The 72089-nt window shown below is 42.1% G+C and overlaps 1 protein-coding gene across 1 annotated transcript; it reads left to right on the top strand.

The window, feature by feature from the left end:
• The first annotated feature begins 27724 nt into the window (after positions 1-27724).
• On the top strand, positions 27725-64660 carry LOC115154981 (solute carrier family 13 member 2). The gene is made up of 12 exons (XM_029701736.1): positions 27725-28103; positions 46433-46561; positions 46717-46853; positions 48200-48453; positions 48784-48964; positions 50002-50124; positions 59777-59986; positions 60144-60262; positions 63407-63525; positions 63642-63803; positions 64003-64140; positions 64425-64660. Exons 1-12 carry the CDS (start codon positions 28005-28007, stop codon positions 64557-64559), a joined length of 1806 nt encoding a protein of 601 aa, XP_029557596.1. The 5' UTR covers positions 27725-28004; the 3' UTR covers positions 64560-64660.
• The last annotated feature ends 7429 nt before the right edge of the window (positions 64661-72089 follow it).

Genomic DNA, 72089 nt, shown 5'->3' with positions numbered 1-72089 from the left:
CCAAACCTTGACCCAGAAAATATAAAAAACTAAAATCGGCCTATATTGAATCTCCCATTCCTCTCAAAATGTTTTGAAACAGCTGTTGCGCAGCAACTCACTGCCTTCCTGAAGACAAACAATGCATACGAAACACTTCAGTCTGGTTTTAGACCCCATAATAGCACAGACTGCACTTGTGAAGGTGGTAAATGACCTTTTAATGGCGTCAGACCGAGGCTCTGCATCTGCCCTCGTGCTCCTAGATCTTAGTGCTGCTTTTGATACCATCAATCACCACATTCTTTTGGAGAGATTGAAAACCCAAATTGGTCTACATGGACAACTTCTGGCCTGGTTTAGATCTTATCTGTCGGAAAGATATCAGTTTGTCTCTGTGGATGGTTTGTCCTCTAACAAATCAACTGTAAATTTCAGTGTTCCTCAAGGTTCCGTTTTAGGACCAGTATTGTTTTCACTATATATTTTACCTTTCGGTGATGTCATTCGAAAACATAATGTTAACTTTCACTGCTATGCGGATGACACACAGCTGAACAATTCAATGAAACTTGGTGAAGCCTCAAAATTGCCCTCCCTGGAAGCCTGTGTTTCAGACATAAGGAAGTGGATGGCTGCAAATGTTCTACTTTTAACTTCTTGGTGACAGGAGGCAGTATTTGGAAATTCAGAAGAATAACGTGCCCAAATTAAACTGCCTTCTACTCGGGCCCAGAAGGTAGGATATGCATATTATTAGTATATTTGGATAGAAAACACTCTGAAGTTTCTAAAACTGTTTTAATGATGTCTGTGAGTATAATAGAACTCATTTGGCAGGCAAAAACCTGAGAAAAATCCAACCAGGAAGTGGTTTGTAGTTTTTTAACTGATTGCCTTTCCAAACTATAGTGTCTGTGTGGTCATTTTGCACTTCCTAAGGCTTCCACTAGATGTCAACAGTCTTTAGAACCTTGTTTCATGCTTCTATTGTTACTGGGAAGAGAATAAGAGCCGTCTCAAGCCTGAGACCAACACGTTGTTTACTGCGCTGGCAGGCAGGTGCGCCGTTCCTTCTTTTTCCTCAGTAATGAATACGCTATTGTCCGGTTGGAATATTATCGAAGATTTATGTTAAAAAGACCCTAAGAATTGATTGTAAACATCGTTTGACATGTTTCTACTAACGGTAATGGAACTATTTGACTTTTCGTTTCGGGTTTTGCGCTCACGCATTATGCCTTTGGATTAGTGATCTGAATGCGCAAACAAAACGGAGGTATTTGGACATAAATATGAAGTTTATCGAACAAAACGAACATTTCTTGTGGAAGAAGGAGTCCATTCAGACGAAGATCAGCAAAGGTAAGTGAAGATTTATAATACTATTTCTGAGTTTAGTTGACTCCAGAACTTGGCGGGTAACTGTATAGCTTGCTTTGATGGCTGAGCTCTGTACTCAGAATATTGAACAATGTGCTTTCGCCATGAAGCTATTTTGAAATCTGACACAGCGGTTGCATTAAGGAGAAGTGTATCTATAATTCTTTCAATAACTGTTGTAAATTTTATCAATGTTTATGATGAGTATTTTTGTAAATTGATGTGCTCATTCACCGGGTGTTTTGGAGGCAATACATTTTCTGAACATCACGCGCCAATGTAAAATGGGGTTTATGGATATAAATAATAACTTTATCGAACAAAACATACATGTATTGTGTAACATTGAGTCCTTGGAGTGTCATCTGATGAAGATCATCAAAGGTTAGTGATTCATTTTAGCTTTATTTCTGGTTTTTGTGACACCTCTCCTTGCTTCGAAAATGGCTGTGTGGTTTTTCTTGTTTAGGCGCTGTCCTAACATAATCTAATGTTATGCTTTCACCGTAAAGCCTTTTTGAAATCGGACACTGTGGTTGGATTAATGAGAAGTTTCTTTTAAATGGGATATAATAGTTGTATGTTTGAGAAATTTGAATTATGAGATTTCTGTTGTTTTGAATTTGCCGCCTTGCTATTTCACTGGCTGTTGAATAGTAAAGACTCTGGGCTAACGTCCCACATGTCCCAGAGAGGTTAAACCCACACAAAAACAGAGACGCTTGTTCTAGGTCCCAAGAAACAAAGAGATCTTCTGTTGAATCTGACAATTAATCTTGATGGTTGTACAGTCGTCTCAAATAAAACTGTGAAGGACCTCGGCGTTACTCTGGACCCTGATCTCTCTTTTGACGAACTTATCAAGACTGTTTCAAGGACAGCTTTTTTCCCCATCTATGTAACATTGCAAAAATCTGAAACTTTCTGTCCGAAAAGGATGCAGAAAAATGTATCCATGCTTTTGTCACTTCTAGATTAGACTACTGCAATGCTCTACTTTCCGGCTACCCGGATAAAGCACTAAATAAACCTCAGTTAGTGCTAAATACGGCTGCTAGAATCCTGACTAGAACCAAAACAAATGTGATCATATTACTCCAGTGCTAGCCTCTCTACACTGGCTTCCTGTTAAGGCAAGGGCTGATTTTGTCACGTCCTGACCATAGTAAGTGGTTATTTTCTATGGTAGAGTAGGTCAGGGCGTGACAGGGGATGTTTGTCTATGTTTTGTATTTCTATGTTCAGTTTCTAGTTTTGTATTTCTATGTTGGTTTTGTTTGGTATGATCTCCAATTAGAGGCAGCTGGTCGTCATTGTCTCTAATTGGAGGTCATATTTAAGCTGATGTTTGTCCCACCTGTTTTTGTGGGTGATTATTTGTGTGTAGTTTTTGTTTCTCCTCTGTGTCACGGTTTGTTATTTTGTAGATTTCAGTTAATTGATGTATTGCAAAGTTTTCACGTATTAAATAAATATGTGGAACGAAACACAGGCTGCACTTTGGACCGATCCTTTCGACAGCCGTGACAGATTAAGGTTTTACTGCTCAACTACAAAGGGTTACATGGGCTTGCTCCTACCTATCTTTCCCGATTTTGTCCTGCCGTACATACCTACACGTACGCTACGGTTTCAAAATGCAGTGGAAGCCATAGGAAGTGCAAAATGAACCCTAAGTCACTGTATAAGCAATAGGCAATCAATTGAAAAAACTACAACCCTCAGATTTCCCACTTCCTGGTTGGATTTTTCTCAGGTTTTTGCCTGCCATATGAGTTCTGTTATACTCACAGACATCATTCAAACAGTTTTAGAAACTTCAGAGTGTTTTCTATCCAAATATACTAATAATATGCATATCCTACCTTCTGAGCCTGAGTAGCAGGCAGTTTCATTTGGGCACGCCTTTCATCTGGATGTCAAAATACTGCCCCCCTACCCTAGAGAAGTTAACCAGTGACGCCACTCCTCAAGAGCCAGCTTAATGGCCAGGAGTTCCCGGTTACCTATACCTCAATTACTCTCTGCAGGTGAGAGCTTGTGGGACAAGAAGGCACAAGGATGGAGCTTTTGAGCCGAGGGAGATCGTTGAGACAGGACTGCACCTACCCTGGTGTGGGAAGCGTCCACGTCGAGGATGAACTGGAGTTCTGGGTCTGGCTGGGTAAGGATTGGAGCAGAAATGAAGCGGTGCATGAGTTCCCTGAACGCTGGCTCTGCCTCAGGGGAATTGAGTGGAGGTGAGAGGAGCTGCCAAACAACTGTAGTCACTGATGAAGCGTCTATAAAAATTGGCAAACCCCAGGAAAGGCTGTAACTGCTTCAGATTCGCGGGCACAGGCCACTCTGACTGCCCTAACCTTGGCAGGGTCCATTCGTAGCGATCCTTGAGCAATAATGTAACCCAAGAAGGACAGAGGAATCATGAAACTCACATTTCTCTGACTTAACAAATAGCTTATTATCCAACAGCCTTTGGAGAACGTGTTGCTTGTGAGCCTCAAGCTCCTTTGAAAAAATAAGGTCATCCACAGACAAAAACAAATAGCCCAATGACATCATTAACCAGGCTCTGAAAAACAGCAGGGGCATTAGTGAGACCAAAAGGCATGACCAAATACTCAAAATGTCCAAGTGGTGTGTTGAATGCCGTTTTCCACTCGTCCCCTTCTCTGATACAGACAAGGTGGTAGGCATTCTGATGGTCAAGTTTAGTAAACACTGTGGCACCATGGAGGGGGGCAAAAGCAGCTTGAGTGGCAAGGGATACTTGTTCCTGACAGTGATACTATTCAACAAACGGAAGTCTATGCATGTCCTCAGTGACCCATCCTTTTCTTGACAAAGAAAAAGCCAGCTCCCATCGGAGAGGAAGAAGGCCTGATATGTCCTGGATATATTCTTCCATGGCCTCTTGCTCGGGGCGAGAGAGGTTATGCAACCTGCTACTAGGGAGAGGAGCTCCAGGCTGAAGCTCCATAGTACAGTCGTACGGCCGATGAGGCGGCAGAGATGGGGTCTGGTGCTTACTGAATACAGGAGCTAGACCGTGATATTCTGGAGGAACAGAAGACAGGTCTGAGGGTTCTGGAATGGACTGGGGGGCAGACAAGGCAGGCGGAAGGGCAGCATGTAGACAATTGGAGTAACAAAATGTACTCCAAGGAGTTAACCTTCCATTGGACCAGTCAATCTGTAGATTGTGTAGCATTAACCATCGATGACCCAGAACCAGAGGTGAGTGAAAATAGTAGATTACGTGGAAACAGATCTTTCCCTGTTGATTTCCAGAGACGCAGGGTAACAGGAACAGTTCTATCCAAAACACGGAAGAGTAGCTTTCCATTGAGAGCGTTGGCATCCGTGTCTGTGGGGTGACATTGCACTTCCTAAGGCTTCCATTGGCTGTCAACAGCCTTCAGAAAGTGGTTTGAGCATTCTCTTGTCACTGGGCCGATAATAGGAGCTCAGTTTCTGAGTGGACTGCCTGGCAACAAAGGGATTGGATATGCGCGGTCACGCGAGCACACCGTTCCTTCTTTTTCTTCTTGAATGAATATGCTATTGTCCAGTTGGAATATTATCGCAATTTTACGTTAAAAATACCATAAAGATTGATTTTAAACAGCGTTTAACATGCTTCTAAGTACAGTAATGGAACATTTTGACTTTTTGTCTCTGGTTCCGCGCTCGCGCGTTATGCCTTTGGATATGTGATCTGTACGCACGAACAAATCTACTAATAATATGCATATCCTAGCTCCTGTCCCTGAGTAGCAGGCAGTTTACTCTGGGCACGCTTTTCATCCGAACGTGAAAATACTGCACCCTATCACAAAGAAGTTAACATCCCCTCGGTCCAGAAAGCTCTCGTCGGCACCTGAATCAATGAGATCAGGCAGAGGAAAAGCCTGGCCCTGCCACACAAGGTTTGCCTCAAGGGGTCTGGGAGATGATGGGCAGGTGATTTGGCTCAACAGTATATCCCCCACTACTGCTGAGCCCCTTCTTTTTCTGGACACAGGGAACTAGTGGAGACCAGGTGACCAACCTGGCCACAATATAGACAGCTCCTAGTACTGATACACCGCTGCCTCTCCTCTGGAGATAGACGGGTCCGGCCGAGCTGCATGGGTTCAGGATTAGAACATGCCTGGAGATGTGATGCAGTCGGAGAAGGAGAGCAAGGCACTGAAGCAGATGTTATGGGACATGCAACCCTACCTCCCCTCTCCCTCCAATGCTCACAAAGATGGTTGTCAATGCAGATAGTGAGAGAAATGAGTTCGTCAAGTCCATTAGGCTCCTCTCTGGACAACAACTCGTCTTTGAGGGTCTCAGTGAGTGCGTTCCGTAATGCTCCCTGAAGGGCCTTTTCATTCCAGCCGCTCTCTGCGGTGAGAATGCGGAACTCGCAATGCATTTCAGCCACACTCGGAGCCTTGACGACGGGACAGAAGTCGTATAGCGGCATCCTTTCCAAAAACCGGGTGGTCGAAGACCTTCCTCATCTCATCTGTGAATCTACCGTAGGAGAAGCAGATAGGTGACTGTCTCTCCCACACCACAGTGGCCCAGGAAGCGCTGCTCCACAAAGGCAGCCAATCAAAAAATAAATCTTGGCTTGTTCACTGACAAATACTAGTGAACATTGCACAAGAAAGGCTCTGCAAGCGCCAAGATTACCATCACAGCGCTCAGGAGTTGGAACAAAAGGCTCTCGGGGCAGAGAAGAGAGACTTGAGACTGGTTGTGAACTCCGGGCGGAGGTTCGGACCTGTAGGTCAGACAAGCTCCTTGAAAACTCCTTGATGTTCTCCAGCACGGCTTTCAGGGCTTGGTCATGTTGCTCAAGAAGGGTGCCTTGACCAATAAGAGTTTGAAGAGTAGTGGAGTTTGCTGGGTTCATCTCTTGGCCAGATCCTACTGTTAACTTCTTATGGGCAGGTAGCGTCCCACCTGGCCAACATCCGGTAAAATTGCAGAGCATGAAATTCAAACCACAGTATTGTAAATATTTAACTTTCATAAAATCACAAGTGTAATACATCACAATTAAGATTAACTTCTTGTTAATCCAGCCGCGGTGTCAGATTTCAAAAAGGCTTTACGGCGAAAGCAAACCATGCGATTATCGGAGGACAGCACCCCTCATACAAACACATGAAAAACATTTCAACCAGGCAGGTGCGACACGAAAGTCAGAAATAGCGATATAAATAATGCCTTACCTTTGATGATCGTCTTCTGTTGGCACTCCAAAAGGTCTCAGATACATCACAAAAGGTCCTTTTGTTCGATAATGTCCTTTATATCAATAAAAACTCAGTTTAGCTGGCGCGCTTCTTTCAATAATCCACCCAGTTTCCCTCCATCAAAATGCATACAAAATGAATCCCAAACGTTACTAATAAACTTTTCCAAACAAGTCAAACAACGTTTATAATCAAGCCTTAGGTACCCTAATACGTAAATAAATGCTAAAATTTAAGACGGAGAATCGTTATTGTCTTTACCGGAGAAAAATACCCGACAAACGCGCTCGGAAACACTACAGCCAAAAAAACAGCCTGAAACTCTTACTAAAGACTGTCGACATCTAGTGGTAGCCCTAGGAACTTAAATCTGGGAGGACTTGGCCTTATAATTTAAAGTGATAACCATTGAAAATAGAGGTAGGCTGAATTATTTTTTTTTGAGTGGTTTGTCCTCGGGGTTTTGCAGTTCTGTTATACTCACAGACATAACAGTTTTAGAAACTTTAGAGTATTTTCTATCCGAATCTACCAATTATATGCATATCCTAGCTTCCTGAGTAACAGGCAGTTTACTTTGGGCACGCTTTTCATCCGGACGTCAAAATACTGCCCCCTACCCAAGAGAGGTTAAGTGGAGCGACACAGGGGAACCCAAGAGCAGACTCAGATGAGGAAACGGGGATGAATGAATCAAAATATGTATTGTTAAAACAGGGAGATATGGAGTGCAGATCCGGTAAAGCTCAGATGAGTTGCAGAAAAAACAGATGTGGAGACTGAGATTGGAGTTAGCAGAGTAGAACAGGGTAAACAGGAACTGAGGGGAATCCAAGGTAGTGGTGGTGAGTAAAATCCAGAGCAAGGTAGTTGGGTGGTGAGATGTGGAATGGGAGACAGGAGCCAGAGACAGAGTAAACTGCAATGAGAGGATAAACATTGTGAAGAAGGGACACAGGCACAGCAGAGTAACAGGATCTTGCATAATCATAAATGGCCAGAATCATGAACTGATTGAGCAGAGATTACGATCTGGCAGAGTGGAAGTGGCAGGACTGAGTATTTGTAGAGGTCTTGATATGGAACGAGTTGCAGCTAGTAGGGATCTGCTCTGACTCCAGCACACCTGTCTCCAACCACACAATCACACAGAGAGGGAGAGGGAGAGGGAGAGGGAGAGGGAGAGGGAGAGGGAGAGGGAGAGAGAGAGGGAGATAGAGAGAGAGAGAGCGTACAGGGGGAGTAATTGCAGGGCAAGAAGACACTGGATGAACACCAGAGGGCGTAGCAGGAGCAGATGTGACACGTACTTACATTGGTAGCCTACACACTTCATTGTAAAGATCAACTCTCTGTTCACCTGTTAATGGAAACTACAGTACACCTACTTTCAGTGGTAGCTTACACACTTCAATGTAATGATCAACTGTTTGTTCACCTTTCAATGGAAAGTATAGTAAGCCTACTTACAGTGTTAGCCTGCACACTTCAATGTAAAGCTCACCTGTCTGTTCACCTTCAATGGAAAGTACAGTAGGCCTACTTACAGTGTTAGCCTGCACACTTCATTGTAAAGATCAACTCTGTTCACCTGGTAATGGAAACTACAGTACACCTACTTTCAGTGGTAGCTTACACACTTCAATGTAAAGATCAACTGTTTGTTCACCTTTCAATGGAAAGTACAGTAAGCCTACTTACAGTGTTAGCCTGCACACTTCAATGTAAAGGATCAACTGTCTGTTCACCTGATACATTTCTGCTATATGTCATAAACCATGCTCCCTGTCAGATGCATAGAGCTAAAACTTGAAATGATATCTAACAGGCCCACTTAAATGAGAGATGCACATGGTATTTTATTTTGTATTTCTACTTCAAGAGTATGGACTTAACTGTCTCAACATGGCCAGAACATTTGAGGAATATATTCTGCAGTGGTTATGATGTACAGTAGGTATTATGAATATAAATTAAATATTGTCTACATGAGAAATTTGACAATGCAGTATTCAGACGTAGCCTACAAACTTCAATGGAGAAGGTGAAATGTCTGTCTACTGTTAAACAGCGCTTCAGATTGGTTCTCATATAACAAACTACCTTATCTGTTTATGTGTGAGTCCAATTAAATGAGAGATGGGAGGAATGGTAGCCTATACCATCTTGTTGTAGGCCTATAGGCAGTGGTCTAAACTATTTAAGTAAAAATACTTTAAAGTACTACTTCAGTAGTTTTTTGGGGTATCTGTACTTTACTATTTATATTTTTGACAACTTTTACTTTTACTTCACTACATTCCTTAAGAAAATAATGTACTTTTTACATTTTCCTAGATAACCAAAAGCACTCGTTATATTCTGAATGCTTTGCAGGACAGGAAAAGTCCAATTCACGTACTTATCAACCGAACATCCCTACTGCCTCTGATCTGGCGGACTCACTAAACACACCTGCTTTGTTTGTAAATGATGTCTGAATGTTGGAGTGGGCCACTGGCTTCCGTAAATAAAAAATAAATAAAATGGTGCCATCTGGTTTGCTTAATTTAATATAAAAGGAATTTTGATTTATACTTTTACTACTTATACCTCTTACGGATATCCTACCACTGGGGGCGCCACAGCGCATTTTGGAAAAAATTCGTTCCCATTTTCAACGGCCTACTAATCAAACTCAGAAGCTAGGACATGCATATACTTATTTTATATGGATAGAAAACACCCTAAAGTTCCTAAACTGTTTGAATGGTGTCTGTGAGTATAACAGAACTCGTATGGCAGTCAAAACCCCGAGACCGATTGAAACAGGAAGTGGGATTCTGAATTGTGGACTCGACTTCACAGCCTTCCCTGTAATTCACAACGTGAAAAATCGATAATTGAGCACTTTCTAGTGCTTCCACTAGATGTCCCCAGTCTTTACAAAGTGTTTTGAGGCTTCTACTGTCGAAACTCAGTGTAGGAGACGATGTGGCAATTGGTCACAGTAGGAGGGCCATCAGCATTGTGACGTCGCGGCCGTGTCTACCCCCACCTTTGGAAATGTTTTGAAACACAATGAAATCGTCCCACTCGAATCTTATTGGCTCTCTTGTTGAAACAGGCCCTGAAGATTAATGTTATACAACGTTTGACATGTTTGAACGAACCTAAAGGAGGGAAAAAAGTCATTTTTCGTTAGCCAAGTCCCGCGCCTGACGGAGCATTTGGTTACAGCCTTCGGACGCGCTAACAACAGCAAGCTAATGGAACATAAAGGATGGACTTTTTCGACCGAAAATACATTTATCGTGGACCTGGGATTCCTGGAAGTGCTTTCTGATGAAGACAACTAAAGGTGAGGGATTATTGACAATATTATACGAGATCAGATGTGATTTGCGATTGATCCAAGATGGCGCCGAGCTAGGTTTTCTAGCTCATTTTCTGAGTATTGCATCCCCTTTTTCTCAAAGTGTGATTACCCTGTAAAGTTAATTTAAAATCTGTTATGACGGTTGTTTTCAAGAGATATTCATCTATAAATCTTAGATTGACAATATAAAATAAAAAAATCGTTTTCGAATAGTAATTTATGAAATTGTAGCACTGTTTCCCGGGACGCATTTTATGGGAAAAATAGTTAGTCAACGTCAGACGCCGATGTAAAATGCTGTTTTTATATAGAAATATGACCTTTATTGAACAAAAGAATGCATGCTGTGTGTAACATGATGTCCTAGGTGTGTCATCTGATGAAGTTTGTAAAAGGTTAGTGCTGCATTTAGCTGTTTTTTGGTTATATGTGATGCATGTGCTTGGTCGGAAAATTCAAATGATGCTACTTTTACCATGTACTCCTCTAACATAATCTAATGTTGTGCTTTTCCTGTAAAACCTTTTTGAAATCGGACGACGAGGGTCGATTCAAGAGAGGTGTATCTATAAAACGATATGAGACAGTCCTATATTTGAAAAAAAATAAATTTTGAATTTCGTTATGCTAATGTCGCTAGGAGTTTTTCGCTGGAAAATGATCCCGCTGACGGGATGAGACGCTCAAGAGGTTTTAAGTATCTAAAGTAAATGTAATTGCTAAAATATACTTAAGTATATTTTAAACCAAATACTTTTAGACTTTTACTTAAGTAGAATTTTAGTGGGTGACTTTTACTTTCATCATTTTCTATTAAAGGTGTCATTACTTTTACTCAATTATGACAGTTGGGTACTTTATCCACCACTGCTATAGGCTATTTCATGACATGAGTAGCCTATGAAACCATCAAAGTCAGAAAAGGTGAAAAATGTATTCTGCAATGATCATGGAAATTAAATAGGAAGTATATGCCTATTTCAAATTGTTTTTGAATGCGAAAATATTTGCATCTTGTTATATTATATTTAGCTAGACTACTTGTTTTTTGTTATAAGATTGTCATATATTCCAATTGCACAAGGCTGCTTCTTTTGCCTTCTTGCAATGCTTCAACAAACTAGAAACTGTGCGTATATGGTCTACTGTTTGCGGTAGGATAAGCACAACTCATGTCCAGTTTTTATAAATGCCAATTTTTTTTGTGAAAAGTGGCTCACGCATGTTTTGGGGCAACACACGTTTATAAGTGAGGGACCAGGAGATCAATGATGAATGATGGATTTGCGTGTTGTCACATACAAATGTGACATTCTTAGAGACAGTGTAAAATGTTCAATGTAATGCATCTCAGTAGAAAACAGTGCTTTTCACACAATGTAGAAACCTAACATTCTTTGTAATTTCAATGACAGGTATTTGTTTCAACATTTTAACTTATAATGAACAAATGTCTTTACATGTTAGTTTCTAGAGCACAACATCTGCCTCAAAAGTAGCTAGAATTCATATAGGCCCAATAAAGGCTGCATCTCAATGTAATGATGGGGCAGTGAGTCGGAAGCAGGTGAAACATTTTAAGAAACAAAACCAGGAACACGACACTAACATAAGGCAGAACGCCGATACACAAGAACAATAGCAACTGGTGAGTGAACCTGGGAGAGTGACATATAAAGGCGAGGAAATGATAAAGGTAATGGAGTCCAGGTGTGAATCATAATGATTCACAGGTGCACATAATGATAAGTGCCAGGTGTGCGTAATGATGAATCCCAGGACCGGTGGTTAGTACTCTGGCAATGTTGACGCCGGAGGGGAGGAGCAGGAGCAGACGTGACACTCAATCAATAAAACATTTTAAGTGGTGCTCCTAAGATTTTAAGTTGGGAGTATCAGTGCTACCAATATTTTTTATTTTTTATTTAGAGCCCTTACATGTCTGTGTGTGTGTGTGTGTGTGTGTGTGTGTGTGTGTGTGTGTGTGTGTGTGTGTGTGTGTGTGTGTGTGTGTGTGTGTGTGTGTGTGTGTGTGTGTGTGTGTGTGTGTGTGTGTGTGTGTGTGTGTGCGTGCGTGTGTGTTTCACAAAGGACTTCCTGGTTAATGGCTCGGTCTCTGATCACATGGAGGGGTATTAATTATGCCGATTGTTGCAAAATGTTTCTTAACCTGAAGCAAACAGAACGAAGCGGGGAGGGACCTACCAGAGTTTGTCCAACAGAAACTCTAGATTTTAGTTGCAAAACGTCAGATCTCCTATTAGCTATAGATGAGTCCCTCTGAGCTAGAGAAACATTCCATTCAGACATTACAGAACATTGCAGTACCCAAGGCCTTCAGGACTACTGGGAAAAATGTATATTAGTCAATGTGGAAGTGACTTCAATCATTGTAAGGGCCTGAAGTTTTCCGTGAACACTTACCAGGAAAAACTTTAGGCAATTGTTACATGTTCAATGTGGGTGTACTTTGTCTCTCCGAGGGACGTTCCTGTGGGTTTATGATGTTATATGAGTTCTGGATGGCAACCACATATCTGTAGTAATGTTCTATTAATCATTTCAACATATTTTGTTAGGTGCGACGGCCTTGGGATGCAGAGTGATAAAATGGTAGTTCCGTCCCAAATGGCACGCTATTCCCTACATAGTGCACTACTTTTGACCTGGGCCCATTCCCACTGTGTAGGGAATAGGGTTCCATTTGGGACATTACCTATACGTTTGGTACAGTACAGTACACTCAGTGAAGGAGCAGGGATGTGCGCCTGTTATTACTCACACGTTACGCAATCTACACTGTCCCTGCCAGTTCATGCCGTCTCTGGCAACCATTGAGATATGCTAAGAACCTATACGCTAACCATGCCAGAGCTTAATATAGGTAGTGTGGTGCCTGGTAATAGGTTGTAGATGTTCTGTGCTCTGTGTGGGACAACTTGAACAGGTATATGACAAAGGGAAGAGCCTTGAGTATATGACAAAGGGAAGTGCCTTGAGTTGTCTGCTGGCTGGACTGAAGTTAGCACTCTATAATAATATAGCAGATAGAAATGAGTGCATAGAAGAAACGTGGAATAGAGTATATTCTTGTTACAATCAGATTTCTTTCAGTTTGACATCATGTTCTACCAATCAGGTCCATCCCACATTGTTCTATGATTGGCAGCTCACAGCCCAGGTAGGGTCATAGTCTTGTCAACTTATCTGAGCTGCTTGTAGAGGGAGAGGTGGGGATGCGGGCCAGCAGATACTCTGGTACTTGGTGACTGTCTGGGACATATCATGGTTATAGTTGTTTTCCAAAGGACAGGGACTTTTTCCTCAACCTAGTTAAAGGCTATAAGAGTTTTTCCTGGCCAGGTCGCATGCTTATCTATGGTATTGTTATGATATAAGGGAATGTTTAGTGTGAGGTCATACACATACTTTCCAGGATACACTTCCACACTCCATCCCCCATGTGGCAGCCACTGGGTCTAGGTGCTGAGCCAAGGCTTGAAAAGCACATCAGGTGCTACCAATTAAGGTGGTTGTCAGTCAGAGTGCCAGCTTGGAGAGTCGGGAGGTTGCTAGCTAGCTAGGACACAGTCACACAGTGTCTTTCGCCCCCCACCTGCCGAGCTCTGCTTTTCTGCAGTTATTTTAACGTTACGGTGAGGGTAATCACTTCCAAGCAAGAGTTGGGTTGACTTCACTAGCTAGCTACTTCCATCTCTGTAACATTAACAGAACTGAGGGGAAAGCAGAGCTCGGCAGGCTGGGGCGAAGAACAATGTATACCGGTGTCCCCTAGCTAGCTAGCAGCCTCCTTCTTCGGTGGGGCTTTTTGGTAGTGGACATCCAATGTTGGTGCATTACCTCCACCTTCTGTGCTGGAGTGTGGGCCAGAGACAGTGCTAGCAGCCTCAATGACAGTGGGCGCAGAATGTAGTAACAGCAGTCTACACATAGGGTTGGTTTGGTTGCAATGATGCCTTTTGGTTGTTTTTGAGTCTTTTATTTTGGGCATGCCTTTGATATTTTTCCTTTTTGTATATATTTTCATCACTATCTGAACAAATTATAATCTGTTTGGGCTGGACGACCAAGAGGTCAAGAGAGACAGAGCTGGCCCTGGACCAAGGTAAGGTTTCTTAGGATTCGTAGACAAGCAAGTGCAACAATATCCATAGGCTGGTTATTGGTTTCGTAACATTAGGATAAGCATACATTAATTGAGCATTCTAAATGGTACACACAATAAGCCAATCACTTGTCTGTTCTTCTAATTCTGATTCGATGAGTTGTACACTTTGGTTCTAAACTTTGCTTTGAATGGAAATGTCACTTAATTCTAATCTTATAATTCTATTTCTTGGTTCTGATGCAGGAGAAGGACCAAAGCCAAATCATATGTAACCAAAACAGATAAGTGAAATAAACACATTGCTTTGTTGTTTTCCATCTATTCTAGCTCCGACAGCTGGTTGTAATACTCCGCAAAGCAATGGTAGCCCATAAAATAAGTCCTAATCAGACATACTATAGACAAGCTTTGAGAGACACATACGTAACTCTAGTCTACTGAGTCATTCATTCAGCTTTCTTTGTGTACCCCTATCCACCTCTCACCTCCATCCGATATGGCCTCTCTGTCTCTCTCTCTCTCGCTCGCTCTCTCTTTCTAGTCTAGTCTAGTCTGGTGGATATTATAAATCTTTATAATCCCTCTCTCCCTGTCCCAGCCCTGTCCAGGGCTCCAAGCGCCACCCATGCTTGTTACATAACAGTCAGTGTCTCCATAGACGACAGTCACATGTCCTCTTTCCTTTTTTGTACTAAAGCCGTGTTTTAAAAAGAGGGCAGGACAAATCACATATAGAGTCATTGAAATGTGCTATATAAATCCCAGGTATTATTTATTATTATAATATTAAACTTAAATCACATATACAATATCTGGCAGGCACTAAAGTCCAGAGTTCATTTACATTCTACCAGACACTGGCCAGCTTATCCTATGATAACAAAACATAAAATTAACCAATGTCTAACGGACCTGGGTTCAAACACTATTTGAAATCATTTCAAATACTTAATCTGTGCTTGATTGAGTTTGGCAGGCGCAATGGAAAAAATAACATAGTCCCAAAACTGTAAACCCTGCCCATCGGCACTCTTAGATAAAAAGGTTGATTGGCTGTCCCCATAGGAGAACCCTTTGAAGAACCCTTTTGGTTCCAGGTAGTACCCTTCAAAGTTCCATTCATAACCCTGTCCACAGAGGGTTCTACATGAAACCCAAAAGAGTTCTACCTGAGATAGGCTGTACATTCTAGCTGCCTATTAAACCAGAGGTTGATCCCTATGAGGATATGGGTCACCATATAACAGCACTTAAACAGCATTTAATGCCCTAAATGACATTCCTGGGGCTAAGGCCATCTGATCCACCTCTACGCAGACGACACCATTCTGTATACTTCTGGCCCTTCTTTGGACACTGTGTTAAACAGCGTTTGACATGCTTCTAAGTACAGTAATGGAATATTTTGAATTTTTTTGTCACGAAATGTGCTCGCGCGTTACCCTTCGGATAGTGACCTGAACGTTCGAACAAAACGGAGCTATTTGAATATAACTATGGATTATTTGGAACCAAAACAACATTTGTTGTTGAAGTAGAAGTCCTGGGAGTGCATTCTGATGAAGAACAGCAAAGGTAATCCAATTTTTCTAATAGTAATTCTGAGTTTAGGTTGTCCCAAACTTGGTGGGTGTCAAATTAGCTAGCCCTGATTGCTGAGCTATGTACTCAGAATATTGCAAAATGTGCTTTCTCCGAAAAGTTATTTTAAAATCTGACTTAGCGATTGCATAAAGGAGTTCTGTATCTATAATTCTTAAAATAACTGTTCTGTATTTTGTCAACGTTTATCATGAGTAATTTAGTAAATTCACCGGAAGTTTTCGGTGGGAATACGATTTCTGAACATCACATGCTAATGTAAAAAGCTGTTTTTTGATACAAATATGAACTTGATTGAACAAAACATGCATGTATTGTATAACATAATGTCCTAGGCGTGTCATCTGATGAAGATCATCAAAGGTTAGTGCTGCATTTAGCTGTGTTTTGGGTTTTTGTGACATATATGCTTGCTTTGAAAATGGCTGTGTGATTATTTTTGGCTGGGTACTCTGCTGACATAATCTAATGTTTTGCTTTCGCTGTAAAGCCTTTTTGAAATCAGACAATGTGGTTGGATTAACGAGAGTCTTATCTTTCAAATGGTGTAAAATAGTCATATGTTTGAGAAATTGAAGTTATAGCATTTTTGAGTTTTTTTGTATTTCGCGCCACGCTCTACCATTGGATATTGGCGAGGCGTTCCGCTAGCGGAAGGTCTAGATGCAAGAGGTCTGTCCTCAACAGGTTTTAAGGAATAAGACTAAATCAAATCAAACCAAACTTTAAATGGACGTTAAATATCATTTTTGGTTGAGATGGAGACATGAATCCAACATATCAATTATTAATTTGTAGACAAACTGGAATTAAAGCTAGACAGGGGCACAGATGGAACTATCCAATCAGAAGATGCATTTCCTTCAAATGTTTATATTTGGTTGTAGTGACAACCAAACACAATTCAACATCACTAAATATCATTACATTTTAAATCAACCAGAGCTTGGGACCTGAGTCTTATTGTATTGTCTATTTTAATTTTAATTCTGGGTTGAATTGAAACAATAGCTGTTGATGACTGCAAATGCTATGTAGGCCTAAAAAGCATCATTGGATTTGAGTGGTAAAGTATGGTCACATTTCATTTGCTCTGTTAAAACATACATAGAAGACTCTTACCTCTCTCACTAGCTTTAAGCACCAGCTGTCAGAGCAGCTCACAGATCACTGCGCCTGTACATAGCTCATCTGTAAATAGCCAATCCAATCTTCCTCATCCCCATACTGTATTTATTTATTTATTTTGCTCCTTTGCACCCCAGTATCTCAACTTGCACATTCATCTTCTGCACATCCTACCATTCCAGTGTTTAATTGCTATATTGTAATTACTTTGCCACCATGGCCCATTTATTGCCTTACCTGTCTTATCATACCTCATTTGCACATGCTGTATATAGATTTTTCTACTGTATTATTGATTGTATGTGTAACTCTATGTTGTTGTATGTGTCGAACTGCTTTGCTTTATCTTGGCCAGGTTGCAGTTGCAAATGAGAACTTGTTCTCAACTAGCTTACCTGGTTAAATAAAGGTGAAATAAATCAAAAATTGATTCCCTGTTGCTATCGAAGTCATTCTAAAGGGTAGATTTAAGTGGGCTCTCAACAATCAAGTGGGCTCTCACAATGGCACATTGCTAACAGTCAGTGACAAATATCATAGTTAAGCAAGGCTTGGTTAAAACCCTGGTTGGAAGATCAAAGGATAGCTGTAGATAGATCAGTTCTCCAGTAGGAAGTGCTGCCCAGCCTGGATAGGAGACCAAAGGACAGCTGTAGATAGATCAGTTCTCCAGTTGGAAGTGGTTCCTAGCCTATTGTTTTTTTTCTGATAGTACACAGGACACTCAAGTCAATATTACATGAATCACTTATTGTCAGCAAGCTGGAGAGGTCACAGTCAAACTTAAATACATAAAGTATCGTCTGAAGTAAGCTCTAAAATGGCAGTCCCATTTGTTATCTTATATACTGCAGACAAGTCATATTTGCATGATTTAGCTTATTCATATTTAATACATCATTAAAGTTTGCATCATTCATGTGACGGACCAATACTGGGTCATGCATGTGACAAATCAATACCTCACTAGGCTTTTTCTCTCTAAGCTGAGACCTTGAAACTGAGATATCCCTTTCTCTAATCAAGGTTCTGGGCATACTGCCAAATTGCAGATACTGTAGTGATAGTGAGGATTGTTCAATAAGTCACTTACATGAACACAGAAAATTGGTTTATAGAAAAGCACAAACAGAGAACACAGAAATGTATAAATACAAAAGCACCAACATAAAATGTTCCATCACAGTATTTATAATGTTGAAAATCTGATGTTGTTTTAAACATACAAATTCAACATATTTTATATGAATCCTGTGCTTGAAATTTCACCCTCAAAACAACAGTTGACGGCTTTTTTCAAATCCAATGTATTTTCCAAGTCACAATACGTTGATAAATTACATTGAAACAATGTTGATTTAACCAGTTTGTGCCCAGTGGGTTGTCTGTAAGTTTATGTAACAAGAGAGCTCTTTTGGCACCTTTTTGGTGTATTGTAGAGGGCACGGCAATGCCTATTCCCCTTAAGGAGTGTAACGGTCTGGGCGTAGTGGGTGCGGAGTCAGGCACAGGAGACAGAACATACAGGTAGGCGCTTTATTACGCACAACGAACAAGCGTGCCGCGCTCAAAATACAATGCCCAAAACAACAGGAGAATCCCACACAGAAACACAATGGGAAAATAAGTTAAGCCCGCACAAAGAGCAGGCGGGCCTACCGGCTTAAATAGCCCAACTAACACACTAAACAAGAAACAGGTGATACTGATTAGACAAAACAAACAGAAAAGGAAAAAGGGATCGGTGGCAGCTAGTAGGCCGGTGACGACGACCACCGAGCGCCACCCGGACAGGGAGAGGAGCCACCTTCGGTAGGAGTTGTGACAAGGAGGCTGAAAAGATTTGGCATGGGACCAAGCTTCCTGCTATCCAGGACCTCTATACCAGGTGGTGTGGTGTCAGAGGAAGGCCCTAAAAATTTGCAAAGACTCCAGCCACCCAAGTCATAGACTGTTCGCTCTGCTACCGCATGGCAAGCGGTATTGGAGCCCCAATTCTGGGACCAAATGGCGTTAACAGCTTCTACCCCCAAGCCATAAGACTGCCAAACAGTTAATCAAATAGCTACCCAGACTATTTGCATTGACCCCCTTATTTTATTAGTATTTTTCTTTTTTATATTTTTTTTGCACTGACTTGTTGCACAGGCTCGATGTACACACACTCACACACACAAATAGACGCCACACACACACACACACACACACACACACACACACACACACATATTCAGATTCCTTCACACTCTTCACATATGCTGCTGCTACTCTCTGTTTATTGTCTATGCATAGTCACTTTACCCCTTTACCCCTATGTATAGAGCCAAAGAACTTGGGGTCCCCTCTCATAATATATTAACCCAACACTACCCTGAACCGAACCAGGGTGTAGCAAGCGTATTGAAAAGTTTGGAACAGAAAGGTGTATGGGTTGTCATCAGCTTATCTGCTTACTTGCCAAAGGAGTTTGTGGGAGGCGTAGTTAAAAAAAAAAGAAGAAAGTGGTTCCCTGGTGTTAGACCTTATACTTGTCTCCATTGGAAGGGCACTAATTGCTCTATACAAGCTTTTGATTACATTGATTTTGTCACGACTTCCGCCGAAGTCGGTTCCTCTCCTTGTTCGGGCGGCGTTCGGCGGTCGACGTTACCGGTCTTCTAGCCATCGCCGATCCACCTTTCATTTTCCAATTGTTTTGTCTTGTTTTCCTACACACCTGGTTTCAATTCCCTCATTATTTGACGTGTATATAACCCTCTGTTCCCCCCATGTCTGTGTGTGGAATTGTTTGATGTTTCGTGTATGTGCACGTCTGACTGGTTTGCGCCGGGGTATGTCTACCCTTAGTTGTTTAGTGTTCTTAGTGCCGTGTGTTTTGATCATCGAAATAAACTGCTCCATTTGCTACCCAATTCTGCTCTCCTGCACCTGACTTCCCTGCAGCCAGTTACGCACATGCTACAGAATTCCACACCCAAGTATGGAGTCAGCAGGAGCAGGTACCTCTGGTAGCGGAGTCGAGGAGCACGCCCTCAAAGGAGTGTGCCCTCAATGATGGTGTTGGAGTCGTGCCTGGCCATGCAGTCATGGGTGCAAATGGATCCTGAACTTCCTGACGGGCCACCCCCAGGTGGTGAGGGTAGGTAGCAACACATCTACCATGCTGATCCTCAACACTGGAGCCCCTCAGGGGTGTGTGCTAGGTCCCCTCCTGTACTCCCTGTTCACCCACGACTGCATGGCCAGGCACGACTACAACACCATCATTAAGTTTGCAGACGACACAACAGTGGTAGACCTGATCACCGACAACGACCAGACAGCCTATAAGGAGGAGGTCAGAGACCTGGCCATGTGGTGCCATGACAACAACCTATCCCTCAACGTAACCAAGACTAAGGAGATGATTGTGGACTACAGGAAAAAGAGGACCAAGCACACCCCATTCTCATTGCTTGGCTGTAGGGGAGCAGGTTGAGAGCATCAAGTTTCTTGGTGTCCACATCACCAACAAACTACAATGGTCCAAAACACACCAAGATAGTCATGAAGAGAGCACGACAAAGCCTATTCCCCCTCAGGAAACTAAAAAGATTTGTCATGGGTCCTCAGATCTTCAAAAGTTTCTACAGCTGCAACATCGAGAGCATCCTGACTGGTTGCATCACTGCCTGGTACAGCAATTGCTCGGCCTCCAACCGCAAGGCACTACAGAGGGTAGTGCGTACGGCCCAGTACATCACTGGGACTAAGGTGCCTGCCATCCAGGACCTCTACACCAGGCGGTGTCAGAGGAAGGCCCTAAAAATTGTCAAAGACCCCAGCGACCCCAGTCATAGACTGTTCTCTCTACTACCGCATGGCAAGCGGTACCGGAGTGCCAAGTCGAGGACAAAAAGGCTTCTCAGCAGTTTTTACCCCCAAGACATAAGACTCCTGAACAGGTAATCAAATTGCTACCCGGACTATTTGCATTGTGTGCCCCCCAACCCTTCTTTTACGCTGCTGATACTCTCTGTTCATCATATATGCATAGTCACTTTATCTATACATTCATGTACATACTACCTCAATTGGCCCAACCAACCAGTGCCCCCACACATTGGCTAACCGGTCTATCTGAATTGTGTCCCACCACCCGCCACCCACCACCCACCAAACCCTATTTTACCCTACTGCTACTCTTTGTTTATCATACACTGCTTAAAAAAATAAAGGGAACACTTAAACAACACAATGTAACTCCAAGTCAATCGCACTTCTGTGAAATCAAACTGTCCACTTAGGAAGCAACACTGATTGACAATAAATTTCACATGCTGTTGTGCAAATGGAATAGACAACAGGTGGAAATTATAGGCAATAAGCAAGACACCCCCAATAAAGGAGTGGTTCTGCAGGTGGAGACCACAGACCACTTCTCAGTTCCTATGCTTCCTGGCTGTTGTTTTGGTCACTTTTGAATGCTGGCGGTGCTTTCACTCTAGTGGTAGCATGAGACAGAGTCTACAACCCACACAAGTGGCTCAGGTAGTGCAACTCATCCAGGATGGCACATCAATGCGAGCTGTGGCAAGAAGATTTGCTGTGTCTGTCAGCGTAGTGTCCAGAGCATGGAGGCGCTACCAGGAGACGGGCCAGTACATCAGGAGACGTGGAGGAGGCCGTAGGAGGGCAACAACCCAGCAGCAGGTCCTAACCTCCGCCTTTGTGCAAGGAGGAGCAGGAGGAGCACTGCCAGAGCCCTGCAAAATGACCTCCAGCAGGCCACAAATGTGCATCTGTCTGCTCAAACGGTCAGAAACAGACTCCATGAGGGTGGTATGAGGGCCCGACATCCACAGGTGGGGGTTGTGCTTACAGCCCAACACCGTGCAGGACGTTTGGCATTTGCCAGAGAACACCAAGATTGGCAAATTCGCCACTGGCGCCCTGTGCTCTTCACAGATGAAGCAGGTTCACACTGAACACTTGACAGACGCGACAGAGTCTGGAGACGCCGTGGAGAACGTTCTGCTGCCTGCAACATCCTCCAGCATGACCGGTTTGGCGGTGGGTCAGTCATGGTGTGGGGTGGCATTTCTTTGGGGGCCACACAGCCCTCCATGTGCTCGCCAGAGGTAGCCTGACTGCCATTAGGTACCGAGATGAGATCCTTGTGAGACCATATGCTGGTGCGGTTGGCCCTGGGTTCCTCCTAATGCAAGACAATGCTAGACCTCATGTGGCTGGAGTGTGTCAGCAGTTCCTGCAAGAGGAAGGCATTGATGCTATGGACTGGCCCGCCCGTTCCCCAGACCTGAATCCAATTGAGCACATCTGGGACATCATTTCTCGCTCCATCCACCAACACCACGTTGCACCACAGACTGTCCAGGAGTTGGCGGATGCTTTAGTCCAGGTCTGGGAGGAGATCCCTCAGGAGACCATCCGCCACCTCATCAGGAGCATGCCCAGGCGTTGTAGGGAGGTCATACAGGTACGTGGAGGCCACACACACCACTGAGCCTCATTTTGACTTTTTTTAAGGACATTACATCAAAGTTGGATCAGCCTGTAGTGTGGTTTTCCACTTTAATTTTGAGTGTGACTCCAAATCCAGACCTCCATGGGTTGATAAATTGGATTTCCATTGATTATTTTTGTGTGATTTTGTTGTCAGCACATTCAACTATGTAAAGAAAAAAGTATTTAATAAGATTATTTCTTTCATTCAGATCTAGGATGTATTGTTTAAGTGTTCCCTTTATTTTTTTGAGCAGTGTATATGCATAGTCACTTTAACCATATCTACATGTACAGTAGGGCAAAAAAGTATTTAGTCAGCCACCAATTGTGCAAGTTCTCCCACTTAAAAAGATGAGAGAGGCCTGTAATTTTCATCATAGGTACACTTCAACTATGACAGACAAAATGAGAAAAAAAATCCAGAAAATCACATTGTAGGATTTTTTATGAATTTATTTGCAAATTATGGTGGAAAATAAGTATTTGGTCAATAACAAAAGTTTATCTCAATACTTTGTTAAATACCCTTTGTTGGCAATGACACAGGTCAAACGTTTTCTGTAAGTCTTCAAGGTTTTCACACACTGTTGCTGGTATTTTGGCCCATTCCTCCATGCAGATCTCCTCGAGAGCAGTGATGCTTTGGGGCTGTCGCTGGGCAACACGGACTTTCAACTCCCTCCAAAGATTTTCTATGGGGTTTCCCTCAGCCAGGCTGAGCTTCCTCAAGAAGAAGGCACAGCTTCGGTGGCGTACCCGAGCGCTGAGAGAGCACAGCTCCTATCCCAGCCTCGGACGCGTCCACCTCCACTATGAACGCCAAAGAGGGATTCGGATGGGCCAGCACGGAAGCCGAGGTAAACAGAGCCCTCAGATGACCATAAGCCCTTTCTGCCTCAGCCGACCACTGCAAACGTAACGGTTCCCCCTTCAGCAGTGAGGTAATGGGAGCCGCTACCTGCCCAAAACCCCGGATAAACCTCCGGTAGTAATTGGCAAACCCTAGAAACCGCTGTACCTCCTTTACCGTGGTGGGAGTCAGCCAATTACGCACGGCTGAAATGCGGTCACTCTCCATCTCCACCCCTGAGGTGGAAATGCGGTACCCTAGGAAGGAGACGTACAGGTCAGCCTTGACGTACAGGTCATGCTCCAACAGTCGACCAAGCACCCTGCGCACCAGGGACACATGCCCGGCGTGTGTAGCCTTCCCTGTAGCTCAGTTGGTAAGAGCATGGTGTTTGCAACGCCAGGGTTGTGGGTTCGATTCCCACGGGGGGCCAGCACAGGAAAAAAATGTATGAAATTGTATGAAATGTATGCATTCACTACTGTAAGTCGCTCTGGATAAGAGTGTCTGCTAAATGACTAAAATGTAAATGTAATGTAAATGTGGCGGACTATATCAGAATGGCATCAATATACACCACTACACCCTGCCTGTGCAGGTCCCTGAAAATCTCGTCTACAAAGGCTTGGAAGACTGATGGAGCATTCATCAACCCGTACGGCATGACGAGGTACTCATAATGCCCTGAGGTCGTAATGAACGCCGTCTTCCACTCGTCTCCCTCCCGGATACGCACCAGGTTGTAAGCGCTCCTGATATCTAGTTTGGTGAAGAAGCGCGCCCCGTGCATTGACTCAATCGCTGTGGCTATCAGAGGTAGTGGGTAAATGTACCTCATAGTGATCTGGTTTAGGCCTCGATAGTCAATACACAGGTGCAGACCTCCCTCCTTCTTCACAAAAAAGAAACTCGAGGAGGCGGGTGAAGTGGAGGACCGAATGTACCCCTGACGCAGGGATTCAGAGACATATGTTTCCATAGCCGCCGTCTCCGCCTGTGACAGGGGATACACGTGACTCCTGGGAAGTGCGGCGTCTACCAGGAAATGTATTGCACAATCCCCCCATCGATGGGGTGGTAATTGAGTCGCCTTCTTTATGGAGAAGGCAAGAACCAAATCGGCATGGAATGCACACGGTGGAGACCTGGTCTGGACTTTCCATTGTAGTAGCACCAACGGAAACCCCTAAACCTCCCTGAGCACTCTCGCGACCACCCCGTGAAAGCCCTCCATTGCCATGAAACAGTGGGGTCATGACAAGCTAATGAGCTTTGAGGGTACTATGGTGTTGAGCGCTGAGCTGTAGTCAATGAATAGCATTCTTACGTAGGTGTTCCTTTTGTCCAGGTGCGAAAGGGCAGTTTGGAGTGCAATAGAGATTGCATCATCTGTGGATCTGTTTGGGCGGTATTCAAATTGGAGTGGGTCTAGGGTTTCTGGGATAATGGTGTTGATGTGAGCCATTACCAGCCTTTCAAAGAACTTCATGGCCAAGGACGTGAGTGCTATGGGTCTGTAGTCATTTAGACAGATTGCCTTCATGTTATTGGGCAAAGAGACTATGGTGGTCTGCTTGAAACATGTTGGTATTACAGACTCAACTAGGGGCATGTTGAAAATGTCAGTGAAGACACCTGCCAGTTAATCAGCACATGCCCAGAGCACTCCGTAAATGTCCTGGTTTATCCGTCTGGCCCCGCAGCCTTGTGAATGTTGACCTGTTGAAAGGTCTTACTCACGTCGGCTACGGAGAGCGTGATCACACAGTCATCTGGAACAGCTGATGTTCTCATGCATGCCTCAGTGTTGCTTGCCTCGAAGCGAGCATAGAAGTGATTTAGCTCATCTGGTAGGCTTGTGTCACTGGGCAGCTCGCGGCTGTGCTTCCCTTTCTAGTCTGTAATAGTTTGCAAGCCCTGCCACATAAGATGAGCGTCGGAGCTGGTGTAGTACGATTCAATCTTAGCCCTGTTTGATGGTTCGTCGGAGGGCATAGCAGGATTTCTTGTAAGCTTCCGAGGTTAGAGTCCCGCAACTTGAAAGCAGCAGCTCTACCCTTTAGCTCAGTGCGAATGTTGCCTGAAATCCATGGCTTCTGGTTGGGGTATGTACGTACAGTCACTGTGGGGACGACGTCCTCGATGAACTTATTGATAAAGCCAGTGACTGATATGGTGTACTCCTCAATGCCATTGAAAGAATCCCGGAACATGTTCCAGTCTGTGATAGCAAAACAGTCCTGTAGTTTTGCATCTGCTTCACCTGACCACTTTTTTATAGACCGAGTCACTGGTGCTTCCAGCTTTAATTTTTGCTTGTAAGCAGGAAGATAGAATTTTGGTCGGATTTACCAGATGGAGGGCGAGGGAGAGCTTTTTACGCATGTCTGTGTGTGGAGTACAGGTGATCTAGATTTTTTTCCCCTCAGGTTGCACATTTAACATTGTTGATAGAAATTAGCTAGAACTGATTTAAGTTTCCCTGCATTAAAGTCTCCGGCCACTAGGAGCGCCACACCTGGGTGAGCGGTTTCTTGTTTGCTTATTTGCCTATACAGCTGACTGAGTGCGGTCTTAGTGCCAGCATCCGTCTGTGGTGGTAAATAAACAGCCATGAAAAGTATAGCTGAAAATTCTCTTGGCAAATAGTGTGGTCTGTATTTTATCACAAGATACTATAGACTTCCTTAGATTTCGTGCACCAGCTGTTGTTTACAAATATGCACAGACCGCTCCCCATCAAAGGGGCTAGAATTCTTCCTCATTATGTTTTCACCATTGGTCAAGCGTTCTGTAATTGTGGGAGTGTAAGCATTTATTTTATCTTTTTTACAGCTTTGGTGCTGTAGTTTACGACTTAATTGAAGTTGTTGAAAGAAGAAAGGGATGCAGTGTTCTTACAGTATGTAAGGATTTATGATATTAAAGCAGGAACATTTGTATTGGTTTCTTTATAAGTGGATTAGCACAAACTGTTCTTACAGTACATACAAATTCACAGTGTCTGTGTGCTCTCAGACAAATAGATTTACACTGTTTGCACTGCATAGTCCAAAGTCAAATCGTAAGGTTGTTTCTTTGGTCAAGTTGAAATGGTCACGTTTTAATTCTTTCCAAACCATAATTGTCAAATAAATGTCATAATATCTAATATGTCTGCCAATTTGTCTGCCTTTGTATTGATCAGGCCATTACAAAACAGTTATAACATATTAAAACAACTGATTATGTGAAAGCCACCAGTTTGGGGGACAGTCCACAGAATACTGATAAAATGGTTGGAATGCCACTTTGTTGACATCATTGGATCGTATTCACACATACTGTATCCTTTGTGTGTCAACAATACACTGATGCTGCTTTCCGACTGTAACATGGGTGTTACAATAGTGTGCTGTATATGTCAAAAGCAGAGTTCTAAGATCCCACAGAAAACACAACTACAGAGACAGGCAATGTATAATTGGATCCATGGTGTGTAATTGGATCATGACGGTAGGCCGTCATTGTAAATAATAATTTGACTTGCCTAATTAAATAAAGGTTAAATAATTATATATATTTTTAATTGTCAAAGGTTTTTCATTATAACTGTGACAATAGCTTAAAAATCATTAATTTGTTTGTTCTCTCTTTTTTTAAAGTACTATAGTCTAACACGCGTTCGAGTAGAATAGGGAAAAAGGTTTTCACCAAGGGCTTTAAATAAGGGTCAGCAATTGAGAGCTTGAGAGGATCTGCAGAGAAGATTGGGAGAAATGTAAAAACACTACAGTATTTAAGATAGAGTCATGTGCACATAAAAGCAAGAGAGTACGCTACAATTGTTTTAAAAGAATAGAGCTTGTAGCGTCACACCCAAGAAGACTCGAGGCTGTAATCGCTCCCAAAGGTGCTTCAACACAGTACTGAGTAAAAGGTCTGAATATTTCTGTAAATGTGATATTTCTTTTTTTACTTTTATAAATCAGCAAAAATGTCTAAAAACCTGTTTTTTGCTTTGACATTATGGGTTATTGTGTGTAGATTGATGAAGAAAAAAATTATTTAATCAATTTTAGAATAAGTCTGTATGTAACCTAACAAATTGTGAAAAAAGTCAAGGGGTCTGAATACTTTCCAAAGGCACTGTGTGTGTGTGTGTGTGTGTGTGTCACCTGTTCTGGGTTCACCAGCAGGGCACATGCCAGAGTAAACCCACTTGCTTATCACCACGGCAATAGATGAAAAGGGGTTTCAAGTAACTTCCAATAATAGTGTGTGGGATAAATCATTGGAATTGGAAATTTAGATAAAGTTGAAAGAACTTTATTGTCTGGTAAATCAATCCTCTATAGTTTGGTGATCACTCTCTCTTTCTCCCTCCCTCACTTCTCCTATCCTTTACCCTTCCCTCCCTCATTCTCATTTTCCTATATCTCTCTCTCTCACTTTCTATGATCACCCTCCCCTTGTGGTTGAGTTAATGTTTAATACTTTCTCTGTGATATAAACAGTAAATGACAGTCTTATTAGGCACATTTCCTGCTACGCTGTCAGCCTGGAGCACATCTTTCCCACTACCTTACCAGTAGCTAACCTGAGGCTTACCTGTATTTGACCTGTGGCTCAGCCAGGAGTGCAGATGTACCTTTCTGTTCACTGCTTTCTGGGTTACTTTTTGGTTCCCTGAAGGTTGAGCTATCTGGTGCCCAGGTGTATACCTGACCAAACTGTTTTTCGTGTTACCTGTGGGTTAGTAGTAAGTTAACGCTAGGTTACCTGTGGTCCAGGTTTGTTTCTGTCTCTGGGTTACCTGTCTGTTGGAGAGCCATGGTTGGGTGTAGCTGGCTGTGGAGCCATAGGAACTACCTCATTATCTTCCTCACCCCTCTTCTCCTCCTGCCTCTGCCTCTGCTCATCCCCACACCAGTAAGTGTGTGTGTGTGTGTGTGTGTGTGTGTGTGTGTGTGTGTGTGTGTGTGTGTGTGTGTGTGTGTGTGTGTGTGTGTGTTGGTAGCATGTACATCCTTATTGAATAGTATTTTCAAATCAAATGTTATTTGTCACATGCTTCGTAATCAACAGGTATGGACTAACAGTGAAATGCTTACTTCCCGACAATGCATATAAAAAAATAAAAAATAATAGAAAGTACACAATGAGTAATGATAATTTGGCTATATACACGGGCTACCACTACTGAGTTGATGTGCAGGGGTACGAGGTAATTGAGGTAGATATGTACATATAGGTAGGGGAAAAGTGACTAGGCAACAGGATCGACAATAAGCGGTAGCAGTAGGATATGTAATGAGTCAAAAGAGTGCAGAAGGGGGTCAATAAAGATAGTCCAGGAAGCTATTTGGTTAACTATTAATCTTATGGCTTGTGGGTAGAAGCTGTTCAGGGTCCTGTTGGTTCCAGACTTGGTGCATCGGTACCGCTTGCCATGGGGTAGCAGAGAGAGCAGTATGACTGGTGGCTCGAGTCTTTGACAATTTTTAGGCATTCCTCTGACACCGCCTGGTATAGAGTTCCTGGATGGCAGGGGCCCTACCCTCTAGCGGCTTGTGGTCAGAAGCCAAACAGTTGCTGTACCAAGCGGTGATGCAGCCAGTTAAGATGCTCTCAATGGTGCATTTGTGTGTGGACCATGTTAAATCCTTAGTGATGTGAACACAGAGGAGCTTGCCTGGTTAGAGGGATATTGATTGGTATCCATAATGATGAGGAAGAGGTTCTAAATCAGAATGAGCCAGCAGTTCTGAGGAGGGAACATGTTGATGTCATCAAAACACTGAGGAGCGATGCTCCAAGATACAAAGGTTCATTATTAGATAACAGCAGATACTAGTAGATATATATTAAATATAAAAATATATATCTAGGGTCTACCAAACATTCCTCACCCTGCTAGTTTGCCTGGAAGAGAATCAAACAAAAAATAATACTGTGATCGCAGGGTCATGCTCAGTATGCACAAGATTGAAAAACACGTTGAAAGATTTTGAAACAGAACAATTAAATCAAATTAGTGTTATTATTGGTCAGGTTCACAACGTTTAGTAACATATCTCATCTGTTTCAAACTGTTTTCTCTTACTTCATGCCTACTGAACACAAAGCATGTCCTATTGGGTTACATGTGGATAGATAGGGGGATAATAAGGCAATAGGATGCGATAAGCTTTATTGTTCATGGAAGTTGTCAGTACTGCTGTATAAAAAATTATAAACCGTGTTGTTTGGTCCTGGACGCTCATTGGCTGAAAGCCATAGTTATATCAGACAATATACCATGGGTGTGATGCAACATTACTTGTTTATTGTTCTAATTATTTTGGTAGCCAGTTTCTAATAACAGTAAGGCACCTCGGGGGGTTGTGGTATATGGTCAATATACAGCGGATAATCCATGCATAAAAACAGCCCTTAGCCACGGTATATTGCCATATACTACACCACCTCAGGCCTTATTGCTTAAATATACACCCTTCCTGTCATGCCCTGACCTTAGCGATCCCTTTTATTCTCTATTTGGTTAGGTCAGGGTGTGACTAGGGTGGGCAATCTATGTTTTCTATTTCTTTGTTGGCCGGGTATGGTTCCCAATCAGAGGCAGCTGTCTATCGTTGTCTTTGATTGGGGATCATACTTAGGCAGCCTTTTTCCCACCTTAGTTTGTGGAATCTTGTTTTTGGTACTGTGCTGTATGCCCTACTGAACGTTACGTTTTCGTTTGTATTTGTTTTGTTTCGGTGTTCATTTAATAAATTAAAATGTACGCCTACCACGCTGCACCTTGGTCCAATCTTTACGACGAGCGTAACAGAAGATCCCACCACAAATGGACCAAGCAGCGTGGCCAGGAGGAGCAGACGTCCTGGACATGGGAGGATATCTTGGACGGAAAGGGATCCTGGACGTGGGAGGAGATCCGGGCAGGAATGGATCGCCTTCCATGGGAGCAGACGGAGGCAGCGAAGGAGGATCAATGGCGACTCCAAAGTTCACGACCACGACAGAAGCCAAAGAGGCAGTGGTTGGCGGAGCCAGGTTTCAGACCAGAGCCAACTCCCCGCAATCGCTTTAAGGAGTGTGTGACCGTTCAGGCATCATGTTATGCGGTGATACACACTGTGTCTCCAGTGCGCATTCACAGCCCGGTGCACTCGGTGCCAGCTCCTCGCACTTGCCGTGCAAAAGTGAGCATCCAGCCAGGATGGGTTGTGCTGGCTCAGAGCTCCTGGTCTCCAGTGCGCCTCCTCGGTCCAGGATATCCTGCGCCGGCCCTATGCACTGTGTCGCCAGTGCGCCTTCACAGCCCAGTGCGTCCTGTGCCAGCGCCCCGCACTTGCCGGGCTAAAGTGAGCATCCAGCCAGGACGGGTTGTGCCAGCTCTACACTCCAGACCTCCAGTGCGCCTCCACGGCCCAGGATATCCTGCGCCGGCTCTACGCACTGTGTCGCCAGTGCGCCGTCATAGCCCAGTGCATCCTGTGCCAGCGCCCCGCACTTGCCGGGCTAAAGTGAGCATCCAGCCAGGACGGGTTGTGCCAGCTCTATGCTCCAGACCTCCAGTGCGCCTTCACGGCCTAGTATATCCTGTGCCGGCTCCACGCCCGAAGCCTCCAGTGATGATCCATGGCCTGAATCCTCCAGTGATGATCCATGGGCCGAATCCTCCAGGGACGATCCATGGCCGAAGCCTCCAGGGACGATCCATGGCCCGAAGCCTCCAGTGACGATCCATGGCCCGAAGCCTCCAGAGACGATCCATGGCCCGAAACCTCCAGCGACGGCCGGCGGTCCGGAGCCTCCAGCGACGGCCGGTGGTCCGGAGCCTCCAGCGACGGCCGGCGACCTACCGTCCGGAGCCCCCGGTGATGATCCCCGCACCAGAGTCGCCATCGAAGATGGCGGATCCGCGAGCAGAGCGGGGTCTACGTCCCGCACCGGAGCCGCCACCGAGGCTAGATGCCCACCCGGACCCTCCCCTATAGAGTCAGGTTTTGCGGCCAGAGTCCGCACCTTTGGGGGGGGTACTGTCAGACCCTGACCTTAGCGATCCCTTTTATTCTCTATTTGGTTAGGTCAGGGTGTGACTAGGGTGGGCAATCTATGTTTTCTATTTCTTTGTTTGCCGGGTATGGTTCCCAATCAGAGGCAGCTGTCTATCGTTGTCTCTGATTGGGGATCATACTTAGGCAGCCTTTTTCCCACCTTAGTTTGTGGGATCTTGTTTTTGGTACTGTGCTGTATGACCTACTGAACATTTCGTTTTCGTTTGTATTTGTTTTGTTTCGGTGTTCATTTAATAAATTAAAATGTACGCCTACCACGCTGCACCTTGGTCCGATCCTTCCATCAACGAACGTAACAATTCCAGACCTGGATTCAAATGCATGTGTATTTGATTATTTGTAGTTGAAATACGTATTTTGTCTGTGTTTGAGTATTTTCAAATAATGTGTCCAGAATCAACTCAGGGATTCTTTAATACAGAACAATCTCTACTTTTTTTCACAAATATATTTCTTAATATTAAAAACATTTCAAACATATTTTTTGGAAAGACCAAAGTATCAGCTATCACACCATGTAAAGGAACAACCTTCTATTTCAGATTTTTTTTCATGAAATGTAACTAACTGGATTTATGTCAAATCTGTACGATACCATAAAAGGCATTTCATTTTACATATATTGTTCAACAAGTGTTTGGTTGGTTGTTCTATTAGATAAACATTATATTACTCAAATATTTCATACAAATCTCCAAACTTATTTTGGTTTTGTTGTAGTGCTATATAAAGCTCCAGGGATTTTTTTCAGGATTCAGAAGAAAGAAAATATCATTTTATTAAACTGTTACCATTTACCTGCAACAAAGACAGCTCAGATGTGTGAGTGCCTTTTGAATTTTAAGATTCAGAACATAAAACAATATTTATAAAGCAAACATTATGCATTGGATCTAGCCAACACATTCCCCCCTTTTTTTGTTGTTGCCTAAAATGACATACCCAAATCTAACTGCCTGTTGCTCAGGACCTGAAGAAAGGATATGCATTTTCTTGAAACCATTTCAAAGGAAACACGAAGTTTGTGGAAATGTGAAATTAATGTTGGAGAATATAACACATTAGATATGGTACAAGATCATTTTGTCATACCATCATCTTTGAAATGCAAGAGAAAGGCCATAATGTATTATTCCAGCACAGGCACAATTTAGATTGTGACCACTAGATGGCAGCAGTGAATGTGCAACGTTTTAGACTGATCTAATGAACCATTGCATTTCTGTTCAAAATGTTGTATCAAGACTGCCCAAATGTGCCTAACTGGTTTATTAATGCATTTTCAATTCCATAACTGTGCACTCTCCTCAAACAATAGGATGGTATTCTTTCACTGTAGTAGCTACTCTAAATTAGATAGGGCAGATAGATTAACAAGAATTTAAGCTTTCTGCCAATATCAGATGTCTTTGTCCTGGGAAATGTTATTGTTACTTACCACCTCATGCTAATCACATTAGCCTACGTCAGCTCAACCGTCCCATGGGGGACCCACCAATCCTGTAGAGGTTGCATTTGTTGCAGAACAGTGATTAAAATATAATTTTCTGAATATTGATGCCCCCCAAAAAAAGATCTTAGAGAGGTTTGCCATCAGTGACGGAGTTGACAAAAAATACTCAAAACAGACATATTTTTGCCTCTAAAAATAAAAGTTCAATACAAACATTCGTAAAATACTTATATAAAATGTTAATTTGAAAATCCCCAATAAAAATATAACCATTACATTTTTCATCTTAATTCAAGTGGTACACAAAGTAGCAATTTTGTTTTTTATGTTTATTTAACTAGGCAAGTCAGTTAAAAACACATTTTTATTTACAATGACAGCCTACCGAAATGCAAAAGGCCTATTGGGATTAAAAAAAAATATATAGGACAAAACACATATCACAACAAGAGAGACAACACCACATAAAGAGAGGCCTAAGACAACAACATGGCATGGTAGGAACACAACATGGCAGCAGCACAACATGGTAGCTGCACAAAACATGATACAAACATTATTGGGCACAGACAACAGCACAAAATGCAATAAGGTATAGACAACAATACATCACGCAAAGCAGCCACAACTGTCACTAAGAGTGTCCATGATTGAGTCTCAATGAAAAGATTGATAAAAAACTTTCCAGCTTGAGGGTTGTTTGCAGCTCATTCCAGTCGCTAGCTGAAGCGAACTGAAAAGGGGAGCGGCCCAGGGATGTGTTTGCTTTGGGGACCTTTAACAGAATGTGACTGGCAGAACGGGTGTTGTATGTGGAGGATGAGGGCTGCAGTAGATATCTTAGATAGGGGGGAGTGAGGCCTTAGAGGGTTTTATAAATAAGCATCAACCAATGGGTCTTGCGACGGGTATAAATAGATAACTAGTTTATAGAGGAGTATAGAGTGCAGTGATGTGTCCTATAAGGAGCATTGGTGGCAAATCTGATGGCCGAATGGTAAAGAACATCTAGCCGCTCCAGAGCACCCTTACATGCCGATCTATAAATTACGTCTCCGTAATCTAACGGATGGTCATCTGAATCAGGGTTAGTTAGGCAGCTGGGGTGAAAGCGGAGTGATTACGATAGAGGAAACTAAGTATACATTTGTGTGCTGAGAGAAGGACAGTATACCGTCTAGCCATACTCCCAAGTATTTCTATGAGCTCTAAACCCTCAGAGGTAGTAATCACACTTGTGGGGAGAGGGTCATTCTTCTTACCAAACCACATTACCTTTGTTTTGGAAGTGTGCTGAACAAGGTCAATGGCAGAGAAAGCTGGTTGGACACTAAGAATACTTTGTTGTAGAGCATTTAACACAAAATCCGGGGAGGGGCCAGCTGAGTATAAGACTATCATCTGCATATAAATGGATGAGAGAGCTTTCTACTGCCTGAGCTATGTTGTTGATGTAAATTGAGAAGAGCGTGGGGCCTAGGATCAAGCCTTGGGGTACTCCCTTGGTGACAGGCAGTGGTTGAGACAGCAGATGTTCTGACTTTATACACTGCACTCTTTGAGAGAGGTACAGTGGTTCGTCCTTTAAAAGTTGCAGGGTACTGCGACAAAGCTTGCATGGTGCCGCAGAATTCTATGGCACGTTATTTAAGTGCCAACCACTGGTACCATTAATGGTAGTCAGTGCTAGTTTGACCACCAGAGGGCATCTTTGAGTAGCATTTGATAGCATTCATTAGTGGCTGTACTATAAAATTTAAAATCTTTTTTGTAAGAACATAGTATATGGGACTGATTTTTAAGAATTTTTGCTTAATTAATTTGCTTAATATTATGGTGTTTCTATTCCAAGAAAAATGAAAAACCCTCTGGGTTTCTGTTAGGAAGGAACAGAAAATGTGGCGCTGTACAACGTGATGGTCTGGAGTAGGCTACAGTACTGGGCTATTTAGCTAAAGAATCCCGTGTCATGCGGGCACACGGGAGACCGGGGTTCAATTCCCTGATGGGGAGGAAGGAGGTGGCTGTCCTTCTAAATAAGAGTTTGTTCTTAACTGACTTACCTAGTTAAATCAAGGTTACACTAAGAGCATAACACGTCTACACCCGAATTGTATAAATGTTTGTCTAACCAATATCCAAACGGAGAATCAGTGAAAATAAAAATGTCATTGATTTATCAAGACCAGTCCCCATGCTTGTCTCAGAGCAGCGCGAAATGGTGCTAAAATAGTTGTAGGCTATTCAAATCCTATTGCTTCTAACTTCATTATGCTCTTCAAATAAACAAGACCTACACCACTTTTAACAGCACATTACTCAACACTAGTGAGACTCATGTCGCCTATGGTAGGCCTACAGTATATAAAAAAATGACGTGACTCTCCACCAATAATTACATATAGAGGATTGGAGGATTCTAAATTAAAACCAAAAGCCGCCTCATGGGTCTCCCGGTGGCGGCCGGCACAGGTATCAAACCTACGTCTGTAGCAATGTTTTTTGCACTGTGGGAGCTCCCATCAACTCTGGAGTCCCATCCACAAAGTATCAAAATACAGAGAGGTGTTGGTAAAGGTATATTGTCATGCCCTAACTGGGCTATTATAATACTGTACATGGTGTCCAGGTCAGGATAACCAAAACATGTATTTATTAAAGACTATCAGAAAGAATGTTGGTACTTATTTATTTTGATCCAAAGCCATGAATGAGTGAGTGACTCAGCTTTATGTACATTAGGTGCCGGGCTTTATGACTGTGCCATCAACTTGATAATATATAGCGATATTTTGGAGGTTATTTTGTTTTCAAAAAAACAAAAGTGATCCATTGTAATCTGAATAAAGGCCAAAATATTTCTTTATTTTTTTAAGGGAGAGAAACACTGAGCCAATTGTGCGCCGCCCTATGGGACTCCCAATCATGGTCGGATGTGATACATAATACTTTTTGTTATATTATTTGTTTCGTCTTTTCTGGTGGATTAAACTGAAATTGCAACCAATCAAGGCCGGTTGTGATACAGCCAACCTAACATTTGACGATACATTTGATGATAGAATTCTCCCCCCACCCAACTTCTAGGCAAGTCTATTGTCCAGCTACCTGCTAATAGCCATAATGGCGCTGTACAACGTGACCATGTGTGTTTGAAAGAGTATTTTCCAGTAAGCAACAATTTGTTTACCTTCATTAGACAACTTTGATCCTATATTTCTGTAATTCAGTGATATTTATTCCCATAGTAATTTGTTATGGATCCTTAACTAAATAAACATCGGCATTTTGAAAGTATTTTTATCATTATTTTATTAACCAAAGCATAAAGATTGCATTATTAGCTACATTGTTTTTAGTATGAACGTTCAGACTGGCACTAAGAACAGAGGGAACGTTGCCCTAGTCAGCGCCATTATTAGTGCAATGCCCCTTAAAGTGTTGCTCTGTGCTATCCAGTGTGGAGGGGCCCCCTTTCCTCCTCCTCCCTTCCCCATGGGCTAGGTCAGTCTTCTGTGCGTGGCTCTGCGGCCCATCCCGTGCCCCTGCCCTTGTGCCTTGAACCTCACGCACTTTCAGTGGATACAGCTGGAGAACTGCAAGGTAATCCCATTGTGTGCCACTCGGGAGCCATGACCAATATGACCAATATCAAATCAAATCAAATTCATACACATGGTTAGCAGATGTTAACGCAAGTGTAGCGAAATGCTTGTGCTTCTAGTTCTGACCATGCAATAATATCTAACAAGTAATTTAACCATTTCTCAACAACTACCTTTTACACACAAGTGTAAAGGAATTAATAAGAATATGTACATATCAATATATGGATGAGCAATGGCCGAACGGCATAGGCAAAATGCAGTAGATGGTATAGAGTATTGTATATACATATGAGATGAGTAATGTAGGGTATGTAAACATTATATAAAGTGGCATTTTTAAGTGACTATTGATACATTTAATACATCCAATTTTTTATTATTAAAGTGGCTAGAGATTAGAGTTAGTATGTTGGCAACAGCCACTCAATGTTAGTGATGGCTGTTTAACCGTCTGATGGCCTTGAGATAGGAGCTGTTTTTCAGTCTCTCGGTCCCAGCTTTGATGCACCTGTACTGACCTCACCTTCTGGATGATAGCAGGGTGAACAGGCAGTGGCTCGGGTGGTTGTTGTCCTTGATGATCTTTTTGGCCTTCCTGTGACATTGGGTGGTGTAGGTGTCCTGGAGGGCAGGTAGTTTGCCCCCGGTGATGCATTGTGCAGACCTCACTACCCTCTGGAGAGCCTTACGGTTGTGGGTGGAGCAGTTGCCGTACCAGGTGGTGATACAGCCCGACAGGATGCTCTCGATTGTGCATCTGTAAAAGTTTGTGTGTTTTTGGTGACAAGACAAATTTCTTCAGCCTCCTGAGGTTGAAGAGGCGCTGTTGCGCCTTCTTCACCACACTGTCTGTGTGGGTGGACCATTTCAGTTTGTGTACACCGAGGAACTTAAAACTTTCCACCTTCTCCACTACTGTCCCGTCAATGTGGATATATATTGTCCTGCTAATAACAGGGTAAATAATATATCTGTGAGAATATCCAAGGGGCTTTTATATAATTCTAAATTAATAATAATAAAAAATAACAATATTTTGGAGATGATTTTGTTTTCAAATAAGGTAAATTGAGTGAGGAAAAAGGCCATTCTTGAATATGGGGTGAGACATTGTTACTAATTCGTAAATAAAGCCAGTTTGTTATTTAGAATTTATTATTTCTGTTTTTAGAGGGAGACAAACCAAAAACCTACAGTCATCCCATGGGTCTCCCAGTCGAGACCGGCATGAGTATGGAACCAGCATCTGTTGCAACACACATCTGTAGCGACACAGCTGTAGCAACACAGTCTCTTAGACCGTTGCGCCACTCAGGCGCTGTACAATGTGACTGGTTAAGAGTGGGCTACAGTACTACAGTAAAAGAAAAATCATCTTAACAAAATAAAATAATAAAAACCTTAGTGTAACAACAATTTTAGTAAGTAATACTGAAGTTGTGCACAATTATCAGTTTTTATTTAGGTTTATTTCACCTATTCATTGTCAGTTAGAGACACAGTAGGACCTGAAAGCATAATCAGTGCTCTAACTCCCCCTTGCGCTGGTCTGGAGCAATGAAGTGGTGACGCAGGGTAACGTACTAAACCACAAATTACCTCTAAGTCCCGCAGTATAATCGCAAATCGTTTAGTGGAGCAACCACTGTAGTTAGCAAACCAAGCTAAAAACCCATCAGAGACACCAATACTCCTTAGCCGGCCCACAAGAATGGAATGGTCTACCGTATCAAAAGCTTTGGCCAAGTCAATAAAAATAGCAGCACAACATTGCAGAGATTCAAGGGCAATGGTGACATCATTGAGGACCTTTAAGGTTGCAATGACACATCCATAACCTGAGCGGAAACCAGATTGCATACCAGAGAGAATACTATATACATCAAGAAAGCCAGTCAGTAAACAAGGCAAAATAGAAATAGGCCTATAACAGTTAGGATCAGCTTGATCTCGCCCTTTAAATAAAGGACGCACCGTGGCTGCCTTCCAAGCAATGGAGAGGAGAGTAAGGTTAAAAAGGTCAGAGATAGGCTTGGCAATGATAGCCGCAGAACCTTAAGGAATAAAAGGTCTAAACCATCTGACCCAGATGTTTTTTGGGGGTCAAGTTTAAGGAGCTCCTCTAGCACCTCATACTCAGTGACCGCCTGCAGGAAGAAACTTTGTAGTGGTGTAGGGGAAAAAGAGGGAGGAGCATCAGGGCTAGTCACATTAGAAGGGGTGGGAGATGAGGAAATGTTGGACGTGCAAGGAGCCATGGCTGAGTCAAATAGGAATCCTGGCTTAATGAAGTGGTGAATAAAGAGCTCAGCCATGTGCTTCTTGTCAATAACAACCACATCATCAACAGTAAGGGACATGGCAGCTGTGAGGAGGAGGGTTATTCTCCAGGTCTTTGACTGTTTTCCAGATCTTCTTGGGATAAGACCCACAGAGAGAGAATTGCTCCTTAAAGTAACTAACTTTGGCTTTCCGGATAGCCTGAGTGCAGTTATTTCTCATCAGCCGGAGTATGCATGTGCCGAGCCTTTCGCCAAATTAAATTATTAAGGTGGAGTAACTCTGCAAGATCACGGTCGAACCAGTGGCTGAACCTGTTTTTATTTCTCATTTTATTAATGGGGGTGTGTTTACATTTACATTTTTACATTTACGTCATTCAATGTGGGTAAAATTTGGCTGAGACATTGATCAATGAGATTTCAACCTTTATTCACCTACTCAAAAAGACAGCCAGAATTGTTGAATTCCCGATGTGTTATCACTATGCTTTCAACCATCTAAAACCACAAGCAAATTACAATGGAAAAACACTGTCTGATTTTTGGTTTAGTTGTCATCTAAATGTGTTATTACTGCACTTTCAACCATTTAAAAGCACAACAAAGTTCAAATGAGAATACAATGTCAGATGGTTTTTATTCGTACAAAAGCATGATGTTTTATCACCTTGATTCATCTAATAGCAAAACCAAATGAAATGGGATCCAGTTGAGAATACATTAAAAGTACATGGTGCAAGTGATCAATGCTGTTCGAGATCCAGCACAGATTATTACAGCAATTGTGAAGATCTCCACAGACCTGCGATCTTTGCATGTTATCTTGAACATGCACACGCTCGAATGTAATGATTACATAAGAAGATATTTATAGTTAATATAGGCTACGCTCAATGTGGCCATGGAAGTTACACATTGTACGTTTAAATAAATACTGTTATATTAGTTTGTAAGATTAACTTTTGGCTATTTACTGTATTACAAAAGTAATATATAAAAATGATGAATTGTGTTTGATTGTCAACTCAACCAAATATCAACATTTGAAGGAGATGTATATTTTGTACAGGTGACTTAGTATGGATTTCATTCCAGGTTGTCTACAAATTAACAATTGATATGTTGGATTTACGACTCCATCTCAACCGATAATAAAATCAAACTTTATGTAAAGTGCCTTTAAGGTTTGATTTGATTTCGTCCTATTTTTTTACTTCTTAAAACCTCTCTGAGACATCTGGGACGCTAGCGTCCCACCCGCGGTACACACCATCAACAGCCAGTGAAATAGCAGGGCTGCAAATTCAAACAACAAAAATCTCATAATTCAAATATCTCAAACATACAAGTATAATACAGCATTTTTAAGATAAGATTCCCCTTAATCCAACCACAGTGTCCGATTTCAAAAAGGCTTTACGGCGAAAGCATAAAATTAGATTATGTTAGGGTACGTTTTTTATCCGGCCGTGAAAATACTGCCCCCTATCCTAAACAGGTTAATGCAACCGCTGTGTCAGATTTTAAAATAGCGTTTTGGTGAAAGCACATTGTTCAATATTCTGAGTACAGAGCTCAGCCATCAAAGCAAGGTATACAGTTACCCACCAAGTTCTGGAATCAACTAAACTCAGAATTAGTATTATAAATCTTCCCTTACCTTTGCTGATCTTCGTCGGAATGCACTCCCAGGACTCCCACAAGAAATGTTCTTTTTGTTCGAAATACTCCATATTTATGTCCAAATACCTCTGTTTTGTTCACGCGTTCAGATCACTAATCCAAAGGCATAACGCGAGAGCGCAAAACCAGAGACGAAAAGTCAAATAGTTCCATTACCATTCATAGAAGCATGTCAAATGATGTTTACAATCAATCCTTAGGGTCTTTTTAACATAAAACTTTGATAATATTCCAACCGGACAATAGGGTATTCATTACAGAGGAAAAAGAAGGAGCGGCGCGCCAGTGTGCCCATGCAGTAAACAACTCTTTGGTCCCAGGCAGTCGACTGATTGACTGAGCTCCTATTCTCTGCCCAGTAACAGTAGACGCATGAAACAAGTTTCTAAAGGCTGTTGACATCTAGTGGAAGCCTTAGGAAGTGCAAAATGACCCCACAGACACTGTAGTTTCGATAGGGGTTAGATAGAAAAACTACAAGTCACTTCCTGGTTGGATTTTTTTCTCAGGTTTTTGCCTGCCATATGAGTTATTTTCTACTCACAGATATCAGTCAAACAGTTTTAGAAACTTCAGAGTGTTTTCTATCCAAATCTACTAATAATATGCATATCCTACCTTCTGGGCCTGAGAAGCAGGCGAGGAGCAGAGAAGAAGCAGGTAGTAATTTGGGCACGCCTTTCATCCGGACGTCAAAATACTGCCCCTCTCCTAGAGAAAAGTTAAGGGAAGGTAGGACGGTAGTGTCCCACCTGGACAATATCTGTTGAAATTGCATATCGCGAAATTCAAATTGCAGAAATATAAATATTTAACATTCATGAAAATACTAGTATTATAAATCAAAGAAAAGCGTAACTTCTTGTTAATCCAGCCGCTGTGTCAGATTTCAAAAAGGCTTTACGGTGAAAGCACACAATGCGATTATCTGAGGACAGAGCCCCGCATACAAAACCATGAAAAACATTTTAAAACCAGGCAGGTGTGACACGAAAGTCAGAAATAGCAATATAATAAATGCCTTACCTTTGAAGATCTTCTGTTGGCACTCCAAAAGGTCCCAGTTACATCACAAATGGTCCTTCTGTTCGATAAAGTCCTTCTTTATATCCATAAAAACTCAGTTTAGCTGGCGCGCTTCATTCATTCGGTTTCCCTCCTTCAAAATGTATACAAAGTGAATCCCAAACGTTACCAATAAACTTATCCAAACAAGTCAAACAACGTTTATAATCAAACCTCAGGTACCCTAATATGTAAAAAAGCGATAACATTTAAGACAGAGAATAGTATGTTCATAAATAAATAAATAACAAAGAACGCACTTTCATTCACGCACATGGAAACACTACAGCCAAAATGGGAGTCACTTAGAAAAACTACAACTTCTAGCTAATTTTTCCAAAAACCATCCTGAAACTCTTTCTAAAGACTGACATCTAGTGGAAGCCCTAGGAACTGCAATCTGGGAGGACTTCGCCTCATAATAAACATGAAAGTCATTGGAAACAGTGGTAGGCTGAATTTCTTTTGTTGTTGATGGTTTTGCCTTGGGGTTTTGCCTGCCATATCAGTTCTATTATACTCACAGACATTATTTTAACAGTTTTAGAAACTTTTAAGTGTTTTCTATCTATGCATATCCTAGCTTCTGGGCCTGAGTAACAGGCAGTTTACTTTGGGCACGCTTTCCATCCGGATGTGAAAATACTGCCCCCTACCCAAGAGAGGTTAACTTTGATTTTTGGTTGAGATGGAGACGTGAGTCCAACATATTAATTATGAACTTGAAGATTACATTTGAAATAAACCAAAGCTTGAAATCCTAGGCCTATATGTAAACTCAGCAAAAAAAAAGAAACGTCCTCTCACTGTCAACTGCGTTTATTTTCAGCAATCTTAACATGTGTAAATATTTGTATGAACATAATAAGATTCAACAACTGAGACAGACAAAATCTGAACAAGTTCCACAGATGTGTGACTAACAAAAGTAACAGTGTGGCCACCAGCTGCATTAAGAACTGCAGTGCATCTTCTCCTCATGGACTGCACCAGATTTTCCAGTTCTTGCTGTGAGATGTTACCCCTCTTCCACCAAGGCACTTGCACGTTCCCGGACATTTCTGGGGGGAATTGCACAAGCCTTCACGTTCCCATCTAACAGGTCCCAGATGTGCTCAATGGTATTGAGATCCGAGCTCTTCACTGGCCATGGCAGAACACTGACATTCCTGTCTTGCAGGAAATCACGCACAGAACGAGCAGTATGGCTGGTGGCATTGTCATGCTGCAGGGTCATGTCAGGATGAGCCTGCAGGAAGGGTACCACATGAGGGAGGAGGATGTCTTCCTGGTAACGCACAATGTTGAGATTGCCTGCAATGACAACAAGCTCAGTCCGATGATGCTGTGACACACCGCCCCAGACCATGACAGACCCTCCACCTCCAAATCGATCCCACTCCAGAGTACAGGCCTCGGTGTAACGCTCATTCCTTCAACGATAAACGCGAATCCAACCATCACCCCTGGTGAGACAAAACCGTGACTCGTCAGTGAAGAGCACATTTTGCCAGTCGTGTCTGGTCCAGCGACAGTGGGTTTGTGCTCATAGGCGATGTTGTTGCCGGTGATGTCTGGTGAGGACCTGCCTTACAACTGGCCTACAAGCCCTCAGTCCAGCCTTTCTCAGCCTATTGCGGACAGTCTGAGCACTGATGGAGGGATTGTGCGTTCCTGGTGTAACTCTGGCAGTTGTTGTTGCCATCCTGTGCCTGTCCTGCAGGTGTGATGTTCGGATGTACCGATCCTGTGCAGGTGTTGTTATACATGGTCTAACACTGCGAGGATGAACAGCTGTCTGTCCTGTCTCCATGCAGCGCTGTCTTATGTGTCTCACAGTACGGACATTGCAATTTATTGCCATGGCCACATCTGCAGTCGTCATGCCTCCTTGCAGCATGCCTAAGGCACGTTCAAGCAGATGAGCAAGGACCCTGGGCATCTTTCTTTTGGTGTTTTTCAGAGTCAGTAGAAAGGCCTCTTTAGTATCCTAAGTTTTCATAACTGTGACCTTAATTGCCTACCGTCTGTAAGCTGTTAGTGTATTAACGACCATTCCACAGGTGCATGTTCATTAATTGTTTATGGTTCATTGAACAAGCATGGGAAACAGTGCTTAAACCCTTTACAATGGTCTGTGACATTATTTGGATTTTTACGAATTATCTTTGCAAGACAGGGTCCTGAAAAGGTTTCTTTTTTTGCAGAGTTTTTTGTCAATTTCTTGTTAAAATCTGGGTTGAATTGAAGCAAAAGCTGTTGGTGACTTTTCAAAGGATATATAGGCTTAAATAGTATCATTGATGACATGCAGTGCCTTCAGAAAGTATTCAGACCCCTTGACTTTTCCCACATTTTGTTATGTTACAGCCTTATTCTATTCTAAAATTGATTAAATAGTTTTTAGAAATGTTTGCTAATTAATAAAAAAAAACGGAATTATTACATTTACATAAGTATTCAGACCCTTTACTCAGACCCTTTGGCAGTGATTAGAGCATCGAGTCTTCTTGGCTATGACGCTACAAGCTTGGCACACCTGTATTTGGGGAGTTTCTTACATTCCTCAGTGCAGATCCTCTCAAGCTCTGTCATGTTGGATGGGGAGCATTGCTGCACATCTATTTTCAGATATTTTCAGAGCTGTTCGATCAGATTCAAGTCCTGTTGGAAGGTGAACCTTCGCTCCAGTCTCGATCCTGACTAGACTCTCAGTCCCTGCCACTGAGAAACTTCCTCACAGCACGATGCTGCTGCCACCACCATGCTTCACCGTAGGGATGGTGCCAGGTTTCCTCCAGACGTGATGGTTGGCATTCAGGCTAAAGAGTTCAATCTTGGTTTCATCACACCGGAGAATCTTGTTTCTCATGGTCTGAGAGTCTTTAGGTGCCTTTTGGCAAACTCCAAGCGGGTTGTCATGTGCAGTTTTACTAAGGACTGGCTTCCGTCTGTCCACTACCATAAAGGCCTGATTGGTGGAGTGCTGCAGAGGTAGTTGTCCTTCTGGAAGGTTCATCTCCTCAGAGGAACGCTAGAGCTCTTTCAGAGTGACCATCGGGTTCCTGATCACCTGCCTGAGCAAGGCCCTTCTCCCCACAATTGCTCAGTTTGGCCAGGTGGCCAGCTCTAGAAAGAGTCTTGGTGGTTCCAAACTTTTTCCATTTAAGAATGATGGAGGCCACTGTGTTCTTTGGGACCTTCAATGCTGCAGATATTTTTGGGTACCCTTCCCCAGATCTGTGCCTTGACACAATCCTGTCTCGGAGCTCTACAGACAATTCCTTCGACCTCGTGTTGGTTTTTGCTCTGACATGCACTATCAACTGTGGGAACTTATATGGACAGGAGTGTGCCTTTGCAAATCCTGTCCAATCAAGTGGACTCCAATCAAGTTGTAGAAACATCTCAAGGATGATCAATGGAAACAGGATGCACCTGAGCTCAATTTCGAGTCTCACAGCAAAGGGTCTGAATACTTATGTAAATAAGGTATTTCTGCTTTGAAAAACCTGTTTTCTCTTTGTGCAACAAATTGTGGAAAAGGTCAAGGGGTCTGAATACTTTCGAAATCACTGTGTGACTAATGTATGGTTACATTTAATTTGCTCTTTTAAACCAAAATGTTGGATTGACTTCGAAAGCAAGAGTGAATATATTTAGTTATTAATAATCATTCTCAGGATAGCACATTGGTAGTAGTCAGTGACACATATCAGAGTTAAGCAGGGCTGGGCTTGATTAAAACCCTGGATTGCAAGACCAAATGAATAGCTGTAGATAGATCAACTCTTCAGTAGGAGGCTTGCATTTTGTTTAATTTGCTCAGTTTGTTCACAATGCCTGGAGAAGGAGGAGGAGGAGGAGAAATGTACTATTTGTGTAATGTGACTGGATGGTAGCTGTACATAATTATTGTATATGTGTATAATTTGTCAAATATTATTTGGTTTTGAGTACAAGGAAAATGTTATTGTGTTTCGTAGTGTCTTGTAAGCCCATGTGGGCTGGGCACCGGTAGATTTTCAGAGACTTAAATAAATCATATCAATCAATCATATTCAACTACTTGTATTTTCAAGAGAAATTATGTCAAAATGTATTTGAAAGTAATTGAAATACCCTAAATAGTATTTGAACCCAGATCTGCACTGTTCACACTCAACAAATACACAATACATACATTGCACATTGCCCATGTCATACACATCATACACATCTTGGACCACCACATACATAATACATACAGTATATTGCATTCTGCCCTTACACATTTTGTCGGTGGCACACTGACACCACCTGAAACTGAATAGCACAGTCAATGGAATTGTACAAGAGTACAGCTGACAACAATAACCTGATGATATTGTAATGAATGTGTTGGGTCATTGGACTCTCTGTGGTGACCATGGTACTAAGGTAATACTTGTGTGTGTGTGTGTGTGTGTGTGTGTGTGCTGAATTCCTGACCTTAGGCCAACTAGCTAGCTACTACTATGATCACCTAATAACCTTTCACAGCGTTTCCTTTCTACTGCAACTCTCTCCTGGTTTGTGGTAAAAGGTTATCTGTTCTAAACCAATGTGTTGGAATGGAAAGTTTTCAGCCAGGGAGGTTAAATAATCTCCATGAGTTTGTATTTCTCCCTAAGGCCCATAAAGTGTGTCATAAAAGACAAGAGTATGGATGACTGTTCGTTTTTATGATCAAAGGTTACAGCTATTTGCGTGAATGAAGCCTTATAATCCTTAAAGGGGTAAAGGAGATAAGATACTGATACAGTAGTTACTGCTATTTCTCTGTTGTGTGTGTGTGTGTGTGTTCAAGATTATGTGCATGTATGTTTAAGAGAGAGACTTAATACACAAACAGTAGTAGTTCTATACATTTTCTAATTCAGTCAGCGTAGCAATCCCAGAACCCACAAGTGAAAATCATCCCTTTTTGGCCTAATGGAGAGCTAGGCAGTTTCTATTGCTATTCAATGTGTAATGAAACTGGCCAAATTCTGTTTGAAGTTTGTATTCTAACCCCCCCCCCCCCCATTCCCCTCTCTCTCTCTCCATTTGTCTCTGTGTACAGCAGGCTAAGTGTGGCTATGCTATCATCCTGATGGCACTGTACTGGTGTACAGAGTGTATGCCCCTGGCTATGACTGCCCTGCTGCCTGTTATCCTCTTCCCTATGATGGGCATCATGGAGTCTGGAGCAGTACGCAAACATTACACAAAACAAAACAAAACAAATGACTGAAACCTGATGTCTACGCTTTAGTCAGCGGGCTGACTAGGTCTTGACCTGTGTGTGTGTGTGTGGTTGTGTGTGGTTGTGTGTGTGTGTGTGTGTGTGTGTGCTACCTTTTCCAGGTGTGTGTCCAGTACCTAAAGGACTCTAACATGCTATTCATCGGTGGCCTGTTGGTGGCCATCGCTGTTGAGAACTGGAATCTTCACAAACGCATCGCCCTCCGAGTACTACTAGTGGTGGGGGTACGGCCGGCACTGTAAGTACACTAAGTTAGCTAGTAGCCACTGTAATACAGTAGCATTTACAGTCAATATACTGTACAGTCAGAGTTAGCTACCGTTCTACAAAATATAGTCAGAGCAAGCAACATTAGCTACAAAATACAGTCAGAGCAAGCAACATTAGCTACAAAATACAGTCAGAGTTAGCAATATTAACTACCGTTCTACAAAATACAGTCAGATTTAGCAACGATAGCTACCGTAATACAAAATACAATCATAGTTAGCAACATTAGCTACCACTCTACAAAATACAGTCGGAGTTAGCAATATTAGCTACCATTCTACAAAATACAGTCAGAGAGCAATATTAGCTACTGTTCTACAAAATACAGTCAGAGTTAGCAATATTAGCTACCATTCTACAAAATACAGTTAGAGAGCAATATTAGCTACCGTTCTACAAAATACAGTAAGAGTTAGCAACAAAAGCTACCGTAATACAAATATCGTCAGAGTTAGCAACATTAGCTACGTACTACAAAATACAGTCAGAGTTAGCAACATTAGCGGCTGTTCTACAAAACAAAGTCAGAGTTAGCAACATTAGCTACCGTCCTACAAAATACAGCCAGAGTTAGAAACATTAGCTACCTTCGTAAAAAATACAGTCAGAGTTAGACACATTAGCGACTGTTCTACAAAATACAGTCAAAGTTAACAATATTAGCTACCATCTGGCAAAATACTGTCAGAGTTAGAAACATTAACTACCTGGTGGGGGTATGGCCGGCACTGTAAGTACACTAAGTTAGCTAGTAGCCACTGTAATACAGTAGCATATACACTCAGTATACTGTACAGTCAGAGTTAGCAACAATAGCTATCGTTCTACAAAATACAGTCAGATTTAGCAATATTAGCTACTATTCTACAAAATACAGTCAGATTTAGCAACAAGAGCTACCGTAATACAAAATGCAGTCAGAGTAAGTAACATTAGCGACTGTTCTACAAAATACGGTCAGTTAGCAATATTAGCTACAGTTCTACAAAATACAGTCAGATTTGGCAACATTAGCTACAGTAATGCAAAATACAGTCAGAGTTATCAAAATTAGCTACCGTTCTACAAAATACAGTCAGATTTAGACATATTAGGTACTGTACTGTAAAATGCAGTCAGAGTTAGCAACATTAGCTATCGTCCTACAAAATACAGTCAGAGTTAGCAACATTAGCTACTGCATCACATAAAACAATAAGAACAATGTTAGAAGTAGGCCTACCTTAGTTATAAAAAAAGAATACAGATAGATATTACATGCAATACAAAAGTAACGTTTGAATACAATTACCATCCCCATCTCACTCTCTCCAGGCTGATGTCGGGGTTCATGGGTGTGACAGCCTTCCTTTCCATGTGGATCAGTAACACAGCCACCACAGCCATGATGGTGCCCATCGCCCAGGCTGTGCTAGGACAGCTGTGTGCCACAGAGGCCAGGCAGGATGAGCGGGAGCTGCAGGTTGAAGGGAAAGACAACCAGGCCTTCGAACTGGACACCAAAGCACCCCAAGAAAAAGAGATCAACATCAAACAGGACCTCGTCAAGATTCAGCAGGATTATATGTGTATGTGTAAAGATACAGTACTTTCTTTCCTGAATGTAATCTGTTTTAGAACCATTTTGAATATGTTTTAAATATGTTTTAATAAGTTGGAAAGACTACCCTGAACACTACCCTACCCTGAAGACTACCCTGAACTAATGATTCTTCTGAGACAGGTGTGTGTGAATGGAGAACAGGGACAGACAGGAACACGTCTCGTTTAATGTGACCCTATTCCTGACTCAATCTCTAACCTAACCCTTTTTCCCCCCTAGCCCGCTAACCACATTCCTCTTTCTCTCTCTACCCCTCCTCTCCCTCTCTGTCCTTCCTCATCTTCCCTCCCTCCAGATAAGGATGAGGAGAGGGATGCGGACTCACCTCTGGAGAGGAGAAGAATAGAGAGAGAGTTGAAGTACCAGCTCTTGACTAAAGGGATGAGTCTGAGTGTGTGCTACTCTGCCAGTATCGGAGGCACAGCCACCCTCACTGGCACAACACCCAACCTCATCCTCAAGGGACAGATGGACGAGTAAGTTACACACACACAGGCACACACATACAGTGCATTCAGAAAGTATTCAGACCCCTTCCCAAATCAAATCAAATATTATTTGTCACATACACATGGTTAGCAGATGTTAATGCGAGTGTAGCGAAATGCTTGTGCTTCTAGTTCCGACCATGCAGTAATATCTAACAAGTAATCTAACAATTTCACAACAACTACCTTACACACACGTGTAAAGGAATGAATAAGAATATGTACATAAAGATATATGAATGAGCGATGGCCGAACAGCATAGGCAAGATGCAGTAGATGGTATAGAGTACAGTATATACATATGAGATGAGTAACGTAGGGTATGTAAACATTATATAAAGTGGCATTGTTTAAAGTGGCTAGAGATGAGTCAGTATGTTGGCAGTGGCCACTCAATGTTAGTGATGGCTGTTTAACAGTATGATGGCCTTGAGATAGTGGCTCGGGTGGCAGTGGCTTGGGTGGTTGTTGTCCTTGATGATCTTTTTGGCCTTCCTGTGACATCGGGTGGTATAGGTGTACTGGAGGGCAGGTAGTTTGACCCGGTGATGCGTTGTGCAGACCTCACTACCCTCTGGAGAGCCTTATGGTTGTGGGCGTAGTAGTTGCCGTACCAGGCGGTGATACAGCCTGGTGTAGTGTCATACCCAAGAAGACTCAAGGCTGTAATCGCTGCCAAATGGGCTTCAACAAAGTACTGATTAAAGGGTCTGAATACTTGTGCAAATGTGTGATCATTTCTAAAAAAAACACTTTTACTTTGTCATTATGGGTTATTGTGTGTAGATAGATGAGAAAAAAATACTATTGAATCCATTTTAGAATAAGGGTATAACGTAACAGACACAGATACCCACACATGTGTGCGTGCATGCACACTCCATAAATATGACATTGAGTACATGACCATAATTTTCATACAGTCTTGATGAAGATAAAACCAGGCCATATCTAAATCTCCTCCCTATCCCCTTCTCCCCTCTCCTCTCTCTCTCCTTTCTGCCCCTTCTCCCCCTCTCTATAGCATCTTCCCTGGTAATGGCGATGTGATCAACTTTGCGTCATGGTTTGGCTTTGCCTTTCCCAACATGGTCATCATGCTTATCCTGTCCTGGCTCTGGCTGCAGTTCATGTACATGGGCTTCAAGTAAGTAATGCTGCATTCAAAACAACTGGGAACGCAGAAAAATGGGAGGTCAAATCAGTGATCTTCAGCTCTTTGTTAAGAGTTGCTGTCATTTCAGTCACTGTGGTAGCTGACATGTGTAGTGTTGAGTCATGTGCATGCATGGACACACTAGCTTTACACAAAGCCTGAAAGATTGAAAAAATCAAATGGCCTAGACAGCTACCCTGGGGAGTTCCTGTTTCTACCTGAATTTTGTTGGAAAGGCTTCCATTAAAGAACACCTTCTGTGTTTTGTCAGACAGGTAACTCTTTATCCACAATATAGCAGGGGGTGTAAAGCCATAACACATACATTTTTCCGGCAACAGACTATGATCTATAATGTCAAAAGCCGCACTGAAGTCAAACAAAACAGCCCTCACAATCTTTTATCACCAATATCGCTCTGCCAATCATCAGTCATTTGTGTAAGTGCTGTGCTTGTTGAATGTCCTTCCCTATACGTTTGCTGAAAGTCTGTTGTCAATTTGATTACTGTAAAATAGTATTGGATCGTGTTATAACACACATTTTTCAAAAAGTTTACTAAGGGTTGGTAACAGGCTGATTGCGGGGCCAAAGGGGGCCACCTTGGTCCAGGCTGTGCCCAGGCTGTTGATTGACTAGGACAGGGAGAGGTAGCTGGAGGGGTATCCACAGCCATGGTGGGAACACCCAAGCCCCCGGCAGAAGACAGCTGGTACAAGGGCTCAAAGCGATTTGGAAGTCTTAAGTCCGGATGTGGGGGAAGAAGGCAGGCGTGCCGAGAACGATTATTCTCCATCTTTCTGGTTTAGACACACAATCATTTTTCGCTCACCTGGAGTCAAATAATGAGCAGCGATTTTCTGGTCCAAGCTAGTAGAGGGCTGCAGTGGTGGAAATATATCACAGTCCAGGAAGGTCCCATTATGATCCTCTTGGATGTTTTGATAGGAAGCATTTAAAGATACCGATAGTCTCATAGCATCCTTATTCAGTTCAAGGCGCCTGGTCAAATTTTGTATTTCTTCATGAAGAGTACTAGTCCTTTCTTTACCGACATTAAGTTCTATACATTTTTTCACAAATTAAGGTATCCATCGGACCTTTCCTCGTGACAACAACGAACATGTTGCAGAATATACATTTGATAGAACGCGAGTACCCAGCAGATTCAAATGAGTTTTCACTGCTGCACGCCAACAGTCCAAGGGAACAAACATTTCCTGGCTCCGCTGGGGACTTATATGCTCCCTCCGGGGACGCAGACGCCCACACCAGCCCCCGCACAACTGTGTTGTTGTCTGTCTCTCATTGAATATGAAGAGCGAGAGAGAAGCGCAGGGGGGTGGGTGATGTTTGGGTCGGTTGTTAGTGGCAGGTCGCCGGCTGTTCCTTGCTTTGCACCAGCCCGTCTGCGTGTTAGTTATTGGTGTAGGCTCTCAGCGCTCTGTCTCCAGTGTCTGATTTCCTGGGACTGCAGGTCCTGTAGTTTGAGGGTTCTTTAGATGGTGGATGGATGACTCTATGTAAAAAAACACTGGGTGGAGAACGATTACTCTTTTGCAGATTTTATAATGAACTCACCACAGTTAGAGCAGCCACGGTCTAACTTGCTTACTTTGAGGGAGAGGTTGACTTCCTCCCTATAGGCTGCCTCATCATCATAGCTGGTCACTCCTACCACCGCCATGTCGTCAGAAACTTGATTATGGGGATGGAGTCATGAGCAGCCATGAGGTTGCGGAGTACAGGAGGGGATTAAGGACACACCCCTGAGTGCCCCCCATGTTGATGGTCAGTGTGGCAGATGTGTTGTTGCCTACGCTCACCGCCTGGGTGCGGCAGTCAAGAAGTACAGGATCCAGTGGCAGAGAGAGCTTTACAGTCCCAGGGCCCTTTGCTTGGTGAATGGCTTGGAGGGGACAAAGGTGTTGAATGCTGAGCTGTATTCAATGAACAGCATTCTTACACAGGTATTCCTTTTGTCCAGTTGGGTGAGGGTACGTGAAGTGTGATAAAGATTGAATCATCTGTGGATCTGTTAGGGCGGTATGCAAATTGAATGGGTCCAGCCTTTCAAAGCATTTCATGGCTATAGATGTGAGTGCTACCGTGAGATAGTAATTTAGGCAGGGTAACTTGGCGTTCTTGGGCATGGGGACTATGATGGTCTGCTTGAAACAAGTTACTATTATAGACCAGGTCAGGGATAGGTTGTAATGTCAGTGAAGACACTTGCCAGCTCGTCAGCGAATGCTCTGAGTGTGCGTCCTGGGATTCCATCTGGCCCTGTGTCCTTGTAAATGTTAACCTGTTTAAAGATACTCACATCGGATACAGAGAGCGAGATCACACAGTCACCTGGAACAGTTATCATGCATGGTTCAGTGCTGCTTGCCTCAAAGTGAGCAAAGAAAGCATTTAGCTGCTCTGGTAGGCTCGTGTCGCTGGGCAGCTCGCGACTGGGTTTCCCTTTGTATTCCGTGATAGTTTGCAAGCCCTGCCACATCCGTCAAGCATCAGAGCTGTAGGATTCGATCTTTGTCCTGTATTGATGCTTTGCCTGTTTGATATCTTGTCGGAGGTCACAGTGAGATTTCTTATTAGCATCTGGATTAGTGTCCTGCTCCTTGAAAGCGGGCGATGTTGCATGTAAGCGGGCGAAATTGCATGTAATTCATGGCTTCTGGTTGGGATATGTACGGTCACTGTCATCAATGCACTTAACCTCTCTAGGGTATGTGGGACGAAATCGTCCCACCTACTCAACAGCCAGTGGAATCCCGTGGCGCGATATTCAAATACCTTAGAAATGCTATTACTTCAATTTCTCAAACATATTACTATTTTACACCATTTTAAAGACAAGACTCTCGTTAATCTAACCACACTGTCCGATTTCAAAAAGGCTTTACAACGAAAGCAAAACATTAGATTATGTCAGCAGAGTACCCAGCCAGGAAAAATCAGACACCCATTTTTCAAGCTAGCATATAATGTCACATAAACCCAAACCACAGCTAAATGCAGCACTAACCTTTGATGATCTTCATCAGCTGACACTCCTAGGACATTATGTTATACAATACATGCATGTTTTGTTCAATCAAGTTCATATTTATATCAAAAACTAGCATTTTACATTAGCATGTGACATTCAGAACTAGCATACCCACCGCAAACTTCCGGTGAATTTACTAAATTACTCACGATAAACGTTCACAAAAAACATAACAATTATTTTAAGAATTATAGATACAGAACTCCTTTATGCAATCGCTATGTCCGATTTTAAAATAGCTTTTCGGCAAAAGCACATTTTGCAATATTCTGAGTAGATAGCTCGCCATCACGGGCTAGCTATTTTGACACCCACCAAGTTTGGCACTCACCAAACTCCGATTTAATATAAGAAAAATTGGATTACCTTTGCTATTCTTCGTCAGAATGCACTCCCAGGACTTCTACTTCAATAACAAATGTTGGTTTGGTTCAAAATAATCCATAGTTATGTTCAAATATCCTCTGTTTTGTTCGTGCGTTCAAGACACTATCCGAAGGGTGACGAAGGGTGACGCGCCCGATGCGTTTCGTGACAAAAAAATTCTAAATATTCCATTACCGTACTTCGAAGCATGTCAACCGCTGTTTAACCTCTCTAGGGTCGGCGGGACGAAATCGTCCCACCTACGTAGCAGCCAGTGGAATCCTGTGGCACGTTATTCAAATACCTTAGAAATGCTATTACTTCAATTTCTCAAACATATGACTATTTTACACCATTTTAAAGACAAGACTCTCGTTAATCTAACCACACTGTCCGATTTCAAAAAGGCTTTACAACGAAAGCAAAACATTAGATTATGTCAGCAGAGTACCCAGCCAGAAATAATCAGACACCCATTTTTCAAGCTATTATATAATGTCACAAAAACCCAGAAGACAGCTAAATGCAGCACTAACCTTTGATGATCTTCATCAGATGACACACCTAGGACATTATGTTATACAATACATGCATGTTTTGTTCAATCAAGTTCATATTTATATCAAAAAACAGCTTTTTACATTAGCATGTGACGTTCAGAACTAGCATACCCCCCGCAAACTTCCGGTGAATTTACTAACAATTTACTAAATTACTCACGATAAACGTTCACAAAAAGCATAACAATTATTTGAAGAATTATAGATACAGAACTCCTATATGCACTCGATATGTCCGATTTTAAAATAGCTTTTTGGTGAAAGCACATTTTGCAATATTCTAAGTAGATAGCCCGGCATCACAGGGCTAGCTATTTAGACACCCAGCAAGTTTAGCCTTCACCAAACTCCGATTTACTATTAGAAAAGTTTGATTACCTTTGGTGTTCTTCGTCAGAATGCACTCCCAGGACTTCTACTTCAATAACAAATGTTGGTTTGGTCCCAAATAATCCATAGTTATATCCAAACAGCGGCGTTTTGTTTGTGCGTTCAAGACACTATCCGAAAGGGTAAAGAAGGGTGACGAGCACGACGCCTTTCGTGACAAAACATTTCTAAATATTCCATTACCGTACTTCGAAGCATGTCAACCGCTGTTTAAAATCAATTTTTATGCCATTTTTCTCGTAAAAAAGCGATAATATTCCAACCGGGAATCTGCGTTTAGGTAAAAAGACGAAAGAAAAGAAAGCACAGGGTCGACTCGTGCACGCGCCTAAGCCCATTGTCCTCTGATCGGCCACTTGCCAAAAGCGCAAATGTGTTTCAGCCTGGGGCTGCCTCGATATCATTCAGCTTTTTCCCGGGCTCTGAGAGCCTATGGGAGCCGTAGGAAGTGTCACGTTACAGCAAAGATCCTCAGTCTTCAATAAACAGAGACAAGAAGAACAAGATCTTGTCAGAGAGGGCACTTCCTGTAAGGAATCTTCTCAGGTTTTTGCCTGCCATATGAGTTCTGTTATACTCACAGACACCATTCAAACAGTTTTAGAAACTTTAGGGTGTTTTCTATCCAAATCAAACAATTATATGCATATTCTAGTTTCTGGGCCGTAGTAATAACCAGATTAAATCGGGTACGTTTTTTATCCGGCCGTGCAAATACTGCCCCCTATCCCCAACAGGTTAACAGAATGTGACTGGCAGAACGAGTGTTGTATGTGGAGGATGAGGGTTGCAGTAGATATCTCAGATAAGGGGGAGTGAGTGCTAAGAGGGTTTTATAAATAAGCATCAACCAGTGAGTCTTGCGACAGGTATACAGAGATGTCCAGTTTACAGAGGAGTATAGAGTGCAGTGATGTGTCCTATAAGGAGCCCCCTTACCTGCCAATCCATAAATTATGTCTCCATAATCTAGCATTGGTAGGATGGTCATCTGAATCAGGGTTAGTTTAGCAGCTGGGGTGAAAGAGGAGCGATTACGATAGAGGAAACCATGTCTAGATTTAACTTTAGCCTGCAACTTTGATATGTGCTGAGAGAAGGACAGTGCACCATCTAGCCATACTCCCAAGTACGTGTATGAGGTGACTACCTCAAGCTCTAAACCCTCAGGAGGTAGTAATCACACCTGTGGGAGGAGGGGCATTCTTCTTACCAAACCACATGACCTTTGTTTTGGAGCTGTTCAGAACAAGGCTAAGGGTAGAGAAAGCTTGTTGGACACTAAGAAAGCTTTGTTGTAGAGCATTTAACCTGCTGGGGCTTGGGGGCAGTATTTGCACGGCCGGATAAAAAACGTACCCGATTTAAACTGGTTACTACTCTTGCCCAGAAACGAGAATATGCATATAATTAGTAGATTTGGATAGAAAACACTCTAAAGTTTCTAAAACTGTTTGAATGGTGTCTGTGAGTATAACAAAACACATATGGCAGCCCAAAACCTGAGAAGATTCCATACAGGAAGTGCCCTGTCTGACAATTTGTTGTCCTTCTGTTGCATCTCTATCGAAAATACAGCATCTCTGCAGTAACGTGACATTTTCTAAGGCTTCCATTTGCTCTCAGAAGGCACCAGAAAGTATAATTGGGTGTCTGCTGTCTCTGGGCGAAGAACAGCAGGAGAATTTGTGAGTGGTCAGCCTGGGAACAGTGACACTGGAGATGCGCATTCATGAGAATTCTCAATTTTTTTCTTTCAGCCTTTGAATGAATACGACGTCGCCCGGTTGGAATATTATCGCTATTTCACGAGAAAAATAGCATAAAAATAGATTTTAAACAGCGTTTGACATGCTTCTAATTACGGTAATGGAATATTTTGAAATTCTTTGTCACGAAATGCACTCGCGCGTCACCCTTCGGATAGTGACCTGAAGGGGCATGAACAAAACGGAGGTATTTGGATATAACTATGGATTATTTGGAGCCAAAAGAACATTTGTTGTTGAAGTAGAAGTCCTGGAAGTGCATTCTGACGAAGAACAGCAAAGGTAATCCAATTTTTCTAATACTAATTCTGAGTTTAGTGAGTCCCAAACTTGGTGGGTGTCAAAATAGCTAGCCGTGATGGCTGAGCTATCTACTCAGAATATTGCAAAATGAGCTTTTGCCGAAAAGCTATTTTAAAATCTGACACCGCGATTGCATAAAGGAGTTCTGTATCTAAAATTCTTAAAATAATTGTTATGTATTTTGTCAACGTTTATCATGCGTAATTTAGTAAATTCACCGGAAGTTTTCGGTGGGTATGCTAGTTCTGAACATCACATGCTAATGTAAAAAGCTGGTTTTTGATATAAATATGAACTTGATTGAACAAAACATGACTTCAGTGATCTTCAGGTCGGAGCTCTAGAAAGAGGCTGAGTTCTCGGCTTGGAAATCTGAGTTGGATGACCATTCAAGACGTATTTTCCCCAGTCGGAGCAAATTTTTTTCAGAGTTCCCAGTTATCTTGAACTTACTGAAGTCTGAGATTTCCCAGTTCTGAGTTTCCAGTTGTTTTGAAATTGGCAGAAGTCATGCTGGATTCACATCATGGCCAATGTATTCAAACTTTTCTGGCCAATGTTGTTGCGTGTAAATGTTTATCATTTTAAGCTCGGAAAAGAGACCCTTTTAGACAGATGCTTTAAATCCTTAAACCCAGACTTGGACCACACACACACTCTCCACCGAATAGCAGGCAGGGGAAGCAAAATAGTGAGTGCTATGCAACTCTTGCAGTTAGCCACTGATCCCTTCCAAACCACTCATTGTTGAATTTGTCATTTTCGGTCCAATGGCCGATGAGCACCAATACCTTTTATCTATAATTTCTCTTCATACGATAAGGATTAGAAAGGATTTGCCAGTAGATTGTCGAGGTGATTCATTATGATGACTGCTTGTCTAGTTAAGATTTTGAAAGTATGATGTTGACATGATCAGTCCAATCAAAACTACAGCACATATAACGTGATTTGAAGTCATTTTATCTGTGGCCAATGAACTTGAGCCTTCTTGGATGAGCACTTCTAATGTAAATCTATGGCAGCACCCAAGGGGGCTTCAACTGCCTAGCTCTCCCTGTAGATTACGCGATGACGTAGTGTCCCCATGAATGACAGAACACTGAGCCTATCACGGCGCAACTAGAGAAGATTACCAGCACCTGCACTCTGTATTTTCCACTGGCTGCCCCTCCACCATAGAAAGCACTGATCTTGGCTGAAATACCTGCATTTTGGAGCTGCCTTACTCAAGAATGAAAGAAAAAGACCATGTGGCTTTATTCACTCAATAAATTAGATTTTACATTGTTTGCAAATTGATGTGTGACACTAATTAATGCCAAAATAACAGGCTTAAAAAAAAAAACTTTTAAAGCTAAACATGTGGGGCTCAAAACAGGTGAACCTCTGCCCTGAATGACGGGTCGCCACTTGCTAGCTAGTTAACTAAGTTAGCTACGTTACTGCTGCTTGACTTATTTTCTGCTGCGCTGATGTTGGCTGATCGGATGGCTTCGTCTTTGAAGTGAAGGTGAAAATCGATGGAATAGCTTCACATTTCAATGTTCTACGACCTGGCAACACCATCAGTTAAGACTTCAGGTCTGTTTCGAAATCCTCTGGCTGAAAGTGTTGGCAACCAACACATACATTTGGATATTTTTCCACAGGAGTTTTCACATCATAGGCAGCGTTTTCTATTGCTGCCAGCCAGTGCTTAATCTGTAAACCGGGAGGTGCTGGAACAAAAAGTGAGCGTGAGAGGGGGGTGACCTGGGGACCGGAACACAAGATTTTTTTTTTTACCTTGGTAATAAAGCATTGCATGCATATCATCACATTTGCGTAGTGGTATAGAGCAGTAGAGTAGAGGCACTTACAGAAGTTGCACACATGGGATTTTTTTTGTTGCCTTTTATAAAAGTAATTTATGCAATTCTATGTCATTTTACATGATTGGAGACTTAGGCATAATCTTTTTTAATGTCACGTTCAAAACTGGGAATGGGGACTTCCAACTTCAGTGCGTTCAACACAACTGGGAAATCGGGAAAAAACGAGCTCCGACTGGGAAAATTTGTTTGAATGGTCATCCAACTCGAAATTCCAAGTGGGGAACTCTGGCCTCTTTCTAAAGCCCCAAATTTCCGACCTGAAGATCACTGACGTCATGATTCAATCTCGTTTTTTTCAGAGTCCCCAGTTGTCTTGAAAGCACCATATAACCTCACAAATTATCAAACAGTCAGGCTACTTTGACACTGACAAACTGATTATCTGAGCTCAATGAAAACGACCTTGTCTTGAATCCATCAATAGCCTAGGTGTGTGGAGACACATATTGTATGCTACAATATGAGGAGGAAATTATAGTCCTAAAAATGGAGGATAATTAACAGAGGCAACTCAAAAGAACTTTCACCGCGTTTATTCAAATTTGTGACAATTATTTTTCATGCCATGAGAGGTACCGAGCCGGCCAAATGTGTTCCGGAATGAAACAGTCCAAAACGGAGAAGTGCCGGATCCTGTTCCGGCAGGCTTCAGCTTAAATTAAGCACTGCCGCCAGCCACTTTCGTCTCAGAGGAATATTTCTGGCAGGTAACCAATGAAATGTTACCCCAGCAGCCTGCACTTGCTTGTAGTTTGCACATCCAGGTATTGAGCACCTCAACATTACTAAACTTTACAGTTGTTGTCGACACAAAAATAAAAAGTTCTTCGCAATCTCAAAAGGTCAAATAGGGGGGTGCTTATATTTGTCCTGTAAGTGTGAGGTGTGTAAACACAAGTGTGAGGTGTGAAATGGAAGTTTTTTTGCATATCCCGACTCCCGAGACACCCTCTGATGTTCTATGAACGAGTGGCTGGTCACGTGAGTAACGTTAGCTATCTGTTGACACCAATTCTCAACTGGATCAACTTCGACAGGTGCGGTACTACATCCTGAAATCGCTATGAATTCCACATATTATGGTTTGCTTACAATCAGAGATGCAGACACACTGGTATTTGTGTGCAGTGAGGCAATTTTCTACTTTTTATAAATAACAAATTAATGGACATATACATCGAAAGAGCAGCAGTGAAATATCACTTTGAGAAGCCGCAGAACAGGCTACATTACTTCTAACTAATAGCTCCTAATTCAATTACGTTTGATATAAATTGATTCTTTGAGGTCTCACTCCTTACCGGTGTGTGTTGTTGACAGCATGAAGAAGTCATTTGGCTGCGGGAAGAAGAATGAGGGAGACAAGGAGGTGTTCGCAGTGATGAAGGAGGAGTACAGGAAGCTGGGGAGCATGACCTTTGCCGAGGGGGCTGTGCTGACCATCTTTGTCCTGCTGGTGGTGATGTGGTTCACCAGAGAACCAGGCTTCATGCCAGGCTGGGCCACTGTACTGTTTAACAAGGATGGAGCGTGAGTAGCACACACATACAGATACATTCATGCACACAGGCTGGCGCAGGCAGGCACGCAGTCAGGTGCATGCACGCGCACACAAACACACCAATAAAATGTGAATGTCTGTTCTTCTAACTGAATTCTAAACTCTTTCCCTGTGTGTGTCTTTCAGGTTTGTGACAGACGGGACAGTTGCCATATTCATGTCCACGCTCTTCTTCATTATCCCCTCACGGCCATTCTGCTGTAAGAGTGCTGAGGAAGAGGAGGAGGGAGAGGCTGGGGAGGAAGGTGAGGGGGGGGTTCAATGAAAGAGACACAATAACAAACACAGTTGAAGTCTGAAGATTACATACACTTAGGTTGGAGTCATTTAAACTCGTTTTTCAACCACAAAAATGTCTTATTAAAAAAACTATAGTTTTAGCAAGTCGGTTAGGACATCTACTTTGTGCATGACACAAGTAATCTTTCCAACAATTGTTTAAAGACAGATTATTTCACTTATAATTCACTGTTTCACAATTCCAGTGGGTCAGAAGTTTACATACACTAAGTTGGCTGTGCCTTTAAACAGCTTGGAAAATTCCAGAAAATTATGTCATGGCTTTAGAAGCTTCTGATAGGCTAATTGACATCATTTGAGTCAATTGGAGGTGTACCTGTGGATGTATTTCAAGGCCTACCTTCAAACTCAGTGCCTCTTTGCTTGACATCATGGGAAATGATGAGCCAAGACCTCAGAAAATAAATTGTAGACTTCCACAAGTCTGGTTCATCCTTGGGAGAAATTTCCAAACGCCTGAAGGTACCACGTTCATCTGCACAATCAATAGTACGCAAGTATAAACACCATGGGAACACGCAGCCATCATACCGCTCAGGAAGGAGACTCTCTGTCTCCTAGAGATGAATGTCCTTTGGTGCAAAAAGTGCAAATCAATCCCAGAACAATAGCAAAGGACCTTGTGAAGATGCTGGAGGAAACAAAAGTATATACAACAGTAAAACGAGTCCTATATCGACATAACCTGAAAGGCCACTCAGCAAGGAAGAAGCCACTGCTCCATAACCGCCATAAAAAAGCCAGACTATGGTTTGCAACTGCACATGGGGAAAAAGATTGTACTTTTGGAGAAATGTCCTCTGGTCTGATGAAACAAAAATAAAACTGTTTAGCCATAATGACCATCGTTATGTTTGGAGGAAAATGGGGGAGGCTTGCAAGCCGAAGAACACCATCCCAACCGTGAAGCACAGGATGGCAGCATCATCTTGTGGGGTGCTTTGCTGCAGGAGGGACTGGTGCACTTCACAAAATAGATGGCATCATGAGGGAGGAACATTATGTGGATATATTGAAGCAACATCTTAAGACATCAGTCAGGAAGTTAAAGCTTGGTCGCAAAATTGGTCTTCCAAATTGACCTTGGCTTAAGGACAACAAAGTAAAGGTATTGGAGTGGCCATCACAAAGCCCTGACCTCAATCCTATAGAAAATTTGTGGGCAGAAGTGAAGAAGCGTGTGCGAGCAACGATGCCTACAAACCTGACTCAGTTACACCAGCTCTGTCAGGAGGAATGGGCCAAAATTCACCCAACTTATTGTGGTAAGCTTGTGGAAGGCTACCCGAAATGTTTGGCCCAAGTTAACTTCTCTGGGCAAGGTGGGACGTCACCGTCCCACACTATTCAACAGCCAGTGAAATAGCATGGTGCGAAGCAAAAAAAATCATAATTTCAATTTCTCAAACATACGACTATTTTACACCATTTTAAAGATACACTTCTCCATAATGTAACCACATTGTCCGATTTCAAAACGGCTTTACAGCGAAAGCAAAACATTAGATTATGTTAGGAGAGTACATAGACAAAAATAACCACACAGCCATTTTCCAGGCAAGGATATATGTCACAAAAACCCAAAACACAGCTTAATAAAGCACTAACCTTTGACGATCTTCATCAGATGACAATCCTAGGACATCATGTTACACAATACATGTATGTTTTGTTCGATAAAGTTCATATTTATATCCAAAAACAGCATTTTACATTGGCGCGTGATGTTCAGAAAATGTATTCCCACCGAAAACTTCCGGGGGGGTACTCATCATAAAATTTGACAAAATACAGAACAATTATTTTAAGAATTATTGATACACTAGTCCTTGATGCAACCGCTGTGTCAGGTTGTAAAATAGCTTTTCGGCGAAAGCACATTTTTCAATATTCTGAGTAGAGAGCTTGCCATCAAAGCAAGCTATACAGACACCCGCCAAGTTCTGGGGTCACCTAAACTCAGAATTAGTATTATAAATATTCTCTTACCTTTGCTGATCTTCGTCAGAATGCACTCCCAGGACTGCTACGTCCACAAGAAATGTTGTTTTTGTTCGAAATAATCCATCTTTATGTCCAAATACTTCTGTTTTGTTCGTGTGTTCAGGTCAAAGGCATAATGCGCGAGCGTAATTCGAGACACAAAAAGTCAAAATGTTCCATTACCGTTCTTAGAAGCCTGTCAAACGTTGTTTAAAATCAATTGTTATGGTATTTTAATGTAAAAATGTGATAATATTCCAACCGGACAATAGCGTATTCATTCAAGAAGAAAAGAAGGAACGGCGCGCTCGCGGGATCACGCATCATCAATCCCTTCGTCCCCAGGCAGTCCACTCATTGACTGAGCTCCTATTCTCTGCCCGGTTACAGGAGACGGATGAAAAAACTTTCTGAAGGCTTTTGAGTGCAACGTGACCCCACAGACACTGTAGTTTTGATAGGGATTAGAAAGAACTACAATTCTCAGACCTCCCACTTCCTGGTTGAATATGCCTGCCATATGAGTTCTGTTATACTCACAGACACCATTCAAACAGTTTTAGAAACTTCAGAGTGTTTTCTATCCAAATCTACTAATAATATGCATATTCTAGTTTCCGGGCCAGAGTAGTAACCAGTTTAATTTGGGTACGTTTTTTCATCGGCCGTGAAAATACTGCCCCTATACCTTAAGAAGTTTTAAACAATATAAAGGCATTGCTACTAAATACTAATTAAGTGTATGTAAACTTCTGACCCACTGGGAATGTGATGAAAGAAATAAAAGCTGAAATAAATCACTCTACACTATTATTCTGACATTTCACATCCTTATAATAAAGTGGTGATCCTAACTGACGTAAAACAGGGAATTCTTTACTAGGATTAAATGTCAGGAATTGTGAATACTGAGTTTAAATGTATTTGGCTAAGGTGTATGTAAACTCCCGACTTCATCTTTATCTTTGTCTGCAGATTCTGTTCAGTTAAGAAGACTTAATGAGACAAAGTTCAGTTTCACTCTCAAATGAAGAGATAGGCCTTGAATGTGCATTGTTAATGTTAATTTCACTTATTCCTTCTCTTACTCCCCTCCCACTCTCCAGGTAAGAAGAAGCAAAAGGCCCCAGCTGCTCTGTTGAACTGGCATGTGGTCCACGAACGCATGCCCTGGAATATCATCCTATTGCTGGGAGGAGGTTTTGCTTTGGCCAGCGGTAGCGAGGTGTGTGTGCAGGCATCTAGTTCATAATGCCCTGTATCTTGTCTCTCTCACTCTCACCTTCACCCACCCCCTCTCACTCACCCCTCTCATCTCATCCATCCCATCTGTTTCTCTAGGCATCTGGTCTGTCTAAATGGCTGGGTGAGAGTCTAGCTCCTCTACAGTCCATTCCTCCCTTCGGTATCTCTCTGCTACTCTGTCTGTTGGTGGGGACCTTCACTGAGTGCTCCAGCAACACAGCTACTACCACACTGTTCCTGCCCATACTGGCCTCTATGGTAACCACACACACAAACAGACACATGCACACTTACAGATGCACTCATGCACGAACGAACGCGCACACACACACGCAATAACGCACGTACGCATGCACGCACATTTGCATGCACACACACAGACACACTCCCTCTTTCTCTCATACACATGTTCAAGTGTGTTGACTGACTGGGTGTGTTCCTTTTTACTTCCCACCAGGCCACAGCTATTGGGCTGCATCCTCTGTACGTGATGCTGCCCTGCACCATCTGTGCCTCGTTGGCTTTCATGTTGCCTGTGGCAACACCTCCCAATGCCATCGTCTTCTCCTATGGAAATCTCAAAGTCATGGACATGGTGAGACCCAACACACAGGTGTATAAGTGCACACACACGAATGGATAGACACAGACACACAACCACAGTAGTGGTCTTGTATTGCTCAGATGGTAGCATGGTGTTGCAACACCATAATAGTAGGTTCAATTCCCACTGGGGTCACATACACTGAAATGTATGCACAGACTACTGTAAATCGCTATGGATTAAAGTATCAGCTAAAAGGCATATATTATGTTATTACACATTCGGATACAACAGTGTTTACTGTATACCTGATTTTGTGTTGTTGTGTTGTCCAGGTGAAGGCAGGCTTCATGCTGAACATGATCGGGATCCTGACCATCAACCTGGGCATCAACACCTGGGGAGACGCAATGTTCCAGCTCAGCACCTTCCCTGACTGGGCCAACATCACACATGGAACCAAGCCCTGAGAGGGGGAGGAGAGAGAGACGGGAGGAAGGAGGAGGATGGAGGGAGGATTTTGATATGACCACCAAAGAGAGCAAGGGAGAGAGGGAGAGAGGCAGGCAGGCAGACAGTACCAGTCAAAAGTTTGGACACACCGACTCATTCAAGGGTTTTTCTTTATTTTTACTATTTTCCGCATTGTAGAATAATAGTGAAGACATCAAAACTGTGAAAAAAAACATATGGAATCATGTAGTAACCAAAAAAAGTGTTAAACAAATCAAAATATATTTTATGAGATTTTTCGAATTAGCCACCAGTTGCCTTGGTATTCTCATTTGCCTTGGCATTCTCTCAACCAGCTTCATGATGTAGTCACCTGGAATGCACTTCAATGAACCTCTCTGGGACATGTGGGACACCCGCGGTACACACTATTCAACAGCCAGTGAAATAGCAGGGCGGCAAATTCAAAACAACAAAGATCTCATAATTCAGATTTCTCAAACATACAACTATTATATCCCATTTTAAAGATAAGATTCTCATTAATCCAACCACATTGTCCGATTTCAAAAAGGCTTTACGGCGAAAGCATAACATTAATGTCAGGACAGCGCCTAAACAAGAAAAACACACAGCCATTTTCCAAGCAAGGAGAGGCGTCACAAAAACCAGAAATACAGCAAAAATGAATCACTAACCTTTGATGATCTTCATCAGATGACACTCCCAGGACTCAATGTTACACAATACATTTATGTTTTGTTCAATAAAGTTCATATATATATATCCAAAACCCCATTTTACATTGGCGCGTGATGTTCAGAAAATGTATTGCCTCCAAAATTTCCAGGGAATGAGCACATCAATTTACAAAAATTCTCATCATAAACGTTGATAAAATTAACAACAGTTATTGAAAGAATTATAGATACACTTCTCCTTAATGCAACCGCTGTGTCAGATTTCAAAATAGCTTTACGGCGAAAGCGCATTGTTCAATATTCTAAGTACAGAGCTCAGCCATCAAAGCAAGCTATACAGTTACCCGCCAAGTTCTGGAGTCAACAAAACTCAGAAATAGTATTATAAATCTTCACTTACCTTTGCTGATCTTCGTCGGAATGCACTCCCAGGACTCCCACTTCCACAAGAAATTTATGTTTTGTTCGATAAACTCCATATTTATGTCCAAATACCTCCGTTTTGTTCGCGCATTCAGATCACTATTCTAAAGGCATAATGCGCAAGCGCAAAACCCGTGATGAAAAGTCAAATAGTTCCATTACCGTTCGTAGAAACATGTCAAACGATGTTTACAATCAATCCTTAGGATCTTTTTAACATAAATCTTCGATAATATTCCAACCGGACAATAGCGCATTCATTACAGAGGAAAAAGAAGGAACGGCGTGCCTGCGTAGTAAACAACTCATTGGTCCCAGGCTTGAGACAGCTCTTATTCTCTCCCCAGTAACCGTAGAAGCATGAAACAAGGTTCTAAAGACTGTTGACATCTAGTGGAAGCCTTAGGAAGTGCAAAATGACCCCACAGACACTGTAGTTTGGATAGGCAATCACTTGAAAAACTACAACCACTTCCTGGTTGGATTTTTTCTCAGGTTTTTGACTGCCAAATGAGTTCTGTTATACTCACAGACATCATTCAAACAGTTTTAGAAACTTCAGAGTGTTTTTTATCCAAATCTACTAATAATATGCATATCCTACCTTCTGGGCCCGAGTAGCAGGCAGTTTCATTTGGGCACGTTATTCATCTGAATATCCGAATACTGCCCCCTGTCACCAAGAAGCTTTTAACAGGTGTGCCTTGTTAAAAGTTATTTTGTGGAATTTCTTTCCTTCTTAATGCATTTAAGCCAATCAGTTGTGTTGTGACAAGGAAGTGGTGGCATACAGAATATAGCCCTATTTGGTAAAAGACCAAGTCCATATTGTGGCAAGAACAGCTCAAATAAGCAAAGAAAAATGACAGTCCATCATTACTTTAAGACATGAAGATCAGTCAATATGGAACACTTCAAAAACTTTGAAAGTTTCTTCAAATACAGTCGCAAAAACCATCAAGCGCTATGATGAATCTGGCTCTCATGAGGACCGGAACAGGAAAGGAAGACACAGAGTTACCTTTGCTGCAGTGGATAAGTTCATTAGAGTTACCAGCCTAAGAAAACGCAGCCCAAATAAATGCTTCACAGATTTCAATTAACAGATACATCTCAACATCAACTGTTCAGAGGAGACTATGTGAATCAGGCCTTCATGGTCAAATTGCTGCAAAGAAATCACTACTAAAGGACACCAATAAGAAGAGACTTGCTTGGTTCAAGAAACACGAGCAATGGACATTAGACCGGTGGAAATCTGTCCTTTGGTCTGATGAGTCCAAATTTGACATTTTTGGTTCCAACCGCCATGTCTTTGTGAAACGCAGAGTAGGTGAATGGATGATCTCATGTGTGGTTCCCACTGTGAAGCATGGAAGAGGAGCTGTGATGCTGTGGGGGTGCTTTGCTGGTGATACTTAATTCAAGGCACACTTAACCAACATGTCTACCACAGCATTCTGCAGCGATACGCCATCCCATCTACTTTGCACATAGTGGGACTATCATTGGTTTTTCAACAGGTCAATGACCCAAAACACCTCCAGGCTGTGTAAGGGCTATTTAACCAAGAAGAAAAGTGATGGAGTGCTGTATCAGGTGACCTGGATTCCAAAATCACCCAACCTCAACCCAATTGAGATGGTTTTGGATGAGTTGGACCGCAGAATGAAGGAAAAGCAGCCAACAAGTGCTCAGCATTTATGAAAACTCCTTCAAGACTGTTGGAAAAGCATTCCAGGTGAAGCTGGTTGAGAGAATGCCAAGAGTGTGCAAAGCTGTCATCAAGGCAAAGGGTGGCTACTATGAGGAATCTCAAACATAAAATATATTTTGATTTGTTTAACCTCTCTGGCGCATGTGGGACGAACTCGTCCCACCTACGTAACAGCCACTGAAATCCAGTGGCGCGATTTTTGAATCGTTAGAAATACTATTACTTCAATTTCTCAAACATATGACTATTTTACAGCTATTTAAAGACAAGAATCTCGTTAATCTAACCACACTGTCCGATTTCAAAAAGGCTTTACACCGAAAGCAAAACATTAGATTATGTCAGCAGAGTGCCCAGCCAGAAATAATCAGACACCCATTTTTCAAGCTAGCATATCATGTCACATAAACCCAAACCACAGCTAAATGCAGCACTAACCTTTTATGATCTTCATCAGATGACACACCTAGGACATTGTGTTATACAATACATGCATGTCTGTTCAATCAAGTTCATATTTATATCAAAAAACAGCTTTTTACATTAGCATGTGACGTTCAGAAAAAGCATAACCCCCGCAAACTTCCGGGGAATTTACTAACAGTTTGCTAAATTGCTCACGATAAACGTTCACAAAAAGCATAACAATTATTTTAAGAATTATAGATACATTACTCCTCTATGCACTCGATATGTCCGATTTTAAAATAGCTTTTCGGATGAAGCACATTTTGCAATAATCTAAGTACATAGCCCGGCATCACAGGGCTAGCTATTTAGACACCCACGCAGGTCAGCCTCCACCAAAATCACATTTCCTATAAGAAAAATGTTCTTACCTTGCTTGTTCTTCGTCAGAATACACTGCCAGGACTTCTACTTCAATAACAAATGTTGGTTTGGTCCCAAATAATCCATCGTTATATCCAAACAGCGACGTTTTGTTCGTGAGTTCTAGACACTATCAGAATGCTTCATCACGGTCTCGAGCATGGCGCATTGGCTTGACAAAAAATGTCTAAATATTCCATTACCGTACTTCGAAGCATGTCAACCGCTGTTTAAAACCAATTTTTATGCCATTTATCTCGTAGAAAAGTGTTAATATTCCGACCGGGAATATGCATTGAGCCTAAACAGCCGAATTAAATTTCTCCTCAGGAGCGAATCGTGCACGCGCCTCATTCAAAGGTCCTCTGAGCCGCCACTTACCAAAGCCGATAATGTGTTCCAGCCTGAGGCTGCCTCGTCAACCTTCAGTTATTTCCCGGGTTCTGAGAGCCTATTGGAGCCCTGGGAATTGTCACGTTACAGCTAAGATCCTTACTTTTCAATAAACAGATGCAAGACACACGACTCCTTGTCAGACAGGGTACTTCCTGCTTGAAACCTTGTCAGGTTTTTGCCTGCCATAGAAGTTCTGTTATACTCACAGACACCATTCAAACAGTTTTAGAAAATTCAGAGTGTTTTCTATCCAAACCTGAACAATAATATGCATATTCTAGCTTCTGAGTTGGTGTAGGAGGCAGTTAAAAATGGGCACATATTTTTTCCAAAATTCTCAATACTGCCCCCTATCCCAAAAAGGTTAACACTTTTTTGGTTACTACATGATTCCATAGATGTTATTTCATAGTTTTGATGTCTTCACTATTATTCTACAATGTAGAAAATAGTACAAAATTAAGAAAAACCCTTGAAGGAGTAGGTGTGTCCAAACTTTTGACAGGTACTGTAAATGTGGACTGACAGGCAAACAGAAAGTCAGACATAGAAAGAGAGAGATAAAGTGAATGGGAAAGGGAGATTAAGCACACACACATTACGCTGAAGTGACAATGAACAAGTACACCAGCTACAGTATCTTCTCCTTAATTTAGGACAGTTTAGAAATAAGATACCATATACAATATGGTTGCAGCTCTACCTTGCCCTCTGATAGGCTAAGTCTGCTGTTAAAAGTGCCTAGGTGGTCAGGGCAAGGGGCTAGGGAACTAGGGTCTAACAGTCGTTCCTGGACTGGGCCATACATTACAATACAGTACCATTGCCCCCTAGTGTTCATTACATGTAATTGTAAATCTGGTGAAGGGGAATAGGGTTGAATGATGCTTCAACACAGCAGTGCACTCCTTCGAATTGAGTCAGTCCCAGTTCCAGACAAGGATATCCTTACAACGAGACTACTTCTTAAAGCAAGCATTGTGCAGGAATGTGTATGTATATATATATATATATATATATATATATTGAAATATAGCATATAAGTATAAGTAGGTGTCACAACGTCCACAGAAGGTTGCGCCTCTCCCCGGTCGGGCGGTGCTCGGCGGTCGTCGTCGCCGGCCTACTAGCTGCCACCGATCTATGTTTCTGTGTCTTTTGGTTATGTCTGTTTAGGTCTGCACCTGTTCTGTGTTAGTTAATTAGTGGAGTACTTAGTTTGTCTGTTTAGTTTGGGGATTTGTTGTTTATTTGTCATGCCTTTTGGGCATGAAGGGCAATATTGTAATTTCCTCATTACGCTGCGTGTTTTAAGCATTAGGGTTGCCGGGCTGCGTCCCGTCCGTTAGTATTTTTGGAGCTGTTCTCCTATTGTATTATTGTGCACCCTGCCTTGTTGCGCCATTTTTTTCAAGGAATGATTAAACGTGTGTTTCACGGACCTCAGTCTCCTGCACCTGACTTCACCCCTCCTGCTATCGAAGTGTTTCGTGACAGTAGGACTGGGGACCGAGTGGCGCAGTGGTTCAATCCCGGGCTGTCACACAACCGGCTGTGATCGGGAGTCCCATATGGAGACGCACAATTGGCCCAGCTTCGTCTGGGTTAGTGGAGGGTTTGGCCGGGGTAGGCTGTCATTGTAAATAAGAATTTGTTCTTAACTGACTTACCTAACTGTAAATGATTTGTTGTTTCAACTTATTATTTCCAGTGATCTAGTTCCTTGGCCTTTTTCAAGCTCAGAGTACTTCACCTTTCACGTTATCCTAGCTTTTATGAAATTTATTTTGACTAACAATAGACTGTTAATTTGATGTTTGTTAATTGTTCGTTTAATATTATTATTTGAATCAACTTAAACCTTTTATGTTAACAATAAATGTGGAATTCTAATAACTAAAGCTACATTATTGTTGACAAATAAGGCAGTTAAGTACACTGCTTCATTTCAGTGTAACTTACTATTCTAATTCGAATCAACTTAAACATTTATTACATCAACAATCAATGTTGAGTTATAATAGCTAAAGCAACATTTATGTTGACAAATTAAAAACATTTCAGTCCACATCATCATGTCAGTATAACCAAGCATTTTTTGTTGAGTTAATTTCACATTTTGTTAAGTCAACTTTCAATTAAGATACTGTAACTAGTAAAACAGTTATGATAACTACATTTAAAGTTTACATTAAAAAATTGTCTAAGCTAGGATAATGTGACATGTTAAATGCTCTGAGCTTGAAAAAGGCCACGCAACTAGATGACTGGAAATAACAAGTTGAAACAACCTTAAAGCTAGAGTTATCTGATTTAATGTCACATTTAAAAGAGTCAAGCCTACGTCATATTGAGTTATTGTAACACATAGTTTTCAACCTGTTTGGCTGGTGGTGCTACACTGTGGCTACGAGCAAGTCAAGCAGGACACACACAAATAAATAACAATACTATTAATGACATAACAGACAAGATTGCCATAGGCTGCAAGTTGAGAACCACTGTTCTAACTCAACAAAATGACTAATACAAATTGTAAACTTAATATAACCCAGTATGTACAGTTGAACAAATTTCAGATTTAGTAAAGCTTATCTCCATTTTAAAATGACTTTACATTTACAATAATTGTTTTACTATCAAGAGTACATTGATATTCAATAATATTTTCTGAACTACCTTAAAAGTGTACCCCAAACATTTTTGGATAATCCATGTTCAGCCAATAAAGTCCAATCAAAGTGGCAAAGGCATTTGGGACATTGTGAAGCTCATGTATGATCACCTGCTCTTCTATCACAAGGGCAACATCCACATTGTCAGCTGGCATTGGGTCATCTGCTGCAGCTCCATCCACAATGACAAGTATATTTTCACTCCATGGGTGACTTCATCAGAATCAGTTATCTTCTGAAAAACAGAACAAAAATAGGCAAAGATTAAAGACGTTGCCCTACAAAACATCCTCCAATACAATTTTTCTGTGACAATGTCTGCAAATGTACTGTTGCATGTTGATGCAGGCAAGTGGGGTGGCAGGTAGCCTGGTGGTCAAGAGCGTTGCGCCAGGAAACAAGCATGGTCCTTAAGCACGTCGGTCAACCATAATTGCTCCCAGGTCTAGATAGAATGTGTTCTTAATTGAAGTAAAACATGTCTGTTATTTTCCTATTTGCTAAAAATTATGGATTGTCCGCTATAGCGCCACAAAGGCCCATGGTCATCCAACACTGAAAATGAGGGGGAAAACCATGTAAAACCTCATCTATCATTCAGTGCTGTTTTGGCAATCAGCTCTTTCTACAACATTCATTATATTAAAGGTGCACTGTGTAGAATTTCACCTCTATTACTTTCTTTTTAAATGACCAGCTTACAAAAGCTGCAAAAACTATATCTCTAGAATTGTAAAAATAGGACAATGATTCCCTACAATAAGCAATTAGTTTGTTACACAAAAGCACAGCCTAAAATGCAAA

Source organism: Salmo trutta, chromosome 19 (genome assembly GCF_901001165.1).
Source record: "Salmo trutta chromosome 19, fSalTru1.1, whole genome shotgun sequence".
NCBI classification, from domain to species: Eukaryota; Metazoa; Chordata; class Actinopteri; order Salmoniformes; family Salmonidae; genus Salmo; species Salmo trutta.
The sequence above is the reverse complement of the archived record's forward strand: the minus strand, read 5'-3'. Positions and strand labels throughout refer to the sequence as shown.

What these genes read in the sequence shown, in the direction of transcription:
- LOC115154981 (XM_029701736.1), top strand. Translation starts at nt 28,005, where the DNA reads ATGGTTGGGTGTAGCTGGCTGTGGAGCCATAGGAACTACCTCATTATC. An exon ending in GTGGGGGTACGGCCGGCACT is followed by an intron (nt 46,854 to 48,199) that starts GTAAGTACACTA and finishes CACTCTCTCCAG; the next exon opens with GCTGATGTCGGGGTTCATGG. An exon ending in GGGAGAGGCTGGGGAGGAAG is followed by an intron (nt 60,263 to 63,406) that starts GTGAGGGGGGGG and finishes CCCACTCTCCAG; the next exon opens with GTAAGAAGAAGCAAAAGGCC.